A 71,409-nucleotide genomic window follows, 5' to 3' on the forward strand; every position below is an offset into this window, starting at 1 on the left:
CAGGAGGAAAAAGTGAGAATAGGACAGTGAAATGCACAGATTTGGAAAGGAAACAGCTCTCATGCAAAGCACGACACCCACCTAGAATTTCAGGTTGCGACGGCAATGAAGCGGTCACCAACAGATTTCCGGACGACCGATGCGCTGATGATGTGTCCGTAATCGTCCACAATCCCAACATTCACTTGGATACGGTAAGTGCGGCAACTCCTCAGACTGATCTGCAAGACAAAGGAGGGCAGTTTCTGGTGTTGAGCTTTTAGTTTGGAGTGGGGAAGGGAAGGCGTTGGTCTAGGGAACAGACTGCATGCTCATTTTTCGTTATTCTTATGACATACATATTTACGAACAAATTTACTCTCCGTCCCAGCCTTGCGAAAGTGGAGGTCCAGCAAAGGTGTTGAAAACCAACACTGCAACTGCTAAGGGGGTTATGCGATGCTTTATTGCTTGAGAGTAATGGCAATTGTGACAGCACGCTGCCCCCTATAGCGGTGCTGCAACAACATTGAAGTCATTTGTTAGGCTGGTTCTTTTACATACGAAATGCTAGGAACGTCGCTCCTCACGTTGCCTGTTGCCATCACTGTGGCAGCTTGCGCAGCAATAATCGTTACCGGGAAATGTATGCAGGGAGCACCACGTGCATCGCAGTGTTGTCAGGACCGCCTCATCAATTACGTGGTTTCAATGACTGCTTTGCGCTTGTTCTTTATTGAAATATATACTGTTCTGTATACGTTGCATGAGCGATTACAGAGAATGTACGCACTGTCCACTTCATTTTGCTAACTGACTGAAGCCTGTACCACACTGGGGTAGGGGCCACTGCTCTTGTCTTAGCACTGTCGCCAGGATGGGTCCACGATTTTGACGATAGATGCGAACACGAAAAATGTTGACCAACTAGAGGATAACAGCTTCGCTGTAAAATCAAAATCTAGCCTGCTTGAAGCACCAATACTTTAGTGTGTGACTGGGCAGCCTACTCAACCCGAGTGGAGTGCCCACTTACCTGTAAGTAAAGCAGTTTAAACGGCATTCAGCGAACTGATAGCGTTCGCCATGCACAATAGTATGAACGGCACCAAACACTTCATGAATTAGTTCGGTACAAAACTGGCCTGGCACTTCCTGCGCTCTCAACAGGCTCCGAAAGCATGGGGATTCAATTTTTTTTTTATACCAGTCGCTATTAGTTACCAGAGTCTGGTCAAACCCACAACCTCGTGCTATCAAGCCACACTGCACAAACCCTGCACAGAATGAATCAAACGCAAAGATAGAAGCATTTCAGTGTTCCACTGGTGAAGGAAATGACAATGCAGGCCATCCTGAAACAACCTAAGGGTGCATACACATTGAACCTGCCGGTGCCATGCTGTCGGTAGTACTCATCGCTTTCTCTCTCTACTTAAGGACAAGGGTTCATTGAGCAGAATGCAATTGTGTATTTTTTCAATGAGTCATAATTGAGTAAAGCATGTTGTTTAGGATTTCATTGTTTCGGATTACATGGGAATCCGTTTCCACAGATTCCCATGTAAATTTAAGTACGGAAGTGCCACCGTTCATGAAATTTTCTGCCTGCACTCACACTGTTTCGGTAAATACTCTGCGACGGTGCCTGACGCTGCGTCGGGATCATTGCAAACTAGCTAACGTATTCCGCAACTGTTCTTAGTCGTTCTGTGTGGGAAGGAAGCAGGCCGTCAATGCACAAAGCATTCGCTTCTTTTTTTTTTCTTTTTGAGGGGGGGGGGGAGTAGGGGCGTCGGGAAAGGTGTGTACCGATCTAAGGTCCTGCGCACGCGTTTCTGATTTTTTATTTGTTCTGTTTGGTCTTAAAGCATCTCTCCTATGACAATACTGCACGAAACAAGGGCCAGGACTGCGTACTTAAAGCGGTTGTTGGTGAAGACTGAGCATGCGAGCTTCCCTACAACAGGCGAAAGCACTAATCGCGCTGTAAACGGGGCGCGCTGGCACACTCACCGTCCCGCTCACATATTGTCAATCGACACCACTGAAATGTTTCCGTGTCATCTGGCATTTTTGACAAGCATTCCGCAACTAAACTGGTGCTTGGAGCCATGTATCTCGTCTTGAATGCACACATGGCGGCAAGGGGAGTACTGCGCTTTCTTTACACCCGAACGTTACCGATTAAGTGATTGGTGTCAATTCTCGTACATCGCGTATAAATTACAAAACGTAAGGAGAAATAGTAATCTTTGCGGCGCCGGTTACATCGCAGACTAACTTTTATAGTATGCGGCGGGCCTCTTACGGCGCGCTTGTCTGTACGCGGAGTCACTTGGCCTGGACAGCCGCGCTTGTCGTCTCTCGTATTCCACGCCATATTATATGGCCAGTGTTAAACGTAGCCTCTCCTTCGACATCGCATCGCTGCGTGTCCTTGGAAAGGTCAAGGACCGCGCTTAGAGATACCAGAGGCCCGTAGGCCACCTGCATCTGCAGGTGCGCACGCTTTCGTCTCGCCTCATCACCTCTATCCCCGCCATATTGAAACGTTCTCCGCGCCACCTATAGGCGCTGGAAAGTGCAAATCACTCGGATGCATCATATTTCGTGAAAATCGGTCCATGAGTGATCTCAGAAAAACGTATTTTTTTTTTTTTTGCGTTGTACAGGCCGCGTCGGAGTTAGGCCCGAGCTAAAAAATTGGAGGACACTTAAGCTTCGCCTTCAAGAGTGGGACGCGACAGCGTTCCCGTCGACCCGCCAAGGGGTATAAGACAATGCGCTATGGCACAGCGATCACTTACGATGCGCCCCGCATCGGACTTAGCGCCCACCTATCACGCGGTGAGCGTCGAGCAACGGAGCGTTCGCCGCGGCAACGAAACGTGCGCCTGAGCGAAAGAAACGAACCAAAGAACTCGGTGTCTCGGAGGGGAAACGGCCTACGCCAGCCAAACGTCGTGATCGGCACGCGCAGAGAGATAGATAGTAATCTAAACCGGAAGCACGGCGAAGCGTCGTCAGGGGAGAGGGAGTCCCGCGACGCGCCTGGCAGCGGTCCCAATGCGCGCGCGGCGCGCCTCCTGTCGGGGCAGCGCCGTACATTGAGAGGAGGGGGTCTTCTGTGTTTGCCGCAAGATGGCTCTGCGTGTGCGGAAAGCGCAGAAGAAATTCAGCGGAAACGCACTTCGCAACTCGTGTAATTGAGACTTCTGTACGTTACATGTTCATAATTACCGATATACACCGCAGTATAACTTTCCACGGCTCGTTTCGAAGGCAACACCGCATTCACTAGAGGCGCGTTTGCACCGCTTGGAAGCATCGAACTCGTGGCTGAGTGGTAGCGTCTCCGTCTCACACTCCGGAGACCCGGGTTCGATTCCCACCAGGCCAATCTTGGAAGTTGCTTTTTATTTATGAAGCGCCTGCCGTGATTTATCGCTCACGGTCAACGCCGCCGACGCCGACGACACCGGCTTTTCTGCGACACGAGTTCCTTAACGCTATCGCGTTAATATAAGGCTGGGTGCCTCAATGCGCGCCTCCTGCCCCGCTCCGTGCAGGGTGGCCGCATTCTTGGAACGGATCGTCTCTGCGCCGCCCGGCTTTTTCCATCTCACTTTCAACGGCCACTGCGTTGTGAATTTTGCAAGGTTACCAGATGCTGCGCGCTGCTGTTCTCCAATACTTCGACAAATGGCTGGCGATTTTTTTCATGTTCCAGACATCGAAAAAGAAGGCTTCTATGGACGGTGAAGATTAAACAGTACAATTACGTGTCCGTGGGTAGTGCGAGTAAGCTTTACAAAAATGCCTATTAACATTATTTAGAACTTCTACCAACTTTCTATTTACTTTATTGACAGTCTATTTACATTTACATTCTGGTAACATTTGTTCATACACTGCCAAAATACTTCTTTCTTACTTTTGTATAAAGAATACTTTTAATACACAGTCAATAGACTTCCTTATTACTTTTGTATAAAAATATTTTAAATAAGCCGTTAAAAGACTTCCTTCATACTTTTTCACATAGAATATTTTAAGTTCCCCGTCAACATGTCTTCTAGCTTTTGTCTATACAACAAATTTAGCACTGCGTCAAAAGGCTCGTTACTTTTGTGTAAAGAATGCTTTACTATACATCATGAAATTTTTTTTTCTCAAGGACATGTATCCTCAGTACGTCCACAGCTCTTACTGTTTGCCGAAATATATTTAGAAAGGGAAGTAACTATTTAGAAGGGAAGTAATTTTTTCTAACACACATTAATGCCGATATGTGACATACTCAGGAATCAAGCTCTTTGTTTTAAATCGTAGCCCCAATCCAAGTCGGTAGCGAATTGTTGACGGAGTGCTACTAAAATGTTTAAAGAAACATGTTCGTAAACTGTTAGAACTAATCTTTTTAAAGGTTTTACTGGACTACGTGAGCGTGCGGTGACGTCAGCACACTCTGAGAAATTTGTTTGCGCTACACCACCTGACCGGTGTGATAGCGGAGAACTGTGCAGGCCGCGCACCAGCTGCCCAGCTTCATCCCGGCCTTAGGGCTGGTTAACTAAAAGCCGATTTACGCTTGAGCCGTGACGCGTGCGGTCGTGCAGAAAACTGCACATTTCGCACACTGGTTCACAAATATTGGTTTACGCTGGGCTCGCACATGCAGTGCAAACCGAAATGTGCGTAACAGTCTGCGAAATGCGCAAATTCTCAGCCGACCACATGCGTGGTACGGGCAGGCGGGTGGTGTGGGGCTCGAGCGTAAATCGGCCCTTAACCCGCACTGCTATTGCAAGGCCGCCAATTAGCTTTGCAACGAGGTAATCGGATCAGTGCACTCCGCGATATGAATAGTACGCCCTAAGCTGGGACGTGTCGGCACAGGGGCGTCGCGGTATTTGGTAAAAAGAAGAAAAAGAGCCGGAACTCATGGTAACACGGCGCTGGAACGTTGTCGCTCAAATATCCAGAAGGCTGCAAAATACAGCTGCTGCTGAGTGAGCGCGAGTGTCGACCTGAGTAAGCGCACAGGTAGAACAGAAAGAAAAACCTGGACTCTGGGCAGGTAACACGTCTCTGTGAAAAAAAAAATGAAATTACCCTTACCGTATAAAAAAGAAATGTAGCTTTGTGCGCGTCCCTATTCGCACGCTTTCGTCCCTGCCTCCTACCGACGGCTTCTGCACGTTAAAGGTAACTAAGAGGACGTTGCACCTAAGTGAAGGCAAAGTAACTATGCTAACTGATCTGCTTTACGGCGATGATAGCTTGCTGTGTGTGAAAACAGATTGAAAATAAATATTTACGCACTCCTAATATTCAGTGATTTCGCTTCACAACACGGCGACAAAATTTTGAGCTCCAACAAGCGGTCATTATGACATCCGTAATTATGGCATTCCAGATACCAATAGCCAGGATATCAAAGGCCATGATTCTGCCGTGCTTCGGGCGCCTGAAAACTGCTAACGTCATAGCCACTACGCTTCGGACATGTATTTGACTATAAAAATATTGCTACAACAGGCTTCAGCATTATTTTGCGCTGGGCGCCTTGGAGCAAAATTTTGTCTTTGAAAGCGACAAGCGCTAATGGATGTTCTTGCGCAAAATAGGATAACCACATAATTTATTTAATACGACATTATTTTTCTATGTTTATTACATTTGGAGAAAAAAAAAGCCGGTTTTCAGAACAATATTTGCCTCGAAATATAAAAATATACAGTCCCTAAATGCACAACAAAATTGAGCAGGCTGTCTTGTCAGGTGTTATTTTTTCAACCTCTGCCACGAGGTACATTCCTCGAAGTGCAGTTCCCAGAAAGGAGTGCGCACAAAAAAGCCGGCCGCATTTTTCACCGAGAGGCGACGAATGTCTAAGTGTGAGTCATACCATCCCAAGGCGGGAGGGAGGGGGGAATATTTCGGCGTAAAAAGGGGCTTCAGTTCTGCGGCGGTCAAGGCGAAGAGGATGGATGGAAAGAATGACACCTGCCTATCTCGCGCATGCGCACAAATTTGACATGGTCCGAGTGGAGGCAAAGCAAGAGCCCGTCGCAATCGACTGTACCACGCCAGCTTCGCATAGGAACTGATGGCAATTCTTCGTGATTTGGGAGAAGGAACGTACTACGCTTAATTGCGTGCTGCAGAATTAAGCGTACTTTCCCAAATCACGAAGAATCGCCATCGGTTCCTTTGTGACGCTGGCATGGTACGGTCGGAAAGATGTAGGCGTTTCGTCGCGCATTGTAGCAGCAATCTAGCAATTTTTGCTGCTGTTTATGCTTATGCTGTGTTGTGGGTAATTCATCGTTGCAAGCCGACCAGCAACGTGTTTGCGAAGCCCACAGTGCTTTCTTCGTTCCGTGATGTGAACGTTTCTGCAGCTTCTCTGCCAGCTGCGATGCAGTGTCGTGTGAGGTGATTTAATATTGGCACCCTCCGTGTTTTAAACTGCACACGGCACAAATAGCGAACAGCGGTTCCTCAAGACAGCACTGCGTTGAAGTTTCATCTGTCTCCAAATTATATTAGAATATACGTTCTTTTCTATCATTCTTCATAAACATATTATTTTGATGTTCTTTTACTTCAGTTTCTTACGCCGCATTTGGCAGGTTATTATTGCGCGAGCAGTAACGACGTGAAATGTTTTAAGAACGATTTTCTTGCATACTTTAGCTATGCCGCGTCATGCGGTTCGCTTGAAGTTCCTATAAACACGAAGCATAAAAATACTTCGTTTTCACAGCGTTCGCAATGACTTAATGTCTGGTAAATATTGTCTGATCATGAACTCATTGTTTGCTCTTTCCTACTCTGGCTGTACAGGATGAGGACGATGTACAGGACGGTTCACAATGACATACGGTTCAGCGAACCGGTTCACAATGACATAGGTTGCACTGGTTAGACAAGTGCGAATGTGAAAGAAAATCGTTCGCACTTGTCTAACCACTGCAACTTATGTCATTGTGAACCGGTAGTTTTTGACACTGATATTTTGTTTTCGAGTAAAAATAAACGAACTCGTCAAAATACAGAAGCGTTCCATGCAATAAGGCGTGCTTAAATATGCATAAGTCAGCGATCGGTTGCTATCACCGACAAAGAATTCGTATTCTTGAATACTGCTTCTATAACAGCGAAAATGACCGTAATCAGAGTTTCTTCTCCTTGGGGGCATTTGGTCATGTGTTCCGCATTTTTTTTAAACAAGACGTAGTGACCAGCCAGAAATCAGGAAGCGAGAACGGGAGTATTCTGTAAGGGTCCAACAAATGGACATGTCGATTTCGTCCACTGCTAAAGTTCTGCTTAGCTGGGCTGGAGTGCGCGTCAGAAGGAAACAGGCGGCTGCAGCCAATTCAGCAGCAGACGAAATGGAAATGTCGACTAGGTGGCCACTTGTAGAATAGCCTCCTCCCCCAGGTAGCGACGAGTATATTTGTAAGACCCCGTTCCTCCCTGGGCTAACAAAAAATAGTACAGGACAGTACGACTTGTAGCACCCACGCCGTCATGTCTTGCTCACGGATTCCCCAAATGTCACCGGGCCAGCTTTGAGCGATAGCACACTGCACTAGACTGAATATTTACGGCACTAGAGCTTGGTAAAACCCAGAGCCTTCTGACCAGGGTGTTAGTGCAAAGCGTACGCTTCTTCAAACTCGCCAAGTATTGTGCACCTTACGAACGGCGACCCAACTAGCAATCGCGACTAAAATGTGGAAGCGGTGAACGAACTCTTACCGGAGGCGGGTTCGGGATGTTTTTCTCGTTGGAGAAGAGCTTGAGCTTGGAAAAAGACAGCACCCGGCCGTACAACCAGAAACCGGGCCGCGGTGACTCCGGGTGGCAGTACTGACCAACTGCGCAAGTCCAAGGATACACTTTAGGGCTTAAATTCACTTCGCCACAAACAGACAAACACAAAAATGTAAAGAAAAACGCCTCTCTCGGGAGGCGGCGATAAGGCCGACGACGATAGCGTCTCGCTCACACTTACCGCATTGGCGCCCAGTGTAATCCGTGAAGGTGAGCCAGACCGTGTACTGCCACTTATCCACCAAGTTTGTAATCCGAAACTCAGGCGCTGGCTTCATGAACCTGCATGCGAGGGAGATAGTCGAGGCACGGTTATTTTTGACGAACACCATTATCACGCGATGAATACGCAAGCACGTCTCGAAACGAGCAGCTATAACACGATGATTGCACGATGCCATGCTGAGAAAGACATGAACAGACAGCAATATGCCTGGGTCGTGCATAGGCGATTGTTCCTAGAATCTGAATTACGCGTTGCCTGTTGCCATGAACATGGGTGACCCAATAAGCTTGTCCTCAACACTGCTGAATCGGTGTAAACTGCAGGGATACCTTCTCAAATTGAGACGGTGATTATCGTTCGTGTCATTACTGTCCACTGTCTTTTTTTCAGACCAACATGTACACCACGATGTGGAAGGTGAGGCTTCTCGGCAGGAACGCTAATGTATGTTCGGAAAGCTCATGCCAACAGAAGCCAGCATGCTAACCTGTGGAGTAGGATATTTCAACGCTTCTGAAAGCGAACCGTTTTGGGATCGGCCCCTTGCACAATGGCGCGCAACCGCGTCGGCTGTAAAAAACACTCGCCTGCCCTGTGTGTGTATCAGCAGTTCTATCCTATGCAGCGGGAACTCGTGCTGGTTGACGAGGATGACATGGGGAAGCATGGCCGGCAGTCTCTCCACGATCGCCCGCTGTGGATCCACCTTCTTCTTGGGAGGGAACTGGGGCCAATCGCTCCAGTCGTTAACTTGGTCCGGGTGGTCACTAGGGAAGTCCGCCGGACGGACGAGGTTTGGCTGAATCCAGATCTGTGGCTCGCTCCTAACGACGACGGCTGCGGTGCCGGAGGTAGACGGCACGCTTTCGATGTCCCTTGACTGGGACGCTCCGCCCGGTCGCTCGCTCCTAACGAAGACGGCTGTGGTGCCTGAGGTGGACGGGTGCACGCTTTCGATGTCCTTCGACTGGGACTGGCCGGCCAGTGGCTCGCTCCCAACGACGACGGCAGCGGCGCTGGAAGTGGACGGCACGCTTTTGACGTCCTTTGACTGGGACGGGCCGGCCGACGCGACGTCGCTGTTTCCGCTGTCACTGCCGGAAGAGCTGCTACTGCTGCTTTCGTCGCTGCTGCTATCGTCGCTGCTGCTATCGTCGCTGCTGCTCGTCGACAGCTTGCCACCGACTCCCATAAGCATGGCGTAGCCGTACAGACTAGGGTCGAGCCCAGCAGCAGCGGAGGTAGAAGCACGGCCGAAGACGCCATCCTCGAGGCACAGGTGGAGTTGGCGGAGTGTGTCGCAGGGAGCGCGACTTCAGTAGGTCTCCGATGGTCGAGTAGCTGCCGTTTGCTGTGCAGCGACTTGTTTTATGGCGTGCTCGGGAAGTGGGCTACTGCAGAAGGCATGGGCATTGCTTGTTTTTGCTATGTTGACGGCTTTGAAAGTATTTGGCACGTGCCCACTCACGGGTTCGATTTCAATTGGTGCCCATTGGTGTATAGCTTAGTTGGCTTTTCAACATAGGCGTGTCCTCGTTCTACGATTTTCTCCTCTCCCTCGAACCGCAGGTGGCCGAAAAACTTGTCTGGAAATTTTCCTTTGTTCTGACATACTGGACGAGCCTGTACCCCCCCCCTCCCCCCTTTCTTTTTTGGAGGACGTATGACCGGCGGGAAAGGACACTTCAAGGTCGATGGCCTGCTGTATTGCAAACTGAGTTATGGTGATTCAGCAGGTGTATATTCTCGGAAAGAGCATCGATGGCAGAGAATAAAGAAGACGAGATGGTATGGCACCTTTGCGTTTGACAGTAGCAAATCACCGTGACCTCTCGCAAAAGCAGCGCCTGCCTTTTTACGAATGTGTAAGGCCAGAGGGAAGCTAGATACTCGACTAGATTAGCTAGACTGGAAGAGAGGATGGTGAGGGGAGGGAGAAAGTGGTTAGAACCGACGCAGTGAATTAACGAGGCCTCACCACCCTTCGCTTGCTTCTCCCATACAATAGAGGGGGCGGGAAAAAATAAATAAATCGCAAAGAAAAGATAAAATAAAGAAAAAAAGGGGTGAGCAATAAAAGTGCACCCGAAGTCGTGGATAACAAGAGGAGGCCAGAAGAACGAGTCTTCTGCGCTGGTGCTTGACATTTCCTTGGTCTTCGAACAAAGTCATGTTTGCTGGCAGTACTCCCCAAGATCTTCGAAGCCGTTGCTACACTTTCAATCCAAGCATTCCTAAGTAGTAAAAAACGGAATTGCCATGTCGTGCCTTAAGTTTTTTCTCGACCAGATCCTGCATGCACAAAATGAGCGCAATGTTTTAATGAAGCAGGTTATCCTAGTGTATCAGTGGCCACTGCGGCTGAGCGCCTAAAGAAGTCGGTTTCGAGGGGGACGGACGCGATTACAGAAAGCAGTAATTAATAGCAAAAAAAAAGAGTAGTGGCTATTCCGTATATTCATTCAGTGTCGCACAGGCTTAAAAATGTTGCAACTAGATATGATGTTAATGTTACTTTCACTGCTCCCAATAAGCTAGGTAAGATATGCGCTGCCGTACTGAGGAAAAAGAAGGAGGTAAAAGGCAAAAAAAACGAACAGATATTTGTCCAGAAGCAAAATAAGAACAACAGTTTTACTGACTGTCATATGGGTGTGGTTTATACAATTCCCCTTAGCTGTGGCCAGTTCTACGTAGGGCAAATGGGACGGTGTATCAATCAGAGGCTAATGGAACATAAAAGGTCGTTAACCAGTGGATCGCCTTCTAATCTTTCGCTACATTGCCGAGATTGTAACTGCACGCCAGAGATAGATAAATGCGCGATGTTGCACAGGCATAGGAATGAAAATACGCGTCTTATGGTAGAGGCCTGGCATATCTATAATGGCAGAAGTGCGTGCGTGAGTAAGCCTTCGATTACTTTACACAAGGAAGAGATTAAGCGCCTTAACAGTTATCTCTCACGTAGACCGGCACGTGTACCCGACTGACACGTGGTGTACCATTCCTGATCGAGCTTGCGCAGATTAGTTTTGTGTCTTCTTTCTTTTTCGCCTCTGTGCTCCATTCAGTTGATAGTCGGCGTTCGTGTTGTCCACTTCTCTTCTCTTGTGTCCTGTCTGCACGCCTCACCTCTATTTTGCATAATGAATCCTTACCAACTAGCTCAGCTTTCTGTCACTCTAAGCCTGGAAGGAGATGTAAACTATCCTCTTTCGCCCCTCTCTTAAGGAAGTTATAAATATTATCGCGCATAAGATAGCGAATAGTTAAGCTGTTATATAATTGTTGACGAAGTTGCACGAGAGGATTGTTCGTTATTGAAGTGTGGTATAACTCTTGCTGAAGTAGATGATTGTGTTAAACTAGAGGAATCTGTATAGGCATGGTATGTATCCTAGATGCCGTATATACGGGGTCATCATGTCTAAGCGTTCCGGAATGTTTTAACATAATGCCTGTTGCAGATAACGTATTTCCTGTCCTTCAGCTGGCTTAGTCGAAGAGGCGGACATTACTGGAAGGAGACATCAAAACACACATGTTAGAATAATTAACACAAATTCACTAATAAACTTCATAAATATTTACGGCATGTAGTGCGATTTAGGAATCGTAGCCGGTGAATTTACAAGGCATATCCACTTGTATCTCCAGGATGACACCAGTTTCGATTTATAATTTCCCAAAGTGTGGGACAAAATACATGCGCGTTCTAGTTACTCTATTTTTCAACGCGTAGACGTGCGTTTAGTTAAAAAGTCAAACAACAGTGAATTCTCACTGCGAGCTTGATGGCGCATATCTCAAAACTGGTGTCATTATGGAAATTTATTCCAAATGGATACACCTTGATGCAATCTGTGAATTGCAATTATATGCCGTTATGTTATTAATTAAGAAGCTAACTTATGATTTTTTAAAATTAGCAGATTATGTGTTTCGCTTTCAGCAGCGACTATGCCCGCCTCTCTGATTAATCCAGCTCAAGGACTGCGACTATGTCAACTGCAACAGGCGATTTAAAGAAATCAAAAATCCGGAAAACCTAAATATTATCATCCCGCATGTTTGGTATAGTGTTGGTTGTTGCGTAGCTTTAATGAAACCTGTCTCGTTTTGTAGTTATACCATCTATTGCCAACTCTATTTTTGCGAAGGTAAGCCCCGATTTGCGAAACTCATTTTTCTGAAAGATGTAGAGATAGTCTTGTATTTTTTTATGGATACAACTTTCGCCCCTTTTCATGATGTTTGAATCCAATGGGGGATTTTCCATGTTGGGATTAAGGAAAAAAGAGAGAGACATTTTTCTGAAGTTCTCCGAACTCGAAGCGGTGATTTGCGAGCCTCTGTAATAGAAAGGCAGCAACAATTCGCGCGCGGAACTCCTAGGCGTATGCGAAGACATCTCACTCAAAGTCTTTGGAGCCGCTCTTCCCATGTTCGGGAGAGGCCGCAATTTCATCATGGTGGCCTCGAATCAAGACAGAAGAAATTTCAGACAAGCGCGGCCATCGACTGTGCAAGTGATTAGTCAACATCGTTTGTACTACATCGCGGCATCAACTCTGTCAATAATTGAACTCCTTTTTTTTTGTTTCTTGAAGTGACATGAGCCGGTGATGTGCAGGGATTCCTTTTACTCAATTCCGTGATTTTCTTATCATCTACACAACCGAAGACTGGCCGATCGCGGTGATAATTATTGCGGGCGGATCGAAATAAGGAATATAATTGGAATAGAAACATCCCATTATCGCGGCCTTGGACGCACTTCCTAATAGAAACTGCGATAACGGTAGAGATGTCGCGACTTAGCGCACACAATGTCAAGATGTCGAGAACGCTGCCTGTCCTGGTGTCGGTGTACGATATCTTTTTTGTCTTAAAATGAATGACGAGCACATGGATGCACAACCAAGGTGCGCAAGTGAGCCATCGCCGGCCGTCTGTGGCGAATGCTGACCAGCTGCTGTGGCTGCGTTCAGGGCCTTAAAGACTACGAGAGAAAAAGTGCTTAGGGGTGTGCGGATATACGGACAGACCAACCCACAGACTCTACGAAAGGTTGATTCGGGCAGTGGTCTCGTCAAGCGGTTGATTCCGTTTTTACCCGTTATTCATTCCGCGAAGTTTTCGATCAGATAAATTGAATTGAAGTTATTTATCCGTCATGGGTCCCACAGGGAGCTTACGCTGCTTCTTGTTGATGAACGACGGCACGCTTTTATTGACCGTTACATTTCGTATGGCAAACAGTGCGATTAAAAACGACAAGGTGAGGCGCAAGTAACGTTCCGTTTCCCATGCAACGCTTGCCATAGGCACGAATTTATTCCCGAGCAATGTGGTGGAAATTGACTGGATCCGAGTCTCCTTGTTTTCAGGAAATAAAGATCTCTTCATGTCGTTGTTCACCATTAACTTCCACACAGACTGGCACGTTAACACTTGCTCGGCATAGCACGTTCATTCATACACACCGTTCGATAGCATATCTGGATAACGCGGTATAATATGGACGACGGGAAGCCATTTTGAAAAGAAACACACAGCCAAAGAAACTATATCGCCCCCCAGCCATGGCTTCCATAAACTGCCAGCCAACAAGGGATGATGTCGGAATATTTCGCCAACTCCTTCAAAAGCAATATCCAAATGATATCCTGGGCTTTCTTTAGGCGCATCACAATGGGGAGAGGGTGGAGGGGGCGACTACGGATTAATTTTCACCATCTCTGGTTCCTCTACGTCAACCCAATGCACGGTACCTGGGAGTTCTTCCATTTCGCCCTCATCAAAATGCAGCCGCAGCAGCCACGATTCGATCCCTCGACCTCGTGCTGCCAAGCCACCACGACGGCTAAAAAGTAATTTACTGCTCGCAATGTTTAAGTGCCCAGTATTCTCATTCTCTCTATCATCTTATTTCAGAAGCTTTGCGCAGCACTGATCGACAAAGGCAGGCTCGACGAATGCACATGATTTGCTAAAATTCAATAAGTGTTTAGCAGCCACGAAAAAAAAACCGTTGGTGTGCGTAAAACGAACCTCTGTGTACACGGAAGTTTCCATGATATGACTGTCCTGGCGAAAGCGAAGCGGTGAAGCACATGAAGAAGACGAACACGGGACACACGCTGGTCTTACGTTTCTTTCGAAAAACGTCCGCAAGCCAAGCAGAGGCTTTGCCGATGTCGCAGGAAACAATAACGCCCAAGATGTTGCAGATGTCCATCACTTTCAAGAAATTCGAATTCTTTTGCGGTTGAGATTAGCGAAGAGAGATAGTGATCGCTCTTGAATTAAATTGGAGAGGTTAATACCTGGCGGAAGGCCCACAGCACGTTATTACCCCCGTGATAGCGATGATAACTGAAATGATACGCAAGACTCAAGGAACATGCACGATAATTAACACACGTGGGACGCACGCATAAAAGTAAAAACCGCGTTCGTAGCGCATAATTCTCGGGGCCTGCTGCGGCTCTCACTGACTGCCGTTTTGAAAAATGCCTTTCCTGCTTGCAACCCCGGGCCAGAACGGCGCAGATATAAAATTCGGGAGAGCACGGGCATTTTGTTTTTGCGCCTTGTCAGCAAGGTGAATGTTTCTTCCAATCCTTGCATTTACGAAAATGTTCAATGATTTCAACTTCTTTTGAAGTGCAGCAGGCATTGGTGTAGGACATTCGGGACGCCTGATCTACGATGTGATTGTGTGATGAGTCAGTCTTGGCTTCCACGGGCACTTTCGGGTCTAGGCCCACTTGTCACGCGGCCATTCGTCATAGGCCGGCTCCCCATAGGAAAACTGGTCAGGAAGGTGAACTTGTCGCAGGGAATATCATACGATAACTTCTCGTGGCGCCGGACTTTTCGTCACGTGGAAAAGCCGAGTTCGGAGCTGGTTTGCGATGCTACCAGCAATCTGTTTTGCTTGCCCCACGTCCCCTTAGCAAGAAAAGTGACTTTGAAGGCCTCGTTGAAGCGCCCCTCACGAGGTCTCGCCATTTTGAGCTGACAAGCTCACTGCTTACAATGCGCGCTAACGACCGTGTCTGATGCCTTCGCGCCGCGCACAGAGCTTAAATTTCAAGCGAAACGCTGTTTGCCCTTAGCCTCGCGGGGGCCGGCCGCGCGGCTACATGCATGTCATTGCTGTGACGTCACTCACATTCACACGTGAGTTTGACATTTAATTGAGGCAACATCAGTTATTTGTTTAAACTGTTGCTTCAATAGACAGATTCATTTTTGGAGAAATATTGAAACATACAAACCGAACGTCTGCGTGTTTCTGTTTTACTTCGTACTGTAGCGAGAGAGATGTATACTTCCATTTCGTCAGCTTGCTTTCTTGTCATTTTCTACCGTATTCCAGCGCCGCCCTCTTTCATACACTCGAGTCTGCCTCAGTGCTCGTGGCTGTGGCACTGACTTATACCGAATAAAATAAACCTGGAAGCTGCTGCTCTACACCTGTGCCCGCCTATTTGTATGAGCGATTAAACCCGACTTACTTGTCGGACTCCCCAAGTGAAGCTCTTTTCCAAGAACTGAAAATACACAAAGCGCATAATTTATACACTTACAGGTTAGTCCGTGCATACGTTACGGAGCGTAAATCGAGTAATTGTTATATCTGTGCCATAGCTAACCTTAAACAGAACATACGCCAGTATCGAACACGATCTCCAGAATATTGGTAAGTAATGCACCCGCGCACTAATTATGAAAAGCAAATGATTGCTTATAGGTTGCCTGTCCTGCTAAACACACTGATCGCAGATGATACCGATGTTTCACAGTCTTCGTTAACTAGTCTGTATAATTATTATTGCTGCTAGAGCTGGTTTTATGCTTAATAATTTATACTTGTAGATCACAGCATTACTTTTGCAACATCATCTGTTGTTAGTATGCATGTCTGATCTGAGTGTCGTTATTTTTTTCTTTTCTCTCCATACTTCTGATCGCTTAATATGTAAGCTAAGTAACTTGCTTTGGATTATCAATTCTTGTTTGTTTCTTTGCGTTATTTTATTCGTCTTAGTCTGCTTTATTGTTATCAGTCCCACATGCACTCTTGTTCCCCCTGCTGCCATAAAATGGGTTTTAGGACTTAGTCGAGCTGCTGACGCAGCTTTTTTCCTCAAGACCTGTCCATATTCAAATGTATGTTGTATATGGGAAATAAAGCACTTACTTACTAACTGTAAAGAGGAGAGGGAGAGAGGAGAAAGTGGAAGTTCACATATAAGAGAGGGGGAGGAGACGTGAGAACGCAAGCAGCAACTATAGACCTTTTCATCGGGTGAGTAGGATAGGGCGTGCGGCGAGCCTTTCCTCCTCTCTGGCTTGTGCGATCCGGCGCGGAGCTGCCTGAAAGTATTGCTCTCGCGGGCTACGGAACGATTTCGGTATGTTTTACACCATACCTTGTGAAATTTACGCCATGTCCGCTCAAATAAGGTCGTCAGGGAAGCCTTTCAGTGCATCGGTAACAACAGTAGACAGAAATACGTCTTGGGAGTGAAAAAATGTGACGCGCATAATCAGCCGCGGTGTATGCGCATTATCAGTCGCGGTGTGGGTATATGTTGAGAAATATTTTGCTTATATCGGTTCGATTCAACAACGAATACCGGTGTCTCTGTATTATCCGCATTAAATGGGAAATATGCTCACTGTCCGATCGCTTGGCGTAGAGAGTAAAACATAAAACATAAGAGCGTGTGCTCGCCTCACGGCCAACCTCAAGCAACCACGAAACATCTAAGCTGCTGGCGCTATCAAATATTTGTGATACACCGGCACCGTTCTCACGCATTTCAAGTCTAATAGGCTTGAAATTACTATATCTCTACGCTATCCTTCCTGCATGAAGCCGATGGTGCTGCTCAACACAGCGATCACGGCGGTTGGTGAACCAGTATGATACATATATAAGTTGTGCGCTCCGGCATTGCCTTTTTGGCCTATATAGAGCCATAATATATAAGAGGGATCGCATAAAAAGAATGCGGTGGCTATTTTTCAGGACAACATTTCCGTAATACGTGTGAGTGCGCCGTAGAGAACGGGACGAACACAACTGGAAAAAAAAGTTCAGTTATCATCCTCTTTCTCGAAAAAGCTAGAGAAAACGAGCTTCGCATAGTCACGCCACACAACGTTTCTTACTATAACCGCTGATATATATAACGATATATAACCGCTGACGCCGTATGTTTGGACCATGCGCTATATAGAACAAAGATATTTGCAATCCAGCACCTACCACGGCTTAGGACCCTCGCGCAGTTCGTAAACGGTCGCTTTGCTGGACAAGCTTAATTCAGACTGCAAGGTACGTATGTATACACAGTGCACATACCTGCATTCGGTATACCTTATCACCAACTGTTAAGTCACCTTCTTACCTCATCAGCGAATCACTCCTGCAACCAAGTGTGTTGGTCTGGATTTTACTCGCACTTTCACCTATGCAGTTCGTAAAAGTATTTGGCTGTTTAATGTAACTTCATATTTCAAACATTTGGTTGCATAAGAGGCTTTGGCAACACTGACAACCCAGTTTCATGAAGGCTGGGCAGGCTTCACTAAAGGCCACTAGTACCTCCTCGTTGCAGACTGTGCTCAACATTCTTCTTGGTTCGGCTGACTAAGAACCCATACATCTTTCCTCCGAAGTGGCTGGTACTGGCGATGCTTTGATGCAGAAAGAGGTTACTTTCGCACATGTCAACCTTAGGCCAGAAACCAATCTGGCACAGGTGGAAATAGTCTTGTCTTTCCCAGATGGTGGTTCAGCCCCGCGGGCAACATTATGTTGCGAAGAGAGTATGCCACGGGCCCCTTTTCTTTCTTTCTACGAATGTTGCGGGCTCCTCGATACGGGGGAAGCCTTTGTGCAGAAATAACAGCGACGGCGCTTCGGGCATGTGCTCTCGCGCGGCCTCCGCCGCACCTGAGACGTCGCTACGTGCACATGTCGCGTAGTGTTCCTGTATATGCTCCCTGTTAGTGTTCCTGTATATGCTCCCTGCGGGAGCATATGCAGGAACACTAATGTCGCGCCCTCTTCCCTCGCTCGGCTGCATCGGGCATCAAAAATCGATTAGTTGAGGACGAATTGATCTTGTATGCGGAGTGTTCACGCGACCATTTTTGGCCTCTTTGAATCAGTAAAGGCAAGGCGCAGAAGACCAGGACTCAGGAAGAAGAACACAAACGACAGGACCGGCGCCACTCACAACTAAGTTTATTTTCGCAACAAACCTGCCTTATGTTCGTTATTCACGCCGAGTCGCGCACAAAACTTTATAAGTAAAAAACAGCAATCTATCGACCACTCAGAAATCATACCTGGCACATAATATCGAATGAGCAAACAAGAACCACACGTGGATCAGCGCGGGAGTCTTTTTCCGAGCCAAAGGGGACAAAACCAGACATAAAAGGTACCGTCTACGCTTCACTACCAAACTATTCACAACATAACACACTTCAAACGCCTAAGGCCCAGTCAGTGATAAAACCCGCACGACTATGGGAATAATGACCAACGAATAACACGGAAAAAACATGAAAAAGGCGTCTAAGTTCAGCGTCTGCGTCAAAACTAAAATCTCTAATAGTCACTCACCTAAAAAATTGATAAAACATGTGACCGCGCGAAAAATGAACCACGTGACAAACAATTAAAGGGACAGAAGTGTTGAACGATAAAGGTCTAAAGAACAGCGTCTGCGTCAAAAAAAAAGTGCAACAAAAGCTTAAGAGCCACTAGAAAATCGTCAACAAAATAAAAAATAGGTAAATAAAAGGAAGACAGACGGTAAAACCAAATGAAATCACTCTAACATGAAGCCTAAATGAAACCTTCTAAAAAAGTCGTCTCCTTGTCACTAAGCATAATGGACGGCCTGCTGACGCATGCGTTTCCCTCTTTTTTGATTAAATAGGCTTCCACAATTTCCCGCTCGAACCTGTCTTTTCCAAACTTCCAAGCGCACATATTTGTGCCTACAATCAGCCTCGGAGATCAATTGTGTATTTCTGAATGTTCCATCCACTAATGTGACCTTATTGCAGCATTATCCTCTATTTCCAAGCTGCGGGTTAGGAGAGATCAAACACACGCGACAATCGTAACCGCGTGGGTACCATTCTGCTACGATAGGAGCTGTGCTGTTATACTTGGACAAGCGTTCAAACTGTTCGCTGCAGTTTACATTGCGTGACTACTTGGTTCGATGGATGAAGTTTCCACCCATGAATAAAATAGTTTTGGCTATTAATAGCAGCATATAAATGGCAGAAAATTAATGAATATATTTGTCAGGAGGGCTGAAACTTGGGCCTGTAAGGGGAATGGGAAAATATAGAATGCACTTTACATCTTCCAAAGAATAATACCAAATACAATGGTATGTGAGGGAGGGTTTGAAAGAAAAGCGCAAGCTTATACATATCGGAGGGGGGTGTGGCATCAAGTAAACACCTGCGAGAGATCGTTAAAGAAAAAAAATACATAGGAAGAATTTTGGCAAGAACAAAACTTAGTTCGTGTTTTCCCGTGACCTTAAAATTCAAATAAATAATAAAATACCATAATAAAAAGGATTGAAAGTGAAACAAAATGAAGCACATGGAGTTAAATCATGCGAAATTTCATGTCACTTTTGGTGAGTATAATCATTCGTTTGGTGCAAGGTGTTTGTTTACCTGCCAGCTTGCGCAATATCTTTGTTCTAATATGGTGCACTGCCCGCAGTGGCGTAGCCAGGAGGTGGCTACGGCACCGCAGCAATTACCGAAGTAATTAACGAAGAGAATTGCGCTAGTTGTTGTTTTTTTTTACTTTTCTTTCGATTCTATTTGAATTGGGTACTATGGCACGGGAAAGGCGAGAGCACAAAAAGACGGGAAACAGATACCAGGAGCCGCCACTTTGGCGTCTCCAGCCCACATGTTCGAACCCCCTTGGACTTGTGGCTTGGCGCATCACGTGCATTTTCGCTCGCGTTTGTGGCGCGAAAATAGAAGTACGAGGCCACGCACCGCTGCAAGAGAGCCAGTTCGCGAACCACGACGAAGACGCAGCCAGAAAACCAGCCACGATATTCTCGCAAATTTCCACTGGTGCATTATCACTTCCTACTAAAAAAAAATGACGAAGCCGAACGGATTTGTAGCCTGGTTTCCCGCCGCTCATTTGATAAGCGGTGGGGGGAGCATGTTCCTCCAGAATACCGAGCCAAGAAAAAAAAATCTTTGACGCAAGTTTCTCGGCCTCCTGCAGCTCGAGGGAGGAGAAGAAAATAGTAGAAGACAAGAACGAGAACGCGTCCACGTTGGAGCGAAAACGCCACACGTCGGCGTTCTGGAGTAGCACGCTTTCCCAGCACGCCATAAAGCGAGTCACTGCACAGCAAACGGCAGCTATACTCAACGGTCGCAGATCAACTTCAGTCGCGCTCGACACGACGCACTTCGCAAACGCCGCTTGTGCCTCGAGGATGGCGTCGTCGGGCCGTGCTACTGGCTCCGCTGGCGCTGGCCTCAACGCCGGTCTCTCCACGGACGACGATGACCGGATGAGCGCTTACAACGGCTACACCACGCTGCGGAGGGACGATTGCGAGCTGTCGACGAGCAGCAGCAGCGGCGGGGACGACGACTGCACCAGCAGCGGCGACAGCAGTAGCAGCGGTTCTAGCAGCGACAGCAGAAACAGCGACGCGGCGCAGGCCGGCGCGTCCCAGTCGGAGGACGTCGACATCGAAGATGTGCCGACTGCCTCCAGCGTCGCAGCCGTCGCCGCCTTCATGGCGAGCGAGCCACAGTTGGGAATTTGGATCCAGGGGAGAGTCGAACGACCGGCGGACTTTCCCAGTGACCACCCGGACGAAGTTCACGACTGGAGCGGTTGGCCGAAGTTTGCTCCCAGGAAGAACGCGGACCAACAGCGTGCGATCGCGCCGAGCCTGCCGGCCAAGGTTCCTCACGTCGCGCTCGTCAACCAGCACGAGTTCCTGCTGCCCAATATGGAACTGCTGATCCACACACAGGGCAGGTGAGTGTTTCTTCATCCTTTTTATTTTTTTATTTTGCCGGAGCATGCTGCTCGATCGGGACAGTTGTTGGCGCGGGCTTGCCTGGATCGTATGCGCGCGCCATTTACGTTCGATAGCACTGACATACAAGAGAGCAGCGCTTGAATGGAAAGCACGCTGTGCGCGTTCTTAATTTTTGGTGCACGCGCGGACGCTTTCCTTTGCGGAGGTTGCGTATAGTTGAAGCATCGTCGCGCTTCCCGAGATCTTTACTTTTGCGATTCCAACTGCGCGGGCACTCGATGCGTGTTTGCGCGATGGTGCGCGGCGCCGATCTCGTAACGGTTCCTTCAGAAACCGTTGCAATATCGCACTCCAGGAAAGCGTTTTGGCTTCCGTTGTTGACATGAGCGTTCCGAGCACGCGTTAGTGTTCCTGCCGAGAAGCTGCATGTATTCAAATGCCGCAGAGTGGTGCATATACTGGGCCAAATGAAAGGAACAGTATACTCGTCTAGCCAGCTATTTATCGTGCGGGCGATAATCACTTTCGTTTTGCGAATGTATCTCTGCTTTGAACCGTTTCAGCAGCCTTTATAGCTTTTTGAGTGCTCAAAAGTGCCCAAGAGTGCTCACATGGTCCACATATATCCACCGTGCCCACCACGTGTTTTAGCTGCTCGTTTTGAAACGTGCGTGTCTGAATATCTCCAACGCCTGTGTTTATCAAAAATGATCGTGCCGCGTCGTTCTATTTCGCATGCAGGCTCATGCAGCCATCACCTTCGTTCCGTTGTACCAACTTGGTGGACGACCTGCAGTACACGGCCTGGCTCACCTTCACTAATTCCGTTGGGGGCGAATGCGGTCAGTGTGCACGAGGCCCTACCGGTGTCGGCCCTATCCCGGCCTTCCAAAGGAGGCTTCTTTCTTTACGTTTCTGTCCTCGTTTGTGGTGAAGTGAATTTGAGCCCTAAATTGTATCCTTGTGCTGGTGCAGTTGGTCAGTACTCCCACCCGGATTCACCGCATCCAGGTTCTTCGTGGAACGGCCGGGTGCTGTCGTTTTCTCGGTTAAAGCTCTTCTCCTACGACGGCTTCACCTCGAAAGTGCCTCCGGTAAGACTTCGTTCGCCGGTTTCCCAGTTTAGACACGCCAGGTTGCCGTTCGCAAGTTGCACTAAACTTCACATGTTTCAACGTGCGCACACTTTGCACTAATACCGAGGACAGGACTGTCGTCAATTGCAGTGTACGCGCATCCAAGTATTGATCTAGCGATATTTGGGGAAGCCATCAACAAAACATGACGGCGCGGGTGGTACAAATTGTTACCGTGCTGTCATATCTCGTGTCTTGGTGCGTGCCTGCAATGGCTTCCCAGGCCGATTTCTTGTCAGCCCAGCGAGCAACGTGGTCTTAAAGATATACTCGTAGCCACCTGCTTTCTTCCTTGTCATTGTGGTTTCTTGTTAAAACAAAAGTAGCATAGATGACCATATACCCCGAATAGACCGCAACACAAATTTAGGTCATTTCGGCTGCCGTGACGCATGAGTCAACGGTCGCCGAGATTTGACGATTGGGTTGAACTGTGCAAGGAACTGTGTATGCCTGGCCAAAATTGAACCACTCTCACCTAAAGTTGTGACACCAGATGCCTTACTTTAAAGTTTGCCTTCATAGGATAGCTAGTGCAGGAGGTGCCATGCCAGTTCTGTATTCAACTGATTCGCGCAGTGCTTTGCACCATTCATGCTGCTGTGCACTGCGAATGTTATCAATTCCCTTCAATGCAGTTTAGCCTTGTGATAATGAAGTTGAATACATTCATTATAAACCGACAGTTCATTCAGAGCAAGTGGGCTGCCCAGTCGCACACTACAGCACTGGTGCTTCTCGCGAGCTCGATTTTGATTTTTGTGAGTATGTACAGTATCATATCAATGAAAAAATGATTAAGCAGGCATTCTATTGACTAGCCGATGATTTAAGGTATTCCCCTCTCCAAAGCTCAGCACCGGAAACTCTTCCATTATATGTCTTTCAGATCACTCTGAAGTGTAACAACAGTTACCGAATCCAAGTGAACGTTGGAATCGTGGACAACAGCGGACACATCTTGAGCAGGTCGGTCGTCCGCCGCTTTGTCGGTACCCACTTCATTGCCGTCACCCAGTTCAGCAAAAAAGTTAGGTGGGTGTTGTACGTATTTTGCGTGCCGGCTATTTACTTTCCTTTCCAAATCGGTACACTTAACATTTCACTGTCATCTTCTTTCTCTCTCTCTCTTTTCCTTCTACAGCTGAGGAAACCACGACCAGAGCTTTATCTTCATGTTTTTTTTTCTTTGCCCAGTCTCGCCCATCCAAGCAACAAGGGATTCAAGACTAAGGCATGCTAATTTGATATTATATACACTGCTTTCACGACTTTCATTGTTTCTGTTATAAAAGTAATAAAGACACATTTGCCGGTACGAAGAGGTCATTTTTTTCTTTGCTTAATGACATTTTACAGTACAAACAATGCACTGATGGTGGTTCTACTGAGTAATACGAAAATAGACTTGCCGCACACATGATGATGCCAGGCCAGTTGCCGCACTGAAAAGAAAAGATAAATTTGAAGCACTCTTCGCAGATAAATACGAGCATCCTATTTCCCTTTCACATTTCATGGAAAGCCCATTATGCATAGAATGTAACCTGAAGGTGCTGTTCCCACGAGAACTAAATTGGAATTCCCAGCATGCACATCATGATGGCCATCCAGCAGTCGTACAGTGACCGCGTCCTCTGGAAATACAAAGTGAGCATGCGATGGAATGGACCACAGTTTCATACATTTACTTGAGGGAACTGTGGCGCTAGTGTTTAAGGGATCTGCAAGCGGGGCAGTTCAGCCAGCATGGGAATGATGGGGACAGACAGACAGACAATGAACTTTATTTGATCCTGAGGAGCTTCAGTGGAGGCCCCTATCGGGGACCCGCGGAAGCCGCTGGCCGCGTCCAAGTCGGGGCAGGAACGCCGTGATGTTCCGCCCTTTCTCGGGCCCTCTGGATTGCCTCTAGTTGTGTCTGGAGCGATGGGCTCCGGAGTGCCTCTTCTCAGTCGGCTTCGCTGGAGAGAGGGCCGTTAGGTAACGCGGGGCATTGCCAGAGCATGTGCGCTAAGGAACAATAGATCTCATTACAGTCCGGACAGCTCGAATCGACGTCTCTGTAGATACGGCTGAGAAAGCCCAGCGAAGGGAATGAGCCCGTCTGGAGCATTCTAAGTAACACTGTCTGAGACCTGTCTAACTTCGGGTGAGGAAGAGGATAGGCCCTTCTGCTAAGCCGATAGTGAGATGTTATCTCGTGAAAAGTAAGGAGCGGATCGTTCTGCTGGATTTCATCCTGTCCCCATAAAGCCTCCATGCCGCCGCGGCGTGTTAGATCTCGCGCACGGTCATGGGCAAGCTCGTTGAGGTTAGGTATGTTATGATGAACGTCCGCACCCATATGGGCGGGAAACCAAGAGATGAAGTGAGTGCCAGGGTTTGTTCTCTTTTCCAGAATGGAGGCAGCCTCGTGGGCTAGGTTACCCGATTCGAAAGCTTTGATGGCCGCTCGTGAGTCGGTGAAAACGTTGGTGCGCGAGGGGTCGGTCATGGCCAGGGCTATGGCGAACTGTTCCGCAACACCACTTGAAGCAAACCTAACCGACGCCGCGGAGCGTAATTCCCCTTTGCCGTCAATGATTGCCAAAGCGAACGTGCTAGAGTTGCCGTACTGAGCCGCGTCGACAAAGACAGTCGAATCCTGATTCTCACTGGCCTTCTGTAAAATCGCCCGTGCTCGGGCTTTTCGTCTCCCTACATTGTATTGCGGGTGCATATTCTGAGGGAATGGGCTGACAACAAAGGTTGCCCGTGCCTCCCTGGATAAGGTGATTTTCCGTTCATTGAGTATTCTTGGAGCCATGCCGGCCTCGTCTAGGATGCGTCTCCCTGCCCTGGTTGACGAGAGCCTGACTACCTGAGCGGTGACCTGCGCTTCGATCACTTCATCAATGTCGTTGTGCATACCGAGTTTCTTTAACCTGTCCGAGCAAGTGCTTACTGGTAACCCCAGTACCTTTTTTATGCTCTTGCGCATGAGAATGTTCAGCTTATTCTTTTCGGTTTTGGTCCAGTTAAGGGCCGAGGCTACATAGGTGATGTGGCTCATTAGGAAAGCGTGATGGATCCTGAGGAGGTTGCCTTCACTTAGTCCCTTCTTTCGTCCGGATACTCTAGCAACTAGTCTTAGCATGCTCTCGGTTTTCGCCGTGATGCGCGTGAGCGTTTTGGCGTTACATCCACGCGCGTCAATCAGTAATCCTAGAATTCGGATATCTTCGACTTGAGGAATGGGCTGCCCGTTTCTCGCAAAGAGGGATATTGGAAGTTGGTTTAGGGGGGTGAGCCCCCGAACACCTTGCCTGGCCGGCCTGTAAAGTAACAATTCAGATTTGCTTGGGGATAGTTGGAGGCCTGTGTCTTCCAGGTAGGACTCCGTTGCGTCTAGGGCTGATTGTAGCGAGTGCTCTACCTCTGCAAGTGATCCTCTGGGGCACCAAATCGTGATGTCGTCTGCGTATAGCGAGTGGCTTATATTAGGAAGGGATTTGAGCCTTTCTGACAAGCCCTTCATGACTATGTTGAACAGTAAGGGGGAGATGACTGCTCCTTGGGGAGTGCCTCTGGCCCCTAGCGCGAACTCATCTGACTTGAGTTGTGCAATCCTGATGGTGGCTGTTCTGTTCATGAGGAATGATCTAACAAAAGCCTGAAACCTTGCTCCCAGACCTAGGCTGGCCGTGGCCTGCAGGACAAATCGATGAGATACAGTGTCAAAGGCCTTGGTCAGGTCAAGGGCTAAGATGCCCCTAACATCCCTAGTGCTGTTATCGAAAATTTGCTTCTTAAGGAGTAGCATTACATCCTGTGTGGAAAGGCCGGGCCTGAAGCCAACCATGTTGTGCGGGAACAGTTCGCTGCGTTCTATGTAATCCGATATCCTGGGAAATGCATGAATTTGCCTAAACTTCGTCTTTGTGACTTTGCAAAGTGATCATTTTGAGAAGGCACTGCATCGTATATATGACTACATGAACATTAGCATTGCTGGACGGCAAGATGCAAACGCAGGACCTCTAACACATAAGCCCAATGATAGCATTACTCCATGGACGCATGGACGAGCGGAACCACTGCAGTTAGTAGGATGATGTGTGCTTGCGGAGTTTTATTACTTCCTACATTAAAAAAAGTATAAAGTGCTTTGAAATTGAGGAGAATTTAGGCCCAGGTAAAACGAAAGAAACGAAGCCATAAGGATGTCTGAAGCCGCAAGCAAAAAGATCGGGCAAATGCATGCACTACCCATCATACCCATGGTGGAAATGAAGGATCGCAGTACCAGAGTTCCCTCTATAGTGATATGAAACTCTGTGGCTTGGACGAGAACTAACTCTAACTCGAGAAATGGCTGGGGATTGTTTGCATTTCCGAGATATCGAAAAGGAAGGCTTCTATGCATGAACGGTGAAAATTAAATGGTACAAGTCCTAGCCAATGAACGAATCGTGTTTGTGTAATGTGAGTACACAATGTCCTGCTTTCTTTTAGGGAAAAAAAAAAGTGATTATTAATGGCGAATTCAAATTCAGGGAAACAGTGCATGTACAGAAAAAGTTTACAAATTGTGAGAGCGCGTGTTGACAGTGTGACATTGTGAAAAATTATCGGATTGCTACCTTGCAGAATTATATCCAAGTTTCAGCGATGCAGTTGGCACGGGTACACACTTGTAAACGCGGTTTTCCATTCGTATCACCAGCCGAGCCGCCGGAATTCTGTGACTGTCGAGGACGAGCTATTTTCGGCTTTGAAGTCTATGAAGCATAATCGCAGTCCACGATCCGATGGTCTGACAGTTGAATTTTATGTGAAGTTTGGACACCGTTTTGGGGAAGCCGTTCATATCAGTGGTGAACGAGCTACTCAGTGAAGGGACTCTGTCAGCGTCCAAAAGTGAAGGGCTAATCTCTCCTTTGTAAGGATGAGTCGAGAAGCCCCGATTTAAGAGCATGGCGCCCAATCACACTTCTGAACAGCGATTACGAACTCATAGTGAAGTGTCTGTGTATGCAACTCACTCGAGTACTCAACACTGTTTTGGGTCCATACCGGGCATGTTGGGTCCAGGAACGTTCCACGCAGCTTCATGGTTTAGCAGTCAGGGACCTTCTCCAGGGGGCAAACGCCAGGAAACTTGCAGGTATTCTTTGCTCCTTCGATCAGGAAAAGGCTTTCGATATCATTAGCCATAGGTACCTGTACCGGGTTTTGGAAGAGGCGGGCTTTAGCGTGGGTTTTCGGCAGATGGTCCAAGCTTTGTATTCTCGACCGACTTCTGCTGTTCTCATACAGGATCGCGCTTCGGAGGCATGCATTGTGGGACGTGGTGCATGGCAGGGGGATCCTCTCTCGCATGCCTTCTACGTGCTCGCTTTTGAACCACTTCTGCAGAGTTTTGGCAAGTTCCTTCTGCTACCAGGATCCCCTCCGGTTGCAATCTTTGCATATGCGGATTGTCGTCCCGGACAAGGCATCGGCGGGCGTCGTCTTGGATGTCATGGACAGTTACTGCGTGGTGACTGGTGCAAGGCTGAATAGGTCGAAAAGTTCAGCCGTGTATTTGAACTCGATTGCGTCCAGTCCGCAGCCCATTCATGGTCTTCCCGTGAAAACGCGGTTGCTCATTCTAGGTTTCCAGTCCGATCCAAACGGTCTGTCTCCTGAAAACTGGCAGCAAGCTAAGGAGAAGCTTGAAACCAGGATTCAAAAATTCAACGCCTTGTCATGTTCATTGATAGCTCGAGCGACAATTCTTCTCTCACTTCTGTTTTCCTCCCTTACGTACGTGGCGTGTGTGTCTCCTGTTCCAACCCAAACCAAGCTTATCTTGGAGGGTCCTCTTTCGTTTCCTCTGGAAAGGGACAACTGCTTGTGTAGCTCGGCAGGTACTTAAGTTTCCCAAGGATAAGGGAGAACTCGGAATTTCCGACCTGGGCATCGTGGATACTGCACTACACGTCAGGTGGACCTGCAGGTCACTCTTAACTCAGATATGCTCCTGACTCAAAGCTTTATTTCCTTTTTTCTTAGTACCCGACTCCGTTTGTTTTCGCAAAGTACATTTTTCCCACTGTGTGACTCGATCAGGTTCCCCATCCACCATTTATGCGGCGGCTGCCAACTCTCTTGTATGCCTACGCAAGGTTCACCCCGGCATCGATGTAGTTTCAACTCCAATCCAAGAACTAGTCGATATCCTCACCCCAGGTTTCCCCTCGCATTGCCAAAGATACGATCTGTCCATCTACAGGCCAATCTGGAAGCTCGTCACAGCCAGTCTCCTCTACGCCAGTCGAGCTACGTTCATGTACCGCCTGGAGCGAGGGTGCCTGCATTTGAGTTACAGCCCCTTCACAGGCATCCCGGCTCGTGGAGTGTGCCCTCTTTGTGGCGGTCGTGAGGATCCAGTTCATATCTTTACGCAGTGTTTGCTTCCCGCAGCTCTTCTCCAACGGATTGCTGGTCCTTTTTTTTTGTCTTCCAGGTGTTCTATATCAGACTGATCGATTTTTGAACCCTTTGCCTAAGCAGGTGATCAACCAGTTCGTGCTTCTTCTTGTCGAGTGCTCACACCAAGTTTGGTTGGCATGCTGTGGTGCCGGTTGTCGGGGGGCGGGCGCCAGGCCTTCACGAAGTGCTTGCGAAAGCACAAAAGGAGGTCTGGTTCCATCTCACCCGGGAGCGGCATTATTTGGGCGACAAGACGTTTCTCTAAGTGTAGGCTCGTCCTGTCGTGATTTTTGGTGAGTCAGGTGGAAAGCTCTCCATTAAGTTATGATGCATGCTCATAAGGTCACTCGACTTGGCCGTGTGTGCCAATCGATCCACGGGGTTTTGTTTGGCTCAGTGGAACCCAGAGCCGGAACCGGTCGTGGCATGCCCCCGCGTGGTCGCGCTGCTTCACGGATGGCTTTGGTGGTCTCCGTTGTTGTATGCCTTGACTTCTTTTGTGTTAAGGCAATCCTAAGGTCTGTCAGGCTCGTGTCCTGTAAGGCCGACATGGCTGTGTGTGTGCTGAGTGCAACAGCTCAGTTGCGCTGCGCCACAGCAGTCCCCTTGTCCGAGAAGGAGCGTTGGCCCGAACCAAAGCCCCCCCGCCCAGTCAACCCGGGTGCGTTTTTACAATTGCTAGTGGGTAAAGCGGGTTGACGTTTCTCGAGGCGCTCGACGTTCGCTGTGTCTTAAGGTACGTCGGACAGATTTTCTCGCGCGTGCGGCGCTAGTGCTCGTCCACGTTAGGTTAGATTAGCTTATGTTTAAGTTAGGTTTACGTTAGCTTACGTTACGTTAGGCTAGCGTAAAAGGCGTTAGGGTGGTGCGGCGTATTCTCAGTGACAGTGACAGTGACAGAAATTGGTCAAATAGGAAAACTTTAAAAATTGCATCCTTCCTATACAAAAGCCTAAATTAACCCGCCATGTCACGTGTAAAAATTAGTATCAGGTCCACTCAAATAGGAATAGGTCAAATAGGAAAACTTTAAAAATTGCATCCTTCCTATACAAAAGCCTAAATTAACCCACCATGTCACGTGTAAAAATTAGTATCAGGTCCACTCGGACATTTCATATTTATTTTTATCCTTTTTTTTCTCCCACTCTCTTCTGGAATCTTTTAATCCCATTCCCCATCCCTATACAGAGTAGCATGCCAGCGGTTATATACGCGCCGGCAAAATTCTCTGTTCTTCTAATAAAGAGCCCTCTCTCTCGCGCGCGCGTATTCTCAGAGCAGTTACACCGTGTGGATTATTATTGTCCTTGCGTCTAGGCCACGTTAAGTTATGTTCTGTTAGCTTAGGTTAACGTTAGCTAGCTTAACGATACGTTAGGCTAGATTTGTGCCACGCCCCGCTGTACCTACTAGCTATTGTAAATGCGCAAGCTGGGTACGCCAGGGTCAATGTACCAAATGATGTTGGGTTGATGAGTACATGTAAGCTATGGGACGCGGCACCTGTGGGTGCCAAGTCCTCTTCCTATCTGACAACGGCACGATCGGCTGGCGCGGCGCATGCTTTGCAACGAGGCGCGCGACGACGAAAAATACTGTGGCGGCACTGCGATCGAAGGGAATTGAGCCGCATCAAGGTTGCGTCGTTAGAAACTACTGACGATACTTTTCGGAAGGGTCATTCGTACTACTTAGCGCGCTGGTGCATGCGTTCAGGCTGCTGAAACGGTGTCTATAATTGCATGTGACATGTATTTATGCCTTGGGCATATGTCTTTCTTTCTCTTCGTTATTCCATCTAATTTTTTAATGCCGCTCGGTGATAGCGCGTGCATTGCGGCCTCATGCAGTGTCATAATTCATTCTACAGTAAACTCTCATTTGTACGAACGTCGGTTTATTGAATATTTCAGAATAACGAACTTTTTAAAAATCCCCGGCAGTTTTTTTACAGATTCTATGCAAAAATGTTTCACTTAAACGAATTTCGGAACAGTCAATATCTCAGTTTAACGAACTCGCTCAGAGAACCAACGCTTATTTTTAACGAAGTTTTGCGCCCTGCACTGCAGGCTCAACCAATGCACGCCCTCATCAAACCACCGCTCCAGCGGCAATGTAACGTCGCTGGCGCAACAGCGCCCCTGGGGCAAAGCGGCGGCGCGGAAAACGAACGGCATCGAGGCATGGCCTCCGAGATTGCCAGCACAAAACGCTCAAGCATGTAATCTCGGAGGCCATGAACAAAGTAACATAGCTAGCGCTTACAACGCCGCCAGAGCAAAGCAGCGATCTGTCACACCACAAACCACGTGGTGTGTGTTTTTTTTTTCGACCGGCTAGTCGTGGCATGGTCGTCGTCTCTTTCCAGTCTCGTCGGTTCCGCGTGTGCACACAAAGGCAGCATAACTGTTATGAACCTTGTACTTGTTGATATGTACAAATTCCATTTCACACATTTCTAACACTATGGATGCCATGTCTTTTGCTCCATGAATTGCACTTCAAACTTTTGACTCTGTATGCGATGTCTTATGTTGGTCTAGTGAATATTCAGTTTAGTGAACTTTCAGTTAAGTGAACTATTTCCTTCGGTCCCTTGAAGTTCACTCAAGTGAGAGTTCACTGTACTATGTTATTGTACGGTCCCATTTGGAGAGCATATTCTTTTTGATCTTCAAGGAGCATGTATCTTTCGTGTGTATTTTAGCGCATATAGTTTTCCATCAGTAGGTCTTGCGAAACGCAGACGGAAAACGTATGTAAACTTCCTGCTTACCGCTTCAAACTAATAAAACGTATCTGCCCCATCCGATGCCCTATACTCAGATTTACAGGAACTATTCTTATAGAAAAAAAAACTGAAATGCAACATTCCATTCATGTTTTCGCCTTCTTCGCGTAACATAAGGCGGAGTAATCGGTACGGGTTCTTTTATTACGGTCGGACCTCGGGTGCCGAAAACAGTCGTAGGTAACCATTATATATGCTAATCTTTGACGCGTAAGCCGTGTGAAATTCATTGTAAGGTTCGTTACAGCGCAACACAAGACACAGACAAAAGGAAGGTATAAAACGATGGCACGGCGCTGAATCTCAACTGATATTTTTATTGAAGGTGTCTAGCCTATTCATAACCATGACAGACGAAAAAATACTCAACTTGCCATCTTGATGCCGTGAGAAATTTTTTTTTGTCCAGTCCAGGCTTAACAACAACAAAGAAAAAAAAGGCGGCGCGGCAGCCTAATTAGTAGCAGCATAGTGGATATGGCATTGCGCTGCTAAACTCGAGCTCACGGGTTCAAAAAAACACTCGTGTGCTTCTGTTCAGGTGCATGTTAAATCGATCGCATCGAGACGTGAAACGTCTCGATGCGATCATGAAGATGATCGATGAAGATGATCATGAAGATGATCATGAAGATGATTAATGATCGCATCGAGACGTGAAACGTCTCGATGCGATCATTAAATAAATAAATAATTAAATAATACAAAAAAGGACGTAGCCGCGCCCTTAGGCTTCTTTCAGGAGTATAAACGAAAGAAATTATTCTCGAGTCTGATTTCTTATAAAAACATGTTTGCCTTATATTATATTTCATACCTAAATTTAATGCCGCTCCCAAACCTACACGGTCCGCTCAAGTAAGCAGCCTCTGTGTTATAAACGGCTGCGTTCAGTTATCCGGTGCACTATCATAATGATAACAATGAAGCAGTTAAAGGAACGGCATGCATCACATGTAGGTCTGCTGTGTTCGTTGAAGAAGGTAAATGTGGCACCACATTGGGCACAAGTTGTAATGGGTTGCAGGCATGGTGATACCGTCAAAACAAGTTTTCCTTGCCTGAATCAAGTTAGCAGATTTACAGGCTGCCCCAAAACGGGTCGTTTATATTGAATGACAGCTAGGAACTTGTTCAGCAGAACCGATTAGCACCTGTGCGTTAATTCTCTCATGAACCGTTGAGCCTCTGCGCAACAGCCACGACGCCCCAACCGCACAATCATTCGAAATAAGAGTCCTCACTTGCATCAAAAGTGCTGTTATGCGTTACGTTCAAACGGAAACGGCTAGTCAATAATTTTTAATAGTGGAATATGAAGTCGAACACGATCTGAATGGCAAACACCAATCGATTAGACTATATGTTTATACTTCATTTCGCCTGCTGGTACGTTGAAGGAGATCGCCAGACAATTCACGGAGGTTACATTGGTAAAGACTTCCCGGTCCCCCCGATTCAGTTTGAGTACACGCGCAACACATTTTCCTTAGCATTGTTGTTCGTATTACCGTCCAGTAATTGCCTTGATTGCTTTTCTCGGAGAGTATCTGCAACATGGGGCTACGAAAAGTTTTATTGATATCGTGTCATTTTACGCGCCTTCTTAGTGGCACATCCATCAGGGACAACAATGAAAGAAATAATATTATAGTGGTTTATTGACGGCGTGGCGCGAACAGATGCAGATGACCAATGCACTTCTGGTTAAATCTAAGGGTACATAGACATATATGTCAAAGACGTACATGTAAGAGAAAAAATATAAAACATTCTAAATGCACTGATTGAAAAAGTGAAAACACCGACCGGAATATAGGCGTCTCTCTTTTAAAAGCTGCACCAGCCCCGAGTGAACCAGTCGATATAGGCGGCTTTTGAGGCAAAAATTACGTGTTACTCTTAGAAAACTGCTAAAAATAGCAGCTCAGCTGGCTAAAACTACAATTGGTACCGGCCGACAAGAGTCGCGTGCGCATCAAAGCAAATAAAACCATTAAAAAATTTACTGCACAGACCTTCTGCGAGAAAAACTGTGTGTCCGCCAGCGTCCGCGCAAATAACACGCGCTCGCTGGCAGACAACGCACTAGACAACGACAGCAAAATTGAAGATGTCATGTTGTATAACCCATGCGTAAAACATGTATACGTAGCAAAAAGGTGTCAATATAAATTTGCATTTGCAATAAAGGACCATTATAAGAACGTACGCGTGCAATCCGTCTCAGCGGCCGCAGCGAAATTACGTTGAATATGCTGCGGAGCGTTTCTCCACCCCTCCGCTCGAATACAGTTCGTTCGCAGCGCCCTTGCAAAATTTTTCAACAAGCAGCGCCTCAATGGGAGAACGTCGTTCCTCCTACTCGACCATTGTCTAGTACACTCTAGCCACGAGTCGTACGTACTCCTGAGGGGCAGGCAGCTTTAGATCAGCAACGCCGCGAGCAGAACCGAGAACGAGCTCGTCTATGCCCTGCCGATATTGCAGCCAGGGCACAAGAACAGTCTCATGCAGTCGAGCGCAAGCAACTGCGTACCAAGGATCCGGCAGCCTACCAAGCCGTCGTTTAACGAAGCATCGGGATTAACCCAGTGAAAAACACCGGAGCCGCACTTCGCATGGTTAACATCTGTACGTAGTGGCGGGCAGGCGGACGGACGGACGGACGGATGGATGGAATGGGATGGAATGGGATGGAATGGGATGGGATGGGATGGGATGGGATGGGACGGACGGACGGACGGACGGTCCGTCCGTCCGTCCATCCATCCATCCATCCATGGATGGATGGATGGATGGATGGACGGACGCGGGCGGGAGGGAGGGAGGGAGGGCGGGCGGATGGATGGATGGATGGATGGATGGATGGATGGATGGATGGATGGATGGATGGATGGATGGATGGATGGATGGATGGATGGATGGATGGATGGATGGATGGATGGATGGATGGATGGATGGATGGATGGATGGATGGATGGATGGATGGATGGATGGATGGATGGATGGATGGATGGATGGATGGATGGATGGATGGATGGATGGATGGATGGATGGATGGATGGATGGATGGATGGATGGATGGATGGATGGATGGATGGATGGATGGATGGATGGATGGATGGATGGATGGATGGATGGATGGATGGATGGATGGATGGATGGATGGATGGATGGATGGATGGATGGATGGATGGATGGATGGATGGACGGACGGACGGACGGATGATTATGAGCGTCCCTTTGTAACGGGGCAGTGGGTTGCACCACCAAACTCTTGCTATTATACCGCCTAATGTCTGTACCTAGGTTAAAGAAGAAGAAAAAGAAAAAAAAAGCCCACAATGAATTGCCAGAACCAAATTTCCTCAACCCCTATTGTGAACTTTGCGTTTATATGTCTCCATTTTTTGTATTTCCCTACTTTTCTTCCACCAATCTTCCAATCGCCTCTCACTAAGCTTTATTGCGGACATGTTTACTTTTCTCCTGCTCTGAACCCAAGGGCTTCAAGGAGGCCAGTGGTGCCTAAATTGACTGCTTGGCAGATATCTTCACGTTCTAATAAAACATGTTCTATCGTTTTCCTAGCTTTATCGCAGCAAGCAGATGCCTACTCTTCCTTCTTATATCTCACTTCCTGATTTCGCTTCGAGAAGTAATGAGCTTCCCTTTGAGTTATCATAAATTGTTTCTTTCCTAATTTCGTTTTTCCCTCATAGGTAGTTACTCATGGCAGGTCTCTTTTCCATTGCCACCATTCATGAGGTTATCTCAGCCTCTCTGACTTTCCGCTTGACGTTCTTTGTTGCTGTGTTGCTCACCCTACAGGCCACATGCTTGCTGGTAAGATCGTAGTTCTTTTCCTTCTCTGTGAATCAATGTTAATCCTGTACAAATACCTGAACGCTCTCCCAGCCCATTTACAGTCTTTCATATTCCTCAGACGTCAGGTGAAAGGCGCCGCAGCGCCACCTGTACGTTTCTGGGAAAACTGCTTCAACACTAACTCCACCCCCACTACCCCTTATCTACGTAGTACAGTATTGGGGGCGAGCTCTACCACTTGGAAAGCTGGCGCCACCGTCGGCGTGACGTGGCATGAGGGATCACGTGGACACAGCGGCCGCGTTGGCTGTTTCGGAAGCGTCGAAGCGAGCTGAAAACGAAAGTTTAAAGTCCCACCTGCACCACGGTTCTGATTAAGTGGTGAGGCTTTACCACCTTGGGTGTCTGCTTGTCAACATTTGAAATTACTATAATAAGTAGTGGCTGTCTTTCGAGGCGTGCAGCATGGTAGGCTACTGCTCGGTGCCGCAGTGCCGGACGTACGCAAGGGAGCCCTGTGTCAGCCTTATTCACATGTAGTCGCAGGGCGAGAAACTGCGTGAAGCTTGGCTGGCGAAACTTAGAACCGGCAGACAGCCATCGGCTACAACTCGGGTATGCACCGAGAGGACTGGGAGGCCGCCCTGCTCGGCTGCTCAACCCTCCAGGACCAACGGGCCCTGGTGTCCCCAGCCAAAGCCACTGCAGAAGCCACAGAGGCCCCGGACTAGGGACAAGGACTAGGACAATGTAGACAAGAGACGAGACAAGAAGACACCACAAGCGCTTGTGGTGTCTTCTTGTCTCGTCTCTTGTCTACATTTTGCGCTGTTACTAGCAGGATGGAAAATCAACAAGCCCAAGCTGCTATCCTAATTCCGTGTTGGGGAATGGCAGATATTAGTGACAATCCAATCAAGTTCACCCAATTCTATCCCGGCTCCTCCCAAGGTCTTGGTCGCGCCCCTTTTAATTAGGGGTGAGGGAACGGGTGATTCCCGCCTGCTGATAGAGGTCGCGCACTTGTATTGCACCACACACACCCACCCTTGAGTCCGTGGCGGGCCTCGATTGTTCGTTGACAAACACAGGAAAACGAAGGCCGCTGGCCATATGGCGCTGTCGGCACACGTATACACTGTCAGCAATTCGTGGACACAGGATTGCGCAGAGACACCACGTATTTGGGAGTATTCGCACCCCCGCCTACTTAACCCCATACCGCATAGCTTCTCAATGCACGCGAGGGGCAGATAATACACAGGGGTTCCTACAATAAGCCCTCGGAGCGTCACGATCGCGCCGACGATATTGCCAGCCGAGTGGCTGGCAATATCCGTCTTGCTCGCCGGTCCCTATTTCCACAACCTTTTGGCGCCCATTGATCGGTGGTGATTCGCCGAATCGAAGAATGCCGCACCAAGACATCATAAACAGCAGTGGGAATAAAGGGCACCCCTGGCTCAGTTGCTCCTTGCTCCTCATCCCTTCCCGGATGCGCAGAAGTGAGCGCCATCTGGTAGTGCTGCAAGAAACTCAGCGGCGCACGCGGCGCGCGCCTCCCGCTGTGATTGGTTGAGTTTTCGCCCACAGACAAGACAAATGCATTGAGGGGTAGAAGTATATATACAGCTTGGCTGTAAAGAAAGCTCGTTGAACCAAACTGCATACAAATGAGCAGCGGGGCAGACACGAAAGCATTTTTCACGCGAAAGAAATGTTAACTGGGACAATGTGCAAAAATCTCGCCATCGAATCGCACAACGTTGGGAACCTTAAAACCGAGTGGTATAGAGAACACAGCTTTCTACACGTTAACCCTTTTGCTCCACATCTATACCACATCGGGCTCATAATTAAGGGAACTTGAATTTAGTTTGTCCTATTAGCACGGTGTGAAAAAAAACAGCGAATCTTCTTTTTTATAGTATTTAAAGGCACGGCGTAAATTAGGAGTATTGGAACCAATTTCATGGTAGCTTTAAAAAAAGATGCAAGTATTTTGCGTGCTTGTATAGAACGGGTCTCTCAATACGGCTTCTTTGGACAGGGCTGAAATATTCAGGAGCTTAGCCTTTGGTGATCCCAGCATCATAAATACATTTGCGGGTTATCTTAAGACCAACAAGGCAACAGTAATGCTTCTCATCCGAGCCTTCTTAAAAGCATTTTTTGGCGCATCAAATGACACACTGCCGTAGCACTATGATATGAGAGAGAAGTACAGAAATTTGGCCGTCAGCTATCGCAGCTGTTTCTGCAAACCTCACTGTCACACTCCCTTTGCCCATGATCTCCGCAACGTGGCGCTGTAAGGCTTGTGCATTGTTGATAACATCAGCAGTCTGCAAAAGCAATGCGAATGATACTGCGATTGTAGGAAATTTTCGTCGGACAGTTCGGAATTTCTTTCAATACTGAAAGAAAAAAATTCACCGACGATTACGATACTCCCCCAACGCGAAATTTGAGCGCAGCTGTATAGATGTTTTCATTTCGCGATATATTGACTGGCGCTGACGATGTCTCTTGCGGCACGTTGCAAACGGACCGAAGTGTGGCGCGACTGCATCGCTAATCGGGAGATCGCGAGAGGTAGCGCATAGGTGACGCATGGACGCGATTCACAGCAGCCGCCGCAGACAGACCTCCGCTCATGCAGCGCTTGGTTTCCATATACATATATGGTATCGGTGGACGCGCTCGCCACGTGCCATCGCTGAAGAGATAAGGGCGGTAAAAGGCGCGCTACTCTGGGGCCATCTCGTAACGGTTGGCGCCGCAGGGCGCGTCTTGCGCAGCACTCCGCTTTTCCTCTCATGCTTTAGCGATACCCTCCTCCCCCGCTTTCCGCCTCGTGCTCTCTTCGCTATCGCAGTCTTTTATCCGCGCTCCGCCTTGGGTATTTCATCCTTCACTGTGCTCGCTCGCTCGGGTATAGACGTCGAGGCACGATGTCGACGCTCGCCGCAGGAACGGGCGCCTAAGAGCTTAGCGCTGAAAAATAAGCGCAAACCTTACTTTTTAGGCCCTCCTTTTTTTCAAATTTTTCATCCACTTTCAAGCAAAAGCAAGAAATTGGTGAACACACCTCCAGCACCAGACGCGAGAGTAAACACTACACATGAAGCCACGGCCGTCTCGGCTCGCACCTTTGAATCCGCCACAGATATCTTTATGCAGAGCGGGTTGGGGCCCTGCACCGACAGCCATAGGCAGACAAAAAGAGAAGCGCGGTCATCTTGAGCATATTTACCACGCAATGGCCTCCCCAATCCTTTGGTCGCGCGGGAAGACGATGCGCACGATCATATATACCTCTCGTCGCACCCTCGCATGCTCCCCTTCGCAGCCACGGCATACAGCGCGCGATCGAATCTTATCGCACTTGAACTTTGTACAGAACATGACGGTGAGAGGAACTTGCGGCTCCACTTCAGGGGCCACTCACTATCTCGCGGTTAGAGGTGCGTTAACGGCAACATGTCATTCCATCTGGGCCCAAAGTGGCAGTTAAGTTTCGTTATGTTGAGCTTTAACAGTACTTCTATCCTCTTCCCTGTCCAAGTGAACACCTTGAAAATCCTTCACATCATGGCAAGCAGGTGCAAAAAATACGCCTGCACTTGAAAGGCTGGGTGCCATCTAAGCCATAGAGTTTACTAGAAGTACTGCAGGGAACTTTGGCGCTGGGATTGTTCAGCCATCACGGGAATGGTGGGTAGTACGAGGATTGGTCTGATCTTCGTGTTTGTGGATTCGGACGTTCTTGCAGCGTCGTTTATTACGCTACACCTGGGCCTAAATTCTCCTAAATTCGAAGCAATTTGTGCTTTTCTTTAAAGCAGAGGGTAATGAGACTCCGCAAGTACGCATAATCGCTGCTAATTGCACTGGTTCCACTTGTCCGTGCGTCCGTGGCGTAATCATATCAATATTGGGCTTCTGTGCTAGAGGTGCTGTGCGTGAATCCTACAATATTTTGTGTTTAATTATTTATAATGCAGGGCCTTCGTAAAACGATCACTTTGCAAAGTCACAAAGACGAAGTTTGAGCAAATGCGTGTACTATCCATCATGCTCATGCTGGCTGGGCTGCCCTGCTTGCAGGTCCCTTACACAGGGCCACAGTTCTATCTAGTAATTGTCTATGGTTCAAGCCATCACATCTTCAGTAAAGTATCCCAGAGGGCGCTATCGCTCTTTACCTGTTGAATGGCCTCAATAACGTGCATGTTGGGAATTCTTTGTTCTGGTGGGAACTGCATCTCCAGGTTGCATTCTGTGCGCAATGCATTTTCTGTGAGGTATGCAAGAGAACTATAGGGTGTTCATATTTATGTGCTGGGAGTGCTTCCATTTTTTCTTTCGTTCTTTTTAGGGCGGGAACTGGCCTGCCGCATGACCGTGTGTGCAGCAGGTCTATTTTTCTAGCCACACCACAATTACATTGTCTTTGTTGTCCTGTGGAATGTCATTGAACAAGTAAAAAGGAGAAAAGACCTTTATGTACCGACAAATATGTTTTTATTAATGTTATCACAGAAACAATGGAAGTCGTGAAAACAGTGCGAAGTATATGGACATTATATTATCGTGCCTTAGTCTTCAACCCCTTGTTGCTTGGACGCGAGAGACTAGAAGCAAAAAAAATGAAAATAAAGCTCTGATTGTGGTATCATCAGCTGTAGAAGGAAAAGAGAGAATGAAAGAAGAGGAGAGTGAAATGTTAAGTGCACCGATTTGGAAAGGGAAGATAACAGCCCGCGTTGAAACCGCAATACCCACCTAGATTTCTTGCTGTACTGGGTGACGGCGACAAAGTAGGCACCGACAAACTGTCGGACGACCGACGCGCTCAGGATGTGTCCACTGTCCTCCACGATTCCAACGTTCACTTGGATGCGGTAACTATTGTTACACGTTAGAGTGATCTGCAAGACATACAAAAGAGGGCAGTTTCTGTATTGAGCGTTTAGTTTGGAGTGGGGCAGGTGTTAAATCGCGGTTTAGTCAGTAGAATGCACGCCTTTTTTATTATTCGTATGATATTGCACATATGTACAAAAATCAAAATCCAGCCCGCTTGATGCACCAATTCTGTAGTGTGCGACTGGGAGCCCACTTACCCTGAATGAACTGTCCACTGATAATGAAGGTATTTAACTCCATTATCACAAGGCTAAACTGCATTGATGGAAGTTATAACAATTGCCGTGTACAGCAGCATGACTGCCACAAAGCACTTCGTTATTTAGTTCAATACAAAACTGGCCTGGCACCTCCTGCACTAGCTGTCCTATGAAGGCAAATCTTAAAGTAAGGCGCTGGGTGTCACAGTGTTGGCTGAGTGGTTGAATTTTGGTCACCCATCCACAGTTCAATCTAACTGACACTTCTCGGCGTCCGTTGATCGACGAGCTATCAGAGCAAAAATTACCAAAATAAGTGTTTCAGTCTCCTTGGGCTACATGGTCATCTGTGCCACTTTTGGTGTGACGAGAAACCACAATGACCAGAAAGAAAACAGGTATAGCGACGAGTATTGTGGTAAGACTGCGTGTTACGAGCTGGGCTCGGAAGAATGCGACTTGTGAAAGCCATCGCAGGCACGCACCAAGACACGAGACAGGACATGCACGGTGAGAACTGTCACCCGCGCTGTCGTAAATTCCTGATATGCTTCCCCAAGTGACGCTGAGCCAGCTTTGAATGAACGCACACTGAGCACTTGACAGTACTGTCCTGCGTCTTAGTGCAACGTACGCGCTCGTTCAAATCTGTGAAGTACACAGGCAAGCTCCATCTAAATAGGTCGCGAAGCATACCAAAACTTATCGCCAGAGATATCAGTTAGTAGTGCATGATTGAGGCGCGACTAGGCGAGGGGGATGGGATGGGGGCGACAAACACTGAAACTAGAAAACCTATGTGAAAAAAAAAATGTTCGAAAAAGTTTGAACAAAGTACTGTCATACGAGTCATGTTCTATTTCACAATTTAGTTTTTTGGTCTCGGTGACGCCTACCAATCAGTGACTCTGGCGCAAGCCTTGGGAAGACTGTGCAAAGCAGCTATTACGTCGTTCGGAATGACGTGCTCGTGTACTTGAACGCGGCGGCTTTGTCCGAGCTTTTTTTTTAAATTTCCTTGTGCGTTTGTTTAAAGCGTGGCGTGCACTTCACATCAAATTTCGCCTGACCTAGCGCACGGCATTCATTGGCGTAGGGTGTGAGTGCAAGTTTTTTTGTTATCGTGTAAGTTCACGCTGCGTCTCGTCGTGACGATAAATGCGGAACGGTCCGCGAAGAAACGTCGCGCTATGTTCGTTCGCCCAACACAGGCTCCGATTGTCTGACGGGCAGCAAAATTAGTAAGTAGAATGTTTTCTAAATAATGATACGGGGCAATCTTGTCTGATAATTGTTGTATATGAATACATGGTGTCGCGCGGAATTGCGAAAGATTCTGGGAAAAGGTTTCGCATATGTTGCCATACATTACGACTGTCTGCTCGCCATAGTACCTTCATAAGGAACCTACTGGAGCAACTGCTGTCAATAACAGCCTAATTATCTTCACATTAACACATACGCCACTCGTATAGTTTAATGACACGCTGGCGCTTCAGCCGAGGCGAGTCGCAAGCTCGCCGCAGCCTCAAAAGAAAAATACGCGTAGCTACTGGCGTAGCGGTCTAAATGCCGGACGGCAAAGAAATTCAAGCATCCGCGCCAAGCAGCATAAGATCTTGTCGTGACTGCCATTTCCAGTTGTGACGTCGCTTTTTATTTTCATCTTTTGCTTGCTGTTAGTTGTGCTAAGTGCTAAGTTGTGCTTAGTACCTAAGGAAGGCCAGAAGGGAACCAAAGCATGTCCAGCCGTGTATAAAACTTTATTAATGATTACAAAAGTAAATTAAGGTGTACTCAGGAGGATTAGGGTGTATTAAGGAAGATTAAGGTGGATGAAGGAGGATTCATGTGAATTACATTAGGCTTTAGCCTTCGCGTCTCTTAGGCGGTAGCTAAGGACACCGGGGAGTTTTACACTGGTAGCCTGCGAAGTATAGTGCAACTTACGAACGAGAACTTAAATCACAAGCGCGGCTAAAATGGGGTAGCGGCGAACTAACTCTCACCGGGGGTGGTTTCGAAGTGAAGCCGTCGCTGGAGAAGAGCTTCAGCCGAGAAAACGACAGCACACGGCCGTTCCACGAGGAACCGGGATAGGGTGAATCCGGGTGGGAATACTGGCCAACTGCAGAAGTCCAAGGACGTGCCTCGTACTTCACCACAAACAAACGCAGAAACGCAAAGAAAGACGCCTCTCTCGGGAGGCGGGGAAAAGGCCGACGACGGTAGCGTCTCGGTCGCACTGACCGCATTCGCTCCCAGTGGAATCCGTGAAGGTGATCCAGGCCATGTACTGCAAGTCATCCACCAAGTTTGTAATCCGAAACGAAGGCGCTGGCTGCATGAACCTGCATGTGAGGGAGATGGTCGAGGCACGTTCATTTTTGACGAACACCGTTGTCACGCGATGGGTATAGGCAAGCACGTGTCGAAACGAGCAGCTAAAACACCATGATTGCACGATGCCATGCTGAGAAAGTCATGAACCGACAGCAATATACGTGGCTCGTGCATAGGTGCTTGTTCCTCGTATCTCAATGACGCGCTGCCTGTAGCCACGAACATGGGCGACTCAATCACCTTGCTCTCAACACTGCTCAATCGGTTCCAACTGCAGGGATACTTTCGCAAAACGACACGGTGATTATCATACGCGTGATAAATGCCTAGCGTCACGTGATTACTGTCCACTGCTTCTTTCAGACCAGCATGTACATCACGACGTGGTAAGTGAAGCGTCTCGGCAGGAACGCTAATGTGTGCTCGGAACGCTCATGCCAACAACGGAAGGCAGGACGCTGCCCTGTGGAGTGCGATGTTGCAACGCTTCGGAAAGCGAACCGTTTTGAATTCGTCCCCTTGCACGACGAGGTGAATCCATATCGTCTTTCCGCATAACTGGTATCGCAATAATGAGTATTTTAAATGCGCCACGACGCTACAACTACGACAAACTCCGTAGAAGAAAGCTGCGTCCGCCCGAGCATTACAAGAACGCACACAGCGTGCGTTCCTCTCATCCGCTGCTCTGTGGTAGTACGAGTCAGTACGCGCATACGATCCAGGATAGGCCGCGCCAACACCCATGCCGATCGAGCACCCGACGGGGAGCTCCGAAAAAAAAAAAAGACACTCGCCTGCCCTGTGTGTGTATCAGCAGTTCCATCCTAGGCAGCAGGAACTCGTGCTGGTTGACGAGGGTGACATGGGGAACCTTGGCCGGCAGACTCGGAGCGATCGCATGCTGCTGATCCGAGTCCTTCTTGGGAGGGAACTTTGGCCAACCGCTCCAGTCGTGAACTTCGTCCGGGTGGTCGCTGGGAAGGTCCGCCGGGCGGACGACGTTCGGCTGAATCCAGATGCCCATCTGTGGCTCGCCCGCAGCGAAGGCGGCCCCGGCTGCGACGATGGAGACGGTCGGCGCCTCCTCGATGTCGATGTCCTCCGACTGGGACGCGCCGGCCTGCGCGACGTCGCCGCTTCCGCTGCTGCTGCTGTCGCCGCTGCTGGTGCCGTCGTCGTCCCCGCTGCTGCTGTCGTCGCTGCTGCTGCTCGCCGACGGCTCGCCGTCGCCGCCCCGCAGCGTGGCGTAGCCGTTGCAAGCGCTCATCCGGCCGTCGTCGTCCCTGGGGAGACCGGCGTTGAGGCCAGCGCCAGCGGAGCCAGCAGCACGGCCCGACGACGCCATCCTCGAGGCACAAGCGGCGTTCGCGAAGTGCGTCGCAGCGAGCGCGATTGCAGCTGGTCTGCGACTGTCCAGTAGCTGCCGTTCGCTGTGCAGTGACTCGTTGTATAGCGTGCTCGGAAAGTGTACCACTTCAGAAGGCCGACACATGGTGTTTTTGATGATGATGATAATGATCACCCTGAAGTATTTTGCACATGCCCGCTCACAGGGATTGGTTTTCTCTGCGAGCGTGTCCCGGTTCTTGTCTACAATTTTCTCCTCTCCCTCGAACCGCAGGAAGCCTAAAAACTTGTGTCGGAGCTTTCTTTTGTTGTCGCGATATTCTAAAGGAACATGCTCCCCTCCCCCCTCCCTTAATCAAATGAGATAATGACCGGCACGAATCCAGGCTACAATAGCAACTTTTCGGCTCCCTGTAAGCTGAGTCACCTTTGCGCCCGCATTGGGAGACTTCACGCCAGAAAGAAGCAAGGTGGCTGCGGCGTGAAACACAAGAACTCCTACTTAGATTGCCAAGTTGGCGTTGTTTATCAGATTCCCCTGACATGCGGCAAAACCTACATAGGCCAGACGGGCCGATGTTTGTACGTGCGAATCCGAGAACACTAAAGATCAATTATTAACCGGGAGCAACGCCATTTACCCATGCACTGCTTAGAACATAAATGCAGGCCTCTGCTCAACCAAGTTAAGATCCTGCGCAAGTGCAATAATAAAAAAGCACGTGAACTTCTTGAGTCATATTATATAAAAAAGAAGGGACAAGCATGCATCAGTGACATATATCAGTCATACTTTACAATAGGGAGGCACGTTTTCTTGATAGTATGTTTAGGTGAGCCACGCCTTTGGTTGTTTCTGATTTTGGGTTGTTCTTCTGTTATGCTGCTGATACCCTGATGCGCCTGCGCTGGTATGGTCTAATATATAAGTGTTTTTTCTGGAATAAACATCAGTTCTTAGTTTGCGCCTGTCCTGTCTTCCTACATGTGATTGTCTAGAAAAGCGCAACCAATGTTTCCTATTACAATGAACCAACTTGCCCAACAACGCATCCTTCTAAATAGCAACTTTCTTTTTTTTTTTACGGAAGTGATAATGCACCAGAGGGTATATTGCGATGTTTGAATGACTGGTTTTCTGGATATATCTGTCTTCGTCTTCGCTCGCAAACTGGCTCTTTTGGGGCGGCGCGTGGCCTCGCGCTTTTCTTTTCGCGGGCACAAATGCACGCGATGCGACGAGCCACGGGTTCACGGGAGTTGGACCAAGCGTGTTCGACCAAGCCACAGCGGCCGTGGTTCGACATACCAAATCGCCGGCCACATTCTAAAAAAAAAAGCTTGCACCCTTCGCGGCTCATCTTGGACCACAATAATCGTCATCTGTCTTGCGCACCTTTGCTTTTATGACGGTACGTTTAGTTTGCGGCACGCGCAGGCTCCGCCGCGATTTGAAGATTTGCGCTGGTTTCTGGGAAGAACCTGCAGGATGACGTCAACAATGGCATAGCATGGTGCAATGCGAGGAGGGGGAGCAAACAAGTCTTCTCTCGTGCCATCAGTGGTGTATCCAGAAAACATTCGTGGGGCCGCAACATTCGTATCGGGACGGATTGCCAGCGAAGCTGTTTAGGCTGCATACATGATGAAATCATACTTTCCTTTAACGGCACCACACTACGCCGACACAAGCGCCGCAACGGTCACCGTACCTCCCATGCGTGTGCCGCAACCGCTGCTGCAGCCGCGCCGGCACCTCCGGCGCACGTGACGTTATAACCACAGAAGGTCACGTGCCCAGGCGTCGTCGCCACATATAGTGTCTCCCCTCTCCCCCAAAGGCTCGGCTGCGCGCGCGCATTCCTGTCCACGATACGGATGCAAGGAAATAATGTGAGGTGAACGAATGATTATACACTCCAAGTGACACGACATTTCACGTGATTTAATCGATGTGCTGCATTTTATTGGGCGAATAAAAGGACGACACCTTCTATGTTTTTATTAGGTTATTTTATATATTCATTTGCTTTTTAAGATCACGGGAAAACACGCCATAGGTTTTGTTCTTGTCAAAATTCCTGCTATTTCTTTACCGATCTCTCGCGTGTGTTTATTTGATGTCACACCCCCAGTCCTATATGTATAAGCTTCCTGTTATTTTTCTTTCAGTTATCTGTAGTCCTCACTCGCACACCACTATCTCCGTTATATTCTTCAGGAGATGTAAAGTACGGCCTATACTACCCTTTCTCATAACAGGCCAAAGTGCCAGCCATTCTAATAAATTCATCCATTCATTTTTTTGGCGTTTGTCCTGAATGTCACCAGGATAGTTCGGGATAGCTCGCGACCGCGCGTCTTGCTCTTCTTCAAAATCGCGCTTTTTTTTTTGTCTCCGGTAGTGCATAAACTGGTCTGCCTAGCTGATAGCTAGGGCAATCTTTAAGATTCGTGCGCTATTTCCCGCTACCCGCATGCTCGTCACGGGACGCGCAGAAAGGCTGACTCATTCCGTTGTCAGCATACCGCGATACGCCACGTCATCGGTGGGTCGCGTCGCGTTCGGTCGCTCTCTGAATCGGGAATTCTTTTGTCTATTTCAGGCGTATCATACAGGCCTGATAGTTCTTGCTAGGCGAACTGGTCGGCCTTACAAGAACAGATTCGAATCGTTCCAATTTCTTTTCGAGCTGTAGCGATAGCCTGCCAGCGACTTCCGATTCGAAGATATATGTATGTTCACCAGATTGGCCATTCAATGGTGCCCGATATGAGGGATATCAGCATGTGATATCAGTATGAGGCACTCTTCATTACTGGACGCGCATCAATTGCCGTACATGTCGTCACGGATGTGCTCCCGAGACACGCATATATATACGATGCTTAAACTATACCTGTAACCCCTTATGTATACCTGGCCTTTATTATTCCTTTTTTTTTCAAAATTAACTCAGAATCAATTACGAGAAACAGTCATTCACGGCATGAGCTCAGATGCATGTGAAACTGTGCAAAAGTAGCCTATAAGTTCATTCTTGCAGTCAGCCTGTGTGAAAACTGACACCAATTTGATTCACGATTATTGTTTTGTAACAGACGGTGTAAAGTACCTATGTAGCGCGTTTTGAATAGTGCCAGTTTAGATCAAAATCTACACACTCGGTGACCCAACTTGGTGAGAGACTCATAGAAGAGCGGCAGACACCAACTGGCAGATACTCAGGGACACAAGTTGGCATCAAAAAAGTTCATTGAAGGTCACAGCAGACCGAGTAGCACATACGTATGCAGTACTCCAAATGGGCGTCAAATAGGTTCACTGAATAGCGGTGCCTACCAAATCTCGCATCTATGCAGTGACCCATGTCGACGTCCACCCTGCTTGGACGTCCAGCCAGGTCGCTGCCCTCTGCCAAAACCCACTTGCCCTGCACGAGCTCCAGGCGGCCTTGAGGCGAGGGAACGCCGCAGCGCACCAGGAGCAGACGGTGTAACGCCACAAATGCTCTGCAACCTGGCCGCCAGCGAGCAACAGCGCCTGCTAGAGTACTTCAATGAGATCTGGCAGTCATGGCAGGTGCCAGAGGCATGGCAGACAGCCATTGTGGCACGCATCCTCAAGGCCAGAAAACCGGCTAGGGAACCGTCGTCCTATCGACCCGTCTCCTTCACCTCCACTGCCTGCAAAGTGATGAAGGTCATGGCCTTGGCACGACTGGACTGGGTGGCCCGTGCTCGCGGCTTCCTGGCAGACCAACAGACGGGCTTCCAGCGGCGGCGGTGCACTGCGGACTCCATCGCTGACATGGTGTCCACCCTGTAGGACGCCAAGGCCAGCGGGGACCTCGTGATGCTCTTGCTGATCGACGTACAGGGTGCCTTCGACAGCCTCCCTCACGCAGTTGTCCAGAAGGGCCTGGACGTCCTCGGCCTCTGTGGCAACCTGCGGGATTTCCTTTTATCGTTCCTGCACAATCGCACCCTCAGGGGGCGTGTGGGTCAATTGAAGAGCACCCCCCGTCCAGTCGCTGCAAGTGTGCCACAGGGGTCAGTGGTGAGCACCTTCCTTTTCAACCTTACCTTGGCATGATTGCCTGCTGCCCTGCCGATCGACCCTCCCTTCCCCGTGCAGTCCTCAATCTACGCGGATGACATCGTCCTATGGGTACGGGGACCACCAAAACCCATCCGCAAGACACGTGCAGCCCTACGGAGAGCCCTGGACACTGCGGCTGCCTACTTGTGCAGTATCGGCCATACCATCTCGGCCAGGAAGACTGAGGCCTTGCTGCTGCATCCCAGAGCAGCAGCCCATCGCTCAGCTGCCCGGCTGTGCTTGGAGGGCGTCCAGATCTCATGGAGCAAGGCAGTCTCGTACCTGGGCCTGCGCATTGACCATCGGCTGACCTGGCTGCCGGCTACCAATGCCCTGTGCGCCCAGACGCTCCGGGTCCGCAAAGCGATCTCACAGCTCCTTGCCCGTGCACAGGGCTGTACCACCAGGTGGGCCCTGCAGCTCTTTGAAGCTGAAGCCACTTCACGGCTACTGTATGCCCCTCCCTCTTGTGGCGTTGCCCCCACCCAGCCTGCGGAAACTGGACCTGCAGCACCGCTCAAGAATACGGGTCTGTCTTGGCGTTCCCCGATCCTCACAAGTGGCCGCCACTCTTGCTGGGGCAGGTAACTGGGCCCTGTCACAACTCTTCCTGCAACAGGGGCTACGACACATTGATCACCTACACCATGCCGCAGATGATCAAGCACTCCTGACCCGCCTACGCTCCCGGCCAGCATCACACATGGGACGGCTGTATGGCCTCTATGAGGAAGTCATAGGGGCCACGCCTGCAAACGCCGTACAGCCTCGCCCACCACACTGACCACCAATCCCTACCTCGACGGAGCTACCAGGTGTCTTAAAGAACCGTTCCGCAACATGTGCCCTACAGCAGACGGCAGCCTCTCTCCTCCAAGAGAAACTTGGGGACCACCTTCACATCTTCGTCGATGGATCCATGACACCGGAGACGGGCTCATCTACAGCAGCCTGCGTTGCACCGGCCATACCTTTTTCGACGAATGGCAGGGCGTATCCGACCGCCTAAATTTGAGATTGGTTTGAAACCACACAGCAAAACTTGCACGATTTGTTCGCTTCAAAACAAGCATGAACATGCGATCACGTTGGCAGTGCCGCGTGGGCAGCGTGAGTAGCGTGGCCCGTCAGTGTCGATTTGGACGGAAGGTGCCGGAAGAGGCGCTGACGATCACTGCTCCGACGCGCCGCCTGGACAGTGTGAGGAGCGTATAACCAAGATTTATTTGTGGAAGGGCGCCTCAAATGCCGTCAAACTTGCGAAAAATGTTTCTTTTTTTTGTAACCTCGCCGCTGATTTTCTTCAGATGAGAAGACACATTGCAAGGTGGTATGAAATAATTGTAATCAGGGCACTCATGAACTTTTGAACGACGCTTTCTTTGCCTCTTCCTTGGACTTTGCCACTGCTGCTGTCGCGCGCAACGCTTCGGTGGGCGATTCAGAGCGTGTGTATACTTGACAGGAGCGAATCAGGAGGAAAGGCGACGGAAGAAACTCACTTTCACCCCACCACGTCTAATGGGCACAATGCCCTCTGGAGCTCTCTGGCCATCGCCACCTTAGCCGCTTGACAGCTGTAATTATCCGTGACTCCCCTCAGAAGCATTCCAGAAGCTGCAGTGCTTCCCTTTCTACTAGTGTACTAGGCCAGAGGGGACGCTCGTAGAACTGTAGAGAGCAGTAGGAGAGAGAGAAGAGGAAGTTCACATATGAGATCGGGGGAAGAGTCGTGAGAAGGCAAGCAGCGACATTTTCATGGGGCGAGGAGGAAATGGCCTGCGGCGAGCCTTTCTTCCTCTCTGGCTTGTGTGATCCGGCGCGGCGCTGCTTGAAAGTATTGCTGTCGCGTGCTGCAGAACGATTTCGAAATGTTTTAGATCGTACTTTGGGAAATTTAGGCAATGTACACCCGTGAGCAAAAGTACCACAAAGTCGGCGAAAAAACAGAATTTCATCGCAATTAACACGCATAAACGCAAACTGCCAAGTGCACTAGACAATTCGTGATGCCAAGTTTGGACTGCAATCTTTAATTTCAAGCTGCATTCGCAGACAGAGGAGAAGTTGAGTTTTTTCTCGCAATCCCTGGTCCGTATACTTTTGCTCACAGGTATACGATTATATAAGGTCGTCAGGAAAGCCTTTCGGTGCATCGGTAACTGCAGTACGCGGAAATATCTCTCGGGAGTGCGAACATGTGACGCGCATTATTAGCCGCGGTGTGTGTATGTGTTGTGAACTTCTTTGCGTATATCGGTTTTAATTTAACGAAGAGAACCGGCGCCTATGTATTACCAGCATAAAATGGTAAAGCTGCTCAATATCTGATCGCTTGGCGTAGGGACTAAACATAAGAGCGCATGCTTGTGTACGGCCAACCTAAGGCAATCACGAAAAATCTAAGCGGCAGGCGCTATCAAATATTTATGATGAACCGGCATCGTTCTCACGCATTTCAAGTCTAGTAAGCTTGAAATCAGTATATGTCTACGCTAGCCTCCTGCATGAAGCACATGGCGCTGCTCAACACATCGATCACTGCGGTTGGTAAACGAGCATGATACATATATAAGCTATGTGCTTCGACATTGCATTTTGCCCTGTAAAGCCATAATATCCGAGAGCATTTGTATAAAAAGAATGGGATGGCTATTTTTGTGGACAAAATTTTCGTAATACGTACGATTGCATCGTAGAGAACGGAACGAGCACAACCGAAAAAAAAAATTGTTATCATCCTCTTTCTCGAAAAAGAAAACGGGCTAACGCCGCAGTACGACTTAGCCTAGCCACGCCGCACAACGTTTACCGATCTATATAAACGTAAGCGTTATATGGAACAAAGATATCTTTAATCCAGCACCTACCACTGCTTAGGATGCTGGAGCAGTTCGTAAACGGTCGCTTTGCTGGACAAATATAGTTCACACTGTAAGGTATGCTGTTATTTCTAACCCAAACTATCTTAATAATGGGTGGAAACCTCATCCACCGAACCAAGTTGTCCCGCAATCTAATCTGCAGTTAACAGTTTGAACGCTTCTCAAACTATAACAGCACAGCTCCTATCGCATAGCAGAACGGTACCCACGCTGTTACGATCGTCGAGTATGTTTCATTGCTCCTAAACCGCAGCTTAGAACTAGAGGACAATACTGCAATAAGGTCACATTAGTAAATGGAACTTTCAGAAATACACAATTGATCTCCAAGGCTCATTGTAGGCTCAAACATGCGCGCACACATCGCGCTGCATTCTTCATCGCCTCAATGTCAGCAGAAAGCCCTGCCATACCGACTTAGACCACTTCAGTACGTCTCACAAAACAGTTTTCCACGTAGGAGTCGCTACGTGACACTACATACACCGCGCTATAGCGCGACAACAAACACGATAAACCAGCGCCGAGCGTACAGCTGCCTTGCAAAACGGCGCGCTCGTCCAAGTCAGCATCCTGACTGCTCATAGATGGCGCCTCCACAGGGGTGAATCTCCGCATGGCTACCATTCTCTGTGTTCAAGCAGACACTCTATCGACGCTAGCGCCAAGATCCCCTTCAGTTATGACCCTAACATCAAGGCGATGCACTAGCAAAATGGCGGCGCACACGATTGTTTACGTTGTCATGGTAACAGGAACAGCAGCCACGCGGCGCCACCTCACCCTACCGCTTTGTCTCTTGTTTTATTATGCCGACCCGCTCCGCTTACCTTTTTGTTAGTGACTACAGTGACGGGGCCCGGCACTTTAACATCTGCGCTACAGTGACGGGGCCCGGTACTTTAACATCCACACTACGGTGACGGGGCCTGTCGCTTTAACAACAACACTACACCGACGGGGCCGTCACTATAACGATGTCGGTATTGGTGGGGAGGACGACTTACGGAGTCGCCATCTGTCGGAAGCACCTCACATGCGTCGGCGTTAAACATACTACGCGGCAGCCCTCCTGAACAATTTTGCTAGTACTCTCGAAAAGGCAGTATTTTACCTTTAAAATAAGCATGTTGGACAAACAGAAAGCACAGAATGGCTTACAAACGCTATCTCTTTGCCTACTGCGTACAGTAAGCTGGGACACTGCGAGCGGTCGCCGCGATCGATTCCACCGAACCGGTTTGCGTGAAACGTAAGCAATCGCTGAGAAAACTATGTGAAATATGTTCTTATAGTGGGATGGCTGTCTGTGTAACTAAATGTAGCATAACAGAATGAAGCTGCAATGCAGCGATCGCACGGGTTCGCAGTGACCGACTTCGCTTCTGCATGCATGTCCTCGCGCAATGTTTCGCTTTCGCTCCGATCACGTTTTCGCACCGTGCCGTGAGCTTTATGCCGCAGCATATGAGCATTTGACAGTACGCAAGCGACCATTGTTGCATGGACACTGTCGGAGCTGTTCAAAAATAATTTCGTTATAGCTAGGGCCTTCGACGCCTACTTGTGATGTTCCGTCGCGATGATTCAGTCTTAATTTTTTTTTCTTTTCTTCTAAAGTCTTGGAAGCTTAAATATCATTATTTCTCAAATTTCATCGAACTGCATGTTTATCAATCTTCTAAGCGAGCAAGTACCCACTGCTTCTATTTCTTAATTCAGTAGAATATTCATTGTCTGGTGCTACACAAGCAGTAACATGTGCCGTGCCTTTTTTAATGTGTTTTTACCATTCCCCTTCCATTAGAGTGAACTTTCTTTCTTTATTATAATCATCATAGGTGTTACAGTGCATACGCAAAAGATTGTACATTCGTGGACAAGTACCCATTGCGGTCGTTCGATCCGTATGTGTGCAATCAATGTATTCCGTTACTGCACGGAAGTTGCTGACATCGTGAAATTCACGTGGTGTTGTGGACAGTATACTGGAATAAAATACCGCGGTCCATGAAGTGCTCGGCATCCCCATAGGCGCCAGCACCGAGAAGCTCATGCAGCTGGGGGTCCACAACACCTTCGATGAAGTTGGGTCACAGAAGTTAGTCCAGGTTGTCAGGATCGCTTCCTCGCCTGCGGGGAGGCGGATCCTGGAGGTGCTGGACTTTAACCCGTCAGGGAAAGGCGGTGCGTGCTCGACGCGTGGTCGCGGGAGGCCGTCACGGTCTCGCCGTTCCCGCGCAACGCAACGTGCACCCGCAACGCAATGTACGCACACGCCGGGTCCGGGCGGCCGCGCTTCTCGGATCCGTCGCCGACGATCCACGATCGGTCGCGTTCGTCGACGTCGCCCAATACGGTTCGTCCGACCGGTTCGCGGCGGCCGTGGTGGATCACAGGGGCAACCTAACGTCGCGTCCGTGCGGGGCAGGTGTCCGGATTGCGGAGATCTATTCTGCACTTAGAACACATGCTCTGGCGGTGTCCCTCGTTACGGGACCACGGTCATCTCACCACGGAAGAAGAGTGGGAGGAGGCGGTCAGGCACGGCCTGCCCGTCCCAACGTCGGAACGGCTCGCGGCGGCCCCCTCCCTCATAAGGGGGTTTTGGAGTCGCTCCTCAGGACCTTAATAAAGTTCACTGCCTGCCGTGAAGTGCTCGAAGTTGTTTGCATAGAATGTTTGAAAGAACTGTAGTGCATATGTTAAAGTACCGGGCCCCGTCACTGCTGTAGTACAGATGTTAAAGTGCCGGGCCCCGTCACTGTAGTCACTACCTACTTTTTTTGCCTGTACGCCAAACATTCTGGTTTTTTTTTTTCTTGTCGCGCGCACTACCGCGCACCACGAGCCAGCTTGCAAGCAATGCCAATGGGCGCGCTACGGCGCGCATTGGCATTGCTTGCGAGCTGGTGCGTGGTGCACCGTGGGCTATGCGATGACACGCACACAGTCTTGCCCATACTTATACCGGCACATGCCGGGACATAAAAGAATTTCTCTTCCAACACAACAGATCTTTAGTCTCGCTTTATTGGCTTCGTTTCCGAAAACAAATATTTTTCTTATAACGTGGTGGGATACACGCTCAAAAAATGAACAAATGTGAAAGGTGCATGTGTACTAAATACAAAAGTTCACAGACAGTGAAATAACAAAAAGAATGCTAGAAAACGTGAAGGCCGTTTGATGTACACACACATACAAAAAAAAGAGATTCTTATATAGCGCGCTGAAGACCAAAATGTAGACGATCTTCTGATATATGCACTAAGATATTGCACAAAACTGGACGACGTCTATGACATAGTCATGACAACTAAAGGAAGGGAAAACTCACTGGTAATGGCAAAAACAATGACATGCCAAATACCTAAAAAATAGAATAAAATGAAGATTGATTGACAGCCATACCAAAAAAACAAGAGCATATAAACCTGCACGAAAGTATATGAAATGCGTGACATGTTCATTACTACTCAACAAAATGAAAAAGACATGGCAGAACGAAAATAACATTGTACTAAAAACTGAAATACACATTATCGCATTATTGTGCACTTGTCCACAACTTGAGTAACGGTGGCAAGGGGAGCAGAAGGTAGTCGGTTTTTGCAGCAGCACATAGAAAACATTCGCAGAAAGGCCCATTCCTCAATCAAAGACCAGGTAAAATAAGCCAACAACACTTTTTTTTTACCCCTAATGCAATGTTTAGCAGTAAAATTACGTCACTTAAGGCACTAAGTCGTACCTACTGGGCACTCCTTCGTATAATAAACACGAACTGAAAAAAATCTGCAATTAGGACACTTGCAATGCTTATGCTTTCCAGAAGAAAAAAAAAAGCGTATCATGCCTACACATGTAGGTTGTTTCCGCGGTTTTCCCATCGGCGGTTACTGAGATAATACCTAAGCACGAACAGTAATTTTTGAGCTCCTAGTGCGTTTGTAGAACGCGATACACAGAAAATGCCCTGAGGGCGGAATGGAAAACTATAGGTTACTGAAGTTGCAGAATGAGAGTTGGCCCAGAAATACAAGTCATAGACCTGGTGACATTGAGGAGGAACATCTATTTGTCAGCTTTCTCTACCGGTAAGGGGGAAGTGTAGCCCAATCAAGGCGCAACGACGTCCGGAGGCTCATAGAGCCCACACACGGACAGAGCTGATTTCGTGTACATGCGCCTTGTGGTGTCCTTGGGTCTGCGCGCTCACATGTTGTCTTGCCCGGAACAACCTTGGAGCGCTTGTTCTTGAGGTATTCCGACAACCTTCTGTTCCCGTTGCCACTGTTACTCAAGTTTTGGCAAAGTACAAAATAATGTGATAATATGTATTTCAGTCATTAGTACAATGTTATTTTTGTTCTGCCATGCATGTCTTTTTCAATTTGTTAAGTAGTAATGAACACGTCAGGCATTTCGTATACTTTCGGGCAGGTTTTAAGCAAGCTCTTTTTTTTTTTTGGTATGGCTGTCAATCAAACAATGTTAGCATGTTAGTCTATTTTTAGGTATTTTGCGTGTCATTGTTTTTGCCATTACCAATGAGTTTTCCCTTTCTATAGTTGTCATGACTATGTCATACATGTCCAGTTTTGCGCAATATCTTAGTGCATATATTAGACGATCGTCTACATTTCGGTCTCGAGGACGCTATATAAAAATCTTGTTTTTTTATGTGTGTGTGTACATGAAACGGCCTTCGCGGTTTCTCTTGCTTTTTTTGTTACTTCACCGTCTGGGAACCTTTGTGCTTAGTACTCTTGTATATGTCATGCATCTTTCACTGTTGCTCATTTTTTTGAGCGTGTATCACACCACGTTAAAAGAAAACTCTTTTCGGAAACGAAGTCAATAAAGCGAGACAAAAGATCGGTTGTGTTGAAAATGGAATTTTTTCATGTCCCGGTACATACTGGTAAATATAAGTGTGGGCAAGACTGCGTCCGTGCCAGCGCATAGCCCAAGGCGCACCACACGCCAGCTTGCAAGCAATCTCTATGCGCGGCGAAGCGCGCGCATTGCTTGCGAGCTAGCGCGTGGTACGCCGTAGCACGCGATAAAAAAAAAAACAAAATGTGCCGCGTATACAGGAAAAAAAAAAGTAAGCGGCGCGCGCGGCATGGGGCCAAGACAGCAGAGCGCTTCGGCATAATAAAAAAACAAAAACAAATGAAAACGTTTGCGAAAGGAGGCGCCGCGCGGCTGCTGTTCCTGTTGCCATGACAACGTAAACAATCCTGTGCGTCGCCATTTTCCTTCTGCGTCGCCCTGCAGTTAGGGCCGTAACTGAAGGGGACCTTGGCGCTAGCGTCAAAACAGCGTCTGCTCGAAAACAGCCAATGGCAGCCATGCGGAGATTCACCCCCCTGCTCGATCTGGCAGAATCTTCAGGCAAACTAGCAACCGGCAACTCCGGGTGAATGCCTATCCGTCTTCTGTCACGCATTCCACGGCCGCCTTCGCACCTTGCCGAACGCTTGACGCGTAGTAGTCTTCAGACGACGACCTGCTCCAGCTATTCGGGCGGCGAAAAGACGCCTCATCGAACGTTGTCCAGAAACTATCGGCTGAACAAACGTTCACAGCGGCGCAAGAAGACCACAGAAAGAGACACGCAGCGCACACAGGAGCTACCAACCTGTCGGACACGCGAGAATCGGCACCCAAACGGCGCCAGACCAATAGGAGCGAGGTGCGCAGGGGGCGTGCGTGTTTGGCAAATCAGCGGCACGGGCGCACCCTTCTAAAAAGACGCGTCAGCGTCGGTTCCTCCTCCCATACGCCCTTTTGAACCGGCGCAAAATACACACAAAGAAAGCAGCTTCCAAAGAAGCTCAAAATGGCGCCCGCCGGCCACAGCGTTCGCAAATGACGACGGCGCGAAATTCGAACACTCTTGGCAATTTTTTGCTCCTTCCGCGGCCACCCTGGCCCGTATAAGGGCGTTTTTTTATTATTATTATTTTACGATTAAATTTAGGTTCTAGGTTTCGCGGAGGGATTCTCGAATGTGTAAACGTTGCGAAAAATACAGTTTTCGGAAAATCAACTTTTTTTGCAATTTTTTGTCATATCGAGACCCGCGTCTTCCCATAAGCGTGTACATATTAAAGTGGTTTGACTGTGTACAATATGGTCTACTCTTGTTATGGAGAACTCCTAATTACTACACAGTCACTGAGCACAGCTCAGTGCTAATACACAAAGGTCCAGAACAGTTCTTCAGCGGTAGGATTTCTGTTGAATGCAATCAAGTGCTTCTTTTCCTCTGAAACTAACATATTATTGACCTTCTGTCTCAATGAATACAAACGAGATTCTCAGTAGAATAGTGGACCAGTGTTTTGTGGCAATTTAATTCATTGCACAGAAAGTTTTGCTTTCCAGTATAATACGGAAGGGTCCCAATCTACGTCAATGATCAAACAGCCATGCATCACGTGACTCTCCCCGCGCATAGCCCGCACAGCCAGCGTTGACGGTCAAGAACATGCGCTGTCTACACTCTTTCATTGGCAGGTTTAGGGTTATTCGCCACCTTCCAAAGGTTTTGAACCTGGAGAGTCGCAGGTTGCTCCCCTTCTCTTCTGTTCGTAAATGCATGCAACTGGCCTTTGACACTCGTTCTTGCAGCGTAAATCCAAAGCTGTAGTCTTGTGACGAGTTGCTCATGGTTACGAAAAGAGACCGTGTGTCAGAAAGGGCATCAGGAACGAGAGGCCACCGTGTCGCAAGCAAAGGGGTGTCCGTGAAGAACTTTGTTGCCATGCAATGCACTCACTCGCCTTTCTTTCTGAGGAAGTTTGTTGTCTTTCTGAATGTCGTGCAGCTGCTGCAAAGAGATCTGTGTCCATTCAACACCGAATAGTAACTTTTCTAGAGGGCACTGTCACTGTGTGTGTACTAAGGTCCCCTAGTGTGTACTAATGCCCCTAAATAAAATACAGGTAGCGCCATCTCTTCTCTGCTCCTCCTGCGCCAACGTTGGCTCTACCTATAGCCTAACTATAGGAGATGCTCTCCAAATCACACGCTTTCACTACGTGTCGTTTGTGCTTTTGAGGTGGTATTTTGATGGGAACTATTTTGCGGTATATCGTGAATGGCTGCTGAAACATCAAGAAAGGCCGTCTTAATATCGCTGCTCTTGGTTTCCTGTACTTATTCGTCCTGCCTCTCTCGTTTCAGTGCAAACGAAGCAGCGAGAACACAGCGTTTCAGCTGCGTCTAAGCAACGAAGCACTCAGCCGCTTTCATAGATCCCTTTTCAAGACACGCGCCCGTGCGTCTAAGCATAAAGCTAATGACAACAGAAAGCTCGAACAGCTATCAGCGGTCGGCATTCTTTTTGGGCATCGCTGATCGCTTTCAACTTATGGTCGCCGCGCTGTCACTATTTCGTTAAGTACGGCGATTAACTGAAAAGGTGCTGTTCACATACACTGAAGCCAAACAACGCGATGACTAAATCGACAAAAAGCATGTGTGTTTCAAAGCGACCTGATTTAAGTCTGGCACAAAAGTTGCAAACAAACGCAGTTCAAACATGTGACACTTAAGAGAGCGAAAAACTAACGAATTCGCATACAAGTATACCAGCATATGAGATTAGTGATGAGCGGAGAATCGCTCACACAGCCGGGACGATTGCGTTGGGTTGAAATTAACTCGTCTGATTCTTTAAAGGCCTTCCTATGTGCCGCGTGTTGTGCCGAATCTCGCTTCGCAGGTGAATGAATGAATGAATGAATGAATGAATGAATGAATGAATGAATGAATGAATGAATGAATGAATGAATGAATGAATGAATAAAGCCTTTGCTTTAAAAAGGGGGACGGCTCTAGGCCGCTGATGGGGATTAGGAGGGAAGGGAATGTGGGTTCCCAGACTGTTGGCTGAAGCACATCTTCATCTCAGTCTTGGATCTTCCGCTTTATGCAGACTGAGGTGACTGTTCAGTTCCGTGCTCTCACATGAGCTGATAGACCCCTTCTATACACTACTCGAAACCGGCCACTTTGTCAGCCATATGTCGCAATGGCTTTCTGTGCTTCAGGGTTAGTTTGTATTGCTATTCCTAGTGTTCTAATGTCTCCGTGTAGTAAATGCTGAATTTTGGATCTCCCTTGTGAAAAAAGCTGCACAGCTCCGAATGAGGTGCTGCAAGTCTGCTCTGCATGATTCCTGGCGATGTGTGCATCGGGTATAAGTCTTCGCAATCGTAGCTTGTCTGGGTTGGCGCCATTTCTCAAGTATGTGGGGTGTGTATGCAGCATTTGCCATAACCTTATTCAAAAGAACCTATTCCGTGCGAGTAAGCCCGCCCTTGTCGTCAAACACATGTACTGGTGTAGCTTCTAATGATCTCCGTTTACTGTCTGCTTTTATTTTAGTACAAATGTAATGCATCAGTGCTCTGTTTGGAGAGCCTTCGGCGAATATCTTTATGCATGGATTTTGGTCCGCGGGGTTTAGCGAGGGAATGGAATATGGGGAGCTGTACGCGTAATCAAGCCCACCCGCTTGCGCGGCAGCTGCGTGAGCGGCTGCGTTTCCCCCATCCGTGCCGGTGTGCCCCGGTGTCCATAGGATTTCAACATATGAAATCCGGAAGAGTCGCTTGCCGTCAGTTCCACGTGTGGTGCACCCGATAGCAGAGCAAGGCGGGATCGCGAAGACAGAACTACACTATTAAAGCACAGAGGAGACGCGAAACGAGGCGTCAGCATAAAGGCCCTCATTGCGTCTCCGTACGCCGCTCGCAATGTTTGTCACCGCTATGCCGATAGTCGCAAAAACAAGCAATAAAAAAACGCGTGACTGCGTTCGGCATAGAGTTTCTCACTACATTACCTAGAGGGAAATCTGGCGCTGCTGCATGCGCTGTGGTATGCATGGGAATGCTGGTATCTTGTGACTTCGAACGGGCATCGTTCTCGGAGAGACAGGACACCTTGAAGACGCGCTTGGCAAGTACCGTTCCGTGTGTCACAATGATTCGTTTTCTACTAAAACAGCACGTGAAAAGCTGTTTTAGCTTAATTATTACGCGAATACATGTTTTGTTTAACTCTGAGAAGTTCTTATTGAGTGTACGACTATATGTTACATGAAGAGTTGGGCCGCTAAAGTTGGACGAGGGATGACAAGGTTCGCGCTCGCTTTGAAACAGTTGGTTATCTGTTCTTGCCTTTCTTCGCTTGGTCATGCATTGTAGGTGAGTAAAGATGTAATAAGCGTGAATGGGAAGATTTCATGAAGATTTTGCTTTGAGAACGCGTTATTTATGTAGCCATAGCCACGTTTTAGACGAAGCCTCTTACAACACCAGCCAACACGAGCCTCGCAGACCCATATACCAACATTCCCATGGATGACGGCACGGTGCCCCCTTAAGAAACTCCCATAGACGGTGGCCCCAGATTTCCCTCTAGGTGTATTAGCGAGAAACTCAATGGCGTTCGGCCTATGGGACGACCGAGCGTTGACGGGAAGCACAGGGAACGAGGACGGCGCCAATCTTCAAAGGATAGCTCTACCTTTACTTTATTTAGGGGCCTTAGTGTGTACCTCTTCAATGGAATCTGTGACTTGCATGTTGGGAATATTTAACTTCGTTCTTGTGGTAACTGCATCATCTTGTCACATTCTGTCAGACAAGAACTCAGGATATTTTTCGGGGAGGGGGGGGGGGGTTCCCAATCCAAGGTAACATTTCTATACAAACGAGGGGGGGGGGCAGGTTGTACCTTTAGTAATAAAAGTGTGAATAAGGCCCACCATTCGCCATAAAGACGCGTAAGCCCGCAAAAGATAAATGAAATCAGGTTTTGTCTTGCGGGCACGCCTGTGAGATACACTCCTCCTTTACTTGGCGAACAAGGCACCACGTCAAATGAACTAACGCAGAAAAGAAGCGTAAAATAACGATTACTGTAGTAGAATACACCTTAAAAGAACAGCAGTTGGCAACCAAGGCACATGAACCGCGTGGGGTTGTGTTACACCGTGTTAAGGACTCCCTTCGGTGCCACCAGTGTTACGAACTTCCAACCGGTGCCACCAGGATTACGGCTTTGTGGTCCCGTAGCGCTCGTCACCCGTTTCGTGACAGAGCGTTGGTAGCGAAGACTCCGAGCCTGGCGTCGATGAGAATAACAAAAGGGACTTTATACATTATATACAGGTTATCATACAGGACATGAACGGATCGGCACTGGGGCCGAGAGCTCACACAAACGCGACTGTTCTCGCACGACGGCGTCCGGCGAAAACGCGTGACACATCTCACCCCAGTCGGGAGCGACCCTCTCTCCAGGTGGGGTCGGCGGATCCTGTTTTCGAGCGGCGTGTTGCTGCTTTTATAATCCCCGAGGCCCATTGTCACTCAAACGGCCCAATACAAAGTCAGCACACGACGGTCGTCCGAGGGGTCCAACCAGCGACCGCGCTGGCCACTCGGTTCAAAGTTCGCGCGCGCGGTGACCTCCAGGCAAGGGAGGTGCGGCGCCGGGCCGTCGGGCACACGCGGACACGTCAAAACACGCTGCTCCGCCGAGGCTTCTCCCGCACGAAGGCGCAGCATCTTGACTTGTGAAGGGAGAATTATGGCGCTCGCAGGATAGATTCTGCATCTTGCAGATTCGGGATCCGGGCTTGTGGTAATGGCACAACAACCGCCATCCAATCACAGAATCAAACGAAATCGTCGTCGTGCGGGCTTTTCAAAATGGCGTAGTACTTGATACCTCCGGAGCGCCATCTGTTCTTGAAGAGCCTTTTCATCGGCGGAAGCAATGAAGTGTGCAACAGACACGGACAAAATGTATGGAGTCTGAGCATTTCACTCTTCAAAAGTCATCGGTACTGTTCATTTCACTGCTGAACCGGTTTTACTCATGAAACTTCGCTTCCGATTGAAGTGAAACTTGACAACAAATAGTTCCGGCGAAGCAAGCATTTTATTTCAGTTCAATGAAGACTTAGCTTTTGCCATTGCACTATAATAGACGAGGGAAAACATATAAAATTACGCGCTAATAATTATTTTTGTAGTTACCGCCTTATTTGGGTAGCAGTAAAAGTTTGAAGTAGCAATTATTTCCCGCCTCGCGGAGGAACCGTGGCTGGCGGTTATGAAGGCGTGGGCGGGACTTCATTGCAGGCTTAAGTTGCATCCGACTATAGTCGCGTTTTTTTAATCGGCTCTGGAAGACTTATGAAGAAATATTTATTTGCGGAACAATCACAATTCTTTGGGATCCCTTGTTTACTGATCTACCAAGTTAAGCACCCAAACCGACTCGTATTGTTATTTGGGAAGTTGCATAACGATGCGTGGCCGCCAGTCCCGTATACAGCACAGGACGCGGCAGTCTTAAACGCTCTTCACCCACCGCGGAAGGTTAGAAAAACGCCCACAAACGCACAGAAGAGAAGTGGCTATGTAAGGCGGCCCGACTGATGCCTGTAGAAGCGAGATTCATTATACACTGAATTATTCTGACTTCCGGCGCTGTTTTGTCTAGTTCCTTTTTAAATAAGTAGATGTTGATCCATAAATATTTTAATAAACAATTATTAAATTTCTTACTTTTCGCTTTTCCTTCCTGCAGCTGTTGCCATGTCTATCTGCCTTAGTATATCACTTAATTTCTCAACTCTTTGTGACTCCTGTTTCCAGTTTCCTTTGCACGAAAGATGCTGTACAATTAAAGAAAACCAGACTAGGCATACAATTAGAGAAAACCAGACTAGGTAACGGCTGACAGTCATATTGCTTACAGGTTTAAGGATTATTGCATGGTTTTATTATGGACGCTGCCTCGCATTACATAATTTTCCACTTTATGTCACCCATATCGCGGGTATACGGTTCTGAGGGTCTGCAAGCGTCGCGGCGAGCAGTCGCTCGAGGAAATATAGAAGCGAAAGGAAAAGTTAAGCGCAGCTGGTGTTTTCTCCCGCTGCAATTTGTTTCACAAGCGCACAGACCAACTGACCACGAACCGAATCCCTTTCCTGGTCCCTGGATGAGTTAAAACAAAGAAGGTTGAACTAACGAAGCAACAGCGATACGCGTGGCCGTTCAATAGATGGTGACAACTGAACGCTTCATGAGTTAATCGCGCGGGCACCGATTCGATGACAAAGCTGGTCTTCGCACCCCAGGAGATGCGGATAACTATCGCCATCCAAAAGGATTGAAAAAGGCAGCAAAATGTTGACCGCCTATTAGCTGTCAAGTCTCACGTTTGATTTCGCGGTGCTTTAGCAATGTGAGTCAGGAGTGGTGGCACTGGCGGTGCGCTGATAGCGGGGAGGGGTGGGGGGCACGGGTACGTGCCTGCATTTTGTGCATAATGGACTCTATCTGAGGCATGCAAGGGAACTAGGGTGTTGTTATTTATCTGCGGAGAGCGCATCCACTATGTTTTCTTTCTTTTCAGGGTGACAACAGACCTGCAGCATCGCCATGCGTGTAGCAGGTCTAATTTTATATCCCTCAGTAGCCACACCACCATTGCATTGTTTGTCCTGGTTGCACTGTAAAATATCATAAAACAAGGAAAAAAAAGAAAAGGGGCCTGTTTGTACTCACAAAAAAATATTTCTTTATTGCTGTTATTACAAAAACAGCCTTGAGAACTTCACTTAGCGTGCCTGTCTTGTACCCCTGTTGATTGGACGCCTGAGAATAAAAGAAAAAAAATTAGGATGACAATAATATTCTGAGCGCGGTTTCAACAGGTGTAGAAATAAAACAGAAAGAGAGAGAAAAGGACAGTGAAATATAGAGGTTTGCAAAAGAAACAGCGAGCATGCAAAGCACAATACCCACCTAGTAATGCTACTGGTGACGGCAATGAAGCGGTCACCAACAGATTGCCGGACGACCGATGCGCTGATGATGTGTCCGTAATCGTCCACAATCCCAACATTCACTTGGATCCGGTAAGTGTGGTAACACCTCAGAGTGATCTGCAAGACAAAGGAGGGCAGTTTCTGGTGTTGAGCTTTTAGATTGGAGTGGGGAAGGGAACGCCTTGGTCTAGGGAACAGACTGCATGCTTATTTTTCTTTAATCATATGAAACATATTTACATACAAATTGACTCGCCGTCCCAGCTTTGCAAAAGTGTATGACCAGTGAAGCTGTTGAAAACCACCACTGCAACTACTGAGGGGGTTATGCGACACTTTATTGCTTTAGAATAATGGTAAGTGTGTCAGCACGCTGCCCCTTATAGCGGTGCTGCAACAACATTGAAATCATTTGTTGGTCTGGTTCTTTTAAATGGAAAAGGCAGGAACGTCGCTCCCCACGTCGCATGCACCCATCTCTGTGGCAGCTTGCACAGCAAAATTCTTTATCGGGAAATGTATGCAGGTAGCGCTGCGTGCTTTGCATTGTTGTACAATACAATGTAAGCCCAGTTTACCGGTAAAAATAAATAAATAGACCTGAGCAGGACACCGTCGTACCCCATGACTTGATTTTAAGCTGGTGCAGGAACTTCAGTTGAAATTTAAAGGAGCACCGCACTCTACAGGCAACGGGACTGCTTCTCTGGGCCGATCTAACCCTCTAGACAAAAATCTAAGCGGCTCGACATTCTAGAATTTCACAATGCGCTAAATATTTCTGTCAGACCGCCTTTTAAATGATACAGTCAACAGGCGTTCAAGTCCTACAAGTATCAGTCGTTAATGTATATATCGACGCTGCAAAATACAAGAAGAATGTGTATGTGGCAAGCCGAAGTATGTTGCGGAACCGTCGGCCAGCCCCGGCAACTACGCGCTCTGTTCCGCTAAGCTGACCGTTGACAACGAAAACAAGGAATCGATGGCCGTCAACTACTGATGACATATCAGTTTGTCATAATTATGAGAGCGCTATTAGCGTTCCAATTCAGTGACGAAGGTTGCCCGTCCAGGAAGACTAAAAGGAATGCGGGTTTCTTTCCCGGCTTGCACTATCTGAATGCTGCTTGAATGTCCCGCGGATGTCTACGGTGGCCTCCGTAGTGACTTCACGGAAATACGTGAATTCGTAATCAACAGCGATCTGGCTTCCCAAGTCTTTACAGCTCCTTATCCCTCTGTGATACGAATTTTATCACTGATGTGAAAAATTCATACTTGGTGCATTTCTATTAGAAAAGACAGTGAAAGAAGTATGACTATAGTCAACTGCTTTCGGCAACATATCAAAGGTTTATCACGAATTGCACGCAAATTAAAGCGCGGGAGGGACAGTGTATTCCTTGGAACTTTTGAATTCAGAGGCGTAAACGATGAGAATTATCCCCACAGAATATTCGATGGCCACTAAACTTGTGCAACTCCAGACAACTCCTATGCATTACACAGCATGCTCCATATAGGCGCTACACAGAGGCGACACATGGACATTTGCGAAATATTAGGGGCACCACGCTTATCTACGGTCCTCAGTTGAGGAGATATGTAAGTTGTCAGACACTAAGAGTTCTAAGATGAGCGAATATTTCTTGTAAAGCGTTACGATATCTGCACGAATCATCCTGCCAGAGGTTTAAAGTCGGCCGCCCGTCTTTAAAAGCAAATAAGTTTAAAGCGGTAATATATTCTCTCAAAACTTTACTTTCACCGTATTAGATTGGTTTATATAGGAGAAAATATGTTTGATGTTTCCCTTTTTGAACGTCGCGCCGGAGCCCCTGCACTCGGTGACGTCACGAATTTCAAAATATTTTTCCACGTTTCGGCCGCTGCGGTTAACGAAATGATGTTGAAACTCCTGAAGTTCATTTTTTGGCTGTTCTACAATATAATGCTCAAGCTTAATCGATAAAATCTAGGCCAAGCAGATGAAGTCAAAATTCATTTTTAAATTCAAATCTGGTCAGGAAAGTTCAATGCGTTGTTGACACCGGTTTTGCTCTTTCGTGTATTTTCTGGTCCCCTCGCATGACACGTTTTTTTTTTTAATTACGGAAACGCAATTTTCTAATGCAGCTCAGATTTGTTTATCGTTGGTGTGCCTTTAAAATCTCTCCGAAGTAATTTTTGTGCAACCGCAATCAGCCGGTAGGGCAGGTCATCATTGCGATCGCCAAGAGGCAAATTCAAGTGCGCGGCGTAACGCGCCTAATATTAGGTTTTAATCATCTGCATCGCAGAATATCGCAGTGGCGTCGCTCCGCCCCTTTACATCCATCTCTGCGCCCTCTACGTGGAAGGAGTGAGCGATGTCACTCATTCGAGAGATCGAGATCTGACTGGCTTTCCACACGCGGTCATCGAGAGCGCTTGGAGCAATGCCGACTGCATTAGGGTATTTTCAATTGCACACGTATACACACTAATTTGTGCGCCTTCTGAAATAAATGCACAAATGCAACATATGTAGAGGTTTCTTTAAAACAGTAGCGCGCTTCTACCTGAAAAGGACGAGGATCGACAGTCAGCTACAGCTTGCGAAGAAAGCAGTTGCGACACTGAACTCTAGCGGGAAAGCGTTCTGTACCACAGGCGGGACTCTATTCGGTTCCACGAAAATCGTATCGGAGACCCTTCTTTCTACAGTGGTAAGCTTTTTACGAATCTCAAGATGAATGATACGTTGAAAGGGGTTCAAAACTGCCCGGATTGTGTTGTGAGATGTTGGAAATGAAATTACGATGATTTCTAGAGATGGAAGCCAGCACACCGTTCGCGATTTCAGAAGGAATTACAATTTTAAATTGGGAAAAAAATGTCTAAAACCATTGAGTGGCATAAATACTGGGGACGCTTCAGCGGCGGTTACTCCGTGCACGGACGTCTGTATATACAGATAGACCGTTTCACGTCAACGCGCTGTGGAAAATGGCGCCAGAATATGCGAAAGAGACACAGAATAAACAGAATATGCACAGAATAAACAGAATAAACAGACACAGAATAAACAGAATATGCGAAAGAGACACAGTTTACTGAAATCGACAAAAGTAAGTATTTGGTCCTTGAAACAAGATAATTATATATATGTCACGCCATGGTCCTTGCTCGTTATCTTTCAGGGATCCATGCGTTAGGTGCAAGGAGGCGTTGCAAGTAACAAGGTAACTATCACACAAGCTTCGAGAAATAGACGTAGGTTCTGTGCACGATTCAACTTAGCTAGGTAAAACCCAGGGCCTTCTGACTAGGGTGTTAGTGCAAAGCGTACGCTTCTTCAAACTCGCTAAGTATTGTGCACCTTACGAACGGCGACCTAACTAGCAATCGCGACTAAAATGGGGAAGCGGCGAACGAACTCTTACCGGAGGCGGGTTCCGGATCTTTTTCTTGATGGAGAAGAGCTTGAGCTTGGAAAACGACAGCACGCCGCCGTTCAACCAGGAACCGGGCCGCGGTGAATCCGGGTGGCAGTACTGACCAACTGCGCGAGTACAAGGATACACATTAGGGCTTATATTCACTTCGCCACAAATTGACAAACACAAAAACGTAAGGAAAAGCGCCTCTGTCGGGAGGCGGCAATAAGGCTGACGACGGTAGCGTCTGCGTGGCTCACACTCACCGCATTGGCGCCCAGTGGAATCCGTGAAGGTTAGCCACGCCTTGTACTGCCACTCATCCACCAAGTTTGTAATCCGGAATTCAGGCGCTGGCCTCATGAATCTGCATGCGAGGTACGAGGCACGGTCATTCTTCACGAACCGTTGCCACGCGATGCGTATACGCAAGCACGTGTCGAAACGAGCAGCGCAAACATGATGATTGCACGACGCCACAGTGAGAAAGACATGAACAGACAGCAATATACGTGGTTCGCCGCATAGGTGCTTGTTCCTAGTATCTGAATTACGCGCTGCCTGTAGGCACGAACATGCGCGACTCAAACAGCTTGCTCTCAGCACTGCTGAATCGGTTTAAACTGTAGGGATGCCTTCGCAAAATGAGTGATTATTGTTCCCGTCATTACTGTCCACTGTTTCTTTTTTCAGACCAGCATGCACACAACGATGTGGCATGTGAGGCTTCTCGGCAGGAACATTCATGCGTGGTCGTAATGCTCATGCCAAGAACGGAAGCCAGCACGCTGCCCTGTGGAGTGTGATATTGCAACGCTTCTGAAAGCGAACCGTTTTGAGATCGCCCCCGTGCACTATACTGCGCGAAAACACGTCGGCTGTAAAAAACACTCGCCTGCCCAGTGTGTGTATCCGCAGTTCCGTCCTACGCAGCAGGAAGTCGTGTTGGTTGACGAGGGTGACACGGGGAAGCATGGCCGGCAGTCTGTCCAGGATCGCCCGCTGTGGATCCGCCTTCTTCTTGGGAGGGAACTGGGGCCAAGCGCTCCAGTCGTGAACTTGGTCCGGGTGGTCACTAGGAAAGTCCGCCGGACGGACGAGGTTCGGCTGAATCCAGATCTGTGGCTCGCTCCTAACGAAGACGGCTGGGGCTCCAGAGGTGCACGGCACGCTTTCAATGTCCGTCGATTGGGACGCTCCGGCCGGTGGCTCGCTCCTAACGAAGTCTGCTCGGGCTCCAGAGGTGGACGGCACGCTTTCGATGTCTTTCGACTGGGATGCTCCGGCCGGTGGCTCGCGCCTAATGAAGTCAGCTAGGGCTCCAGAGATGGACGGCACGCTTTCGATGTCCTTCGACTGGGACGCTCCGGCTTGTCGCTTGCTATTAACAAAGTAGGCTAGGGCTCCAGAGATGTACGGCACGCTTTCAATGTCCTTCCACTGGGACGCTCCGGCCGGTGGCTTGCTCCTAACGAAGTCTGCTCGGGCTCCAGAGGTGGACGGCACGCTTTCGATGTCTTTCGACTGGGATGCTCCGGCTGGTGGCTCGCGCCTAATGAAGTCAGCTAGGGCTCCAGAGATGTACGGCACGCTTTCGATGTCCTTCCACTGGGACGCTCCGGCCGGTGGCTTGCTCCTGACGAAGTCGGCTCGGGCTCCAGAGGTGGACGGCACGCTTTCGATGTCTTTCGACTGGGATGCTCCGGCCGGTGGCTCGCGCATAATGAAGTCAGCTAGGGCTCCAGAGATGGACGGCACGCTTTCGATGTCCTTCGACTGGGATGCGCCGGTCGGCTCAACGTCGCTGCTAGAAGAGCTGCTGCTACAACTGCTGCTGCTACTGCTGCTGCTGCTATTGCCGCTGCAGCTGTCGTCACTGCTGCTACTGCTGCTATCGTCGTTGATGCTGGTGCTCGTCGACAGCTTGGAACGGTCTCCAATAAGCATCACGTCGCCGTAGAGCCTAGGGTCAAATCCATCAGCAGCGGAGGTAGAAGCAAGGCTCGACGACGCCATCCTCGAGGCACAAGCGGAGTCGGTGGAGTGTATCCCAGGGAGCGCGACTTGATCTGTGGCGGTCGAGTAGCTGCCGTTTGCTGTGCAGCGAGCGACTTGCTTTATGGCGTGCTCGAGAAGTGTGCTACTCCAAGGCCGGCGCGTATCCTTTTTGACTATGATGACCACCTTGAAAGTATTGAGCACATGCCCACTCACGGCAATTGATTTGGATTGGTGCATAGCTCAACCGACTTGGGGTGGTCGGCCACGCCTGTTTGCTCTGCAAACTTGGCCACGTATTCGTTCTGCGAATTTCTCCTCTCCGTCGAACCGCAGGAGAGCGCAAAACTTGTGTCAAAGTTTTCCTTTGTTCTGATAAACTGGAGGAACATGACCCCCCCCCCCTTCCCCCCTCTTCTCAGTTTGGAGAAGGCATGACCGGCGCGAAAGGGTGATGGGCTGCTTTTTTCTATACTGAGCCGTGGGGATTCAGGGAGTGTATATACCCGGAAATAGCATGGATGGCAGAGAATAAAGGAGACACAAGAAACGCTTCTTAACTTTGCACCGTGTCCACTGTGCAAAATACCATCTCGAGCTCCCCGGGCGAGATGGTATGCCACATGAGCGTTTGACGGCTGTAATTCCCCGTGAACCTCCGCAAAAGGAGCGCCTAACTTTTTGCAAATGTGGAAGCCAAGTGGCAAGCTAGATAGACTGATCATGGTTATATTGCGCTCAGTTTTACACAAACGATATTAAGGAAGGACAGGACGTGGACGGACGTAAACGGACGATAGACTGGAAAAGAGGCAGGGGAGGAGTACGAGGCCTGGCCACCCTTCGCTTGCTTCTCTCATACAATAGAGTAGGGGGGGGATGAAAAAATAAATCGTAAAGAAAATATTAAAATAAACAAAAAAGGCATGAACAATAAAAGCATACCCCCAGTCGTGGATAACAAGACGAGGTCACCTGAACGAGTCTTCTGTACTGGTGCTAGCCGCCCGCGAGTGTCCTCGTCTTCAGGAAATAAAAATTTCCTCATCTCGTTCTTCGCCATTAACCTGGCGAAGAATTAACAGCGATATTGTAACCAATCAGTCTTCGGCCCACACTGGCACTTGCAGGCCTAGGCCCACTTGTCACGCTGCCATTCGTAATAAATCGGCTCCCCATAGGAAAACTTCTCACGAAGCTGAACCCTTCGTAGGGGATGACAGATGATAACTTCTCGTGCCACCGGACTTTTCGTCATACGCACAACTCGAGTTCGGAGCTGGTTTGCGGTGTGACAAGCAATTTCTTTTGTTTGCCGCACATCACGTTTATAGCAAGAAAAGTGACACAGAAGGCCTCGTTGAAGTGCCCCTCACCAGGTCTGGCCATTTTGAGCTGACAAGCTCAGTGCATACAATGCGCACTAATTACCGTGTCTGATCCCTTCGCGCCGCTTAAAGATCTAGCTTAAACTTCAAGCAAAACGCCGTTTGCCCTTCTTCTCGCGGCCGCCCTGCGCCTACATACATGTCAGTGCTGTGACGTCACTCACAGTCACACGTGTCTTCGAGATTTAATTAAGCCAACATCAGTTATTTGTTTAATCTGTTGATTCAATAGACGAATCAAAGTGCACATAAGTAATAAAACATGCAAACCGAAGGTGTGCGTGTTTTTGTTTTACTTTGTTCCACAGCAAGAGAGATGTACTTCCGTTTCGTCAGCTTGTTTCCTTGTCATTTTCCACCTTGTTCTAGCGCCGTCCTCTTTCATCCTCTCGCATTTGCCTCAGTGCTCGTGACTGTGGCGCCGACTTATACCGCATAAAATAAATCTGGAGAGAGAGAGAGAGAGAAAGGCAAAGGAAAGACATGGAGGTTAACCAGAGATTATCTCCGGTTGGCTACCCTGTACTGGGGGAGGGGAA

General features: G+C 48.3%; 3 protein-coding genes across 4 annotated transcripts in view; 1 reads left to right on the plus strand and 2 right to left on the minus strand.

The window, feature by feature from the left end:
- LOC135913352 (uncharacterized) overlaps positions 1-9,665 on the minus strand; it is a 9,901-nt gene extending 236 nt beyond the window's left edge. The window contains exons 1-4 of the mRNA XM_070535877.1: positions 8,644-9,665; positions 8,012-8,112; positions 7,756-7,874; positions 82-221 (exon numbers count right to left, since the gene is read on the minus strand). Coding sequence (XP_070391978.1) covers positions 90-221; positions 7,756-7,874; positions 8,012-8,112; positions 8,644-9,254 — 963 coding nt within the window. The 5' untranslated portion in view covers positions 9,255-9,665 and the 3' untranslated portion in view covers positions 82-89. The remainder of the gene's footprint in view (positions 1-81; positions 222-7,755; positions 7,875-8,011; positions 8,113-8,643) is intronic.
- Positions 9,666-20,227: 10,562 nt separating this feature from the next.
- Positions 20,228-23,604, plus strand: LOC139057506 (optomotor-blind protein-like). 2 transcript variants are annotated; one of them, XM_070535870.1, is made up of 5 exons: positions 20,228-21,146; positions 21,892-21,992; positions 22,126-22,244; positions 23,176-23,321; positions 23,484-23,604. In XM_070535870.1, the coding sequence occupies exons 1-5, from the start codon at positions 20,590-20,592 to the stop codon at positions 23,527-23,529; spliced, it is 969 nt and encodes a 322-aa protein (XP_070391971.1). In that variant the 5' UTR covers positions 20,228-20,589; the 3' UTR covers positions 23,530-23,604. The 2 variants fall into 2 exon arrangements, with proteins under 2 accessions (XP_070391971.1, XP_070391972.1); XM_070535871.1 differs by having other exon boundaries at positions 20,246-21,146; positions 23,431-23,604.
- A 16,273-nt stretch (positions 23,605-39,877) lies between these two features.
- Positions 39,878-44,547, minus strand: LOC139057495 (uncharacterized). The gene is made up of 5 exons (XM_070535854.1): positions 43,646-44,547; positions 42,756-42,856; positions 42,515-42,633; positions 40,162-40,307; positions 39,878-40,058 (listed from the first exon to the last, which is right to left on the minus strand). Exons 1-5 carry the CDS (start codon positions 44,341-44,343, stop codon positions 40,055-40,057), a joined length of 1,068 nt encoding a protein of 355 aa, XP_070391955.1. The 5' UTR covers positions 44,344-44,547; the 3' UTR covers positions 39,878-40,054.
- Positions 44,548-71,409: the final 26,862 nt, after the last annotated feature.

This window comes from Dermacentor albipictus, chromosome 3 (genome assembly GCF_038994185.2).
Source record: "Dermacentor albipictus isolate Rhodes 1998 colony chromosome 3, USDA_Dalb.pri_finalv2, whole genome shotgun sequence".
NCBI classification, from domain to species: Eukaryota; Metazoa; Arthropoda; class Arachnida; order Ixodida; family Ixodidae; genus Dermacentor; species Dermacentor albipictus.

What these genes read in the sequence shown, in the direction of transcription:
- LOC139057495 (XM_070535854.1), bottom strand. Translation starts at nt 44,343, where the DNA reads ATGTGTCGGCCTTCTGAAGTGGTACACTTTCCGAGCACGCTATACAAC. An exon ending in TTCCACTGGGAGCGAATGCG is followed by an intron (nt 42,634 to 42,755) that starts GTCAGTGCGACC and finishes GGACTTCTGCAG; the next exon opens with TTGGCCAGTATTCCCACCCG. An exon ending in TCACTTCGAAACCACCCCCG is followed by an intron (nt 40,308 to 42,514) that starts GTGAGAGTTAGT and finishes TATGTCTTGCAG; the next exon opens with ATCACTCTAACGTGTAACAA.
- LOC139057506 (XM_070535870.1), top strand. Translation starts at nt 20,590, where the DNA reads ATGGCGTCGTCGGGCCGTGCTACTGGCTCCGCTGGCGCTGGCCTCAAC. An exon ending in TCACCTCGAAAGTGCCTCCG is followed by an intron (nt 22,245 to 23,175) that starts GTAAGACTTCGT and finishes TATGTCTTTCAG; the next exon opens with ATCACTCTGAAGTGTAACAA. An exon ending in CAGTTCAGCAAAAAAGTTAG is followed by an intron (nt 23,322 to 23,483) that starts GTGGGTGTTGTA and finishes TTCTTTGCCCAG; the next exon opens with TCTCGCCCATCCAAGCAACA.